We start from the raw sequence: 72,089 nt of genomic DNA on the forward strand, positions 1-72,089 counted from the left end.
GGAAGCACCTCTTTTAGGAGCTTAGATGGAAAAGGGTCTAACATATATGTTGTTGGTTTAGATGATTTAACAAGTTTATACAATTCTTCCTGTCCTAGAGAATGAGTGGAATTGTTCCTCAGGGGATCTATAGCACTCTATCTGATGTGATACTGCAGATGACGGATGCATGGTTTATCTCTAATAGTATCAATCTTGGAAGTAAAGTAGTTCATAAAGTCATTACTGCTGTGCTGTTGGGATATGTCAACACATGTTGATCCTTTATTTTTCATTAATTTAGCCACTGTATTGAATAAATACCTGGGGTTATGTTTGTTTCTTTTCTAAAAGTGACTAAAAACAACCAGATCTAGCAGTTTTTAATGCTTTTCTATAGGATACGGTACTTTCCCACTAAGCAATACAAAATACCTCTAGTTTTGTTTTCCTCCAGTTGCGCTCCATTTTCCGGGCTGCTCTCTTTAAGGTGCGAGTGTGCTCATTATACCACGGTGTCAGACTGTTTTCCTTAATCTTCTTTAAGTGTAAAGGAGCAACTGTATCTAAAATGCTAGAAAAGAGAGAGTCCATAGTTTCTGTTAAATCATCAAGTTGTTCTGAGCTATTTGGATATGCTGAGGAATTGAGATAAATCAGGAAGATTACTAACAAAGCAGTCTTTTGTGGTAGAAGTGATGGTTCTATCATACTTGTGACAAGGCTTAGAATTTACAGTTTTAGCTATATGAAGTTTGCACAAGACTAGATAATGATCTGAGATATCATTGCTTGGCTGCACAATTTCAACACCATTAACATCAATTCCATGTGACAGTATTAAATCTAGAGTATGATTTCGACAATGAGTAGGTCCTGACACATGTTGTCTAACCCCAATAGAGTTTGAAATGTCTGAATGCTGATCCCAATGCATCTTTTTTATTATCAACATGGATATTAAAATCACCAACAATTAAAACTTTATCTGCAGCCAGCACTAACTCGGAAAGAAAATCAGCAAATTATTTTAAAAATGCTGTATGGTGCCCAGGTGGCCTGTATACAGTAGCCAGTAGAAACATCACAGGGGATTTATCATTAACACTTGTTTCTCTGGATAATGTTATATGAAGCATCATTACTTCAAACAAGTTATACCTGAAGCCTGCCCTATGAGAAATACTGAAAATATTGTTATAAATTGTAGCAACACCTCCCCCTTTACCTTTTGGATGGGGCTCATGTTTATAAAATTAATCTTGGGGGTAGACTCAATTAAAATAATGTAATCATATTTTAGCCATGTTTCTGTCAAACAGAGCATATCTAGATTATGATCAGTGATCATATAATTTACAAAAATTGTTTTTTGTAGAAAGGGACCTGACATTCAATAAGCCAAGCTTTATCATTTATTTATCCATATTGCATCTGTTTTATATTTTGAACATCAATTAAATGTTACTCTTAAATTAGTTTGGACGTTTTTTGTATTTTCTAGCTTGGGGAACAGACACAGTCTCTATAGTGTGATATCTAGGAAACAGTTAACAATTTTAAATATTTAGGTGTTATTTTAGATTTTCATTTAAAATTTGATGTGCATCTAAAGAGGCTGTGTAGAACAATCAGAACAAACTTGAACTGTTTTTTACATGATTAGACCATATATATCTCTAAAAGCAACTAAGTGATACATGCAATGGTCTTTTTCACATTTATCTTATTGTGTGACTGTCTGGAGTCAGGTTTCTCAACTGACTATCAAACCTGTTAGAGCTCTATAAAAACAAACACTGAAAACAAGAAACCAAATAGATGGCATCATTTTAATATTATACAAAAACATAGTTTGCTTAGTTATGAAAATTTGATTGATTTGTCTTTTTTTTAAATGGTTTTTAAATGTGTAAATAATCTTGCTCCAGACATTATATGCCAATTAATATCAAAAGAGAGTAGTAAGGGGATCACTACAAGAGGTGCAACCAAACAGAATTGCACAGCACCAAAGAGAAAAACAAAATTTGCACAATCCACATTTTCAGTTCAAGGTACACTGCTTTGGAACAGCCTGCCAACTGAACTGAAAATGCAAACAGAGTTGAACATTTTTCAAAGAAATTTTAAAAAGTGGTTCAAACAAAAGCAGGTTTGTGAACACTAATGGTCATACACAGTCTCAGCTTTTTGTTTTGTTTGTGTTTGTTTGTTTTTTTTTTTTTTTTTTTTTTTTTTTACTTTCGTTTCTTTTTTGTGTGTGTGTGTGTGTGATTATTGTTTTACTGTTGTTAAAAAAAGCCTAACCAGGGACTGGGGTTGCAAATTAGCCTTTGGCTAGAACCCTATATGTGGAGCATTGGCTGCTTGAAATTGGAGCAATGTTACACTGCATTGTCCCTGTTAAATAAACTAATAAATAAAATAAATGCAGTGAAGGATCTATAATAATAAATTAGTTAAAAACATACAATGAGACATGAGAACACATGATTTTAAAACTTTTTTAACAGCTGTCTCTTTAAAACCTTTGTTTTTTCCTATATATATATATATATATATATATATATATATATATATATTATAAACAGTATTTTAAGATAAGCTCAAGTATATAGTCTGGTATAGTCTGAGTGGTATCCAACAGGTTTTTGGCCTAGAAATGGCTATTAGAAGATAGCTAATGCAAGGAATAGATTTGATGATTTGCCACTATATTCTCCAGCCAATCTGTTAACTCAGGTCCAAATGTCACCTGTGTAGGACCACAGGTGGTAACAAGGGCTTGTCAGTCCTGTCTGAATAGAAAACAGCCATTCTCAACAGCTGTGCAAGTTGAAAAGCCAGTGTAGGGTTGTTTAACAAAAATTTTCCACCCACATACAGTATAACGGGATTACTCATTACAAGGTCATATTGAACCACCTGGACATGGAACGCAGATACCTGAATGTTTACAAAGGTAAATGCAGTTTTCTGCCTCCCTTGCATAAAATTTAATATTATTCTGTTATTCTGCTGAGACTGGATGAACTCAACAGCAATTAGCTATAGACAGTAATATGGTGCCTGCTACACAAGCATCCTGTGTTGGACATTAGTGCACACTTTTGTGAAATGAGATCCATTCCTCTCTTAAAAGGAAATGAGGTTTTTAACATTGCAGATCCTTGTCAGCACTTTCTTGCATCAAATAAACTTCCTTCTAGGAGCACTTTGGATGTAATCAGGGCAATATGTTTGAGGAGATAAGCACTTTTGTGATCAGTTATTCACAAGAAAAGACTAAGGACTTTGTGATCTAACACTATCCCAACTGGAGTCGGGGAATCATCATAATTTTACATACAATATGTGCATAATAACAGAGAAGATATCTAGGAACTTGTGATTTATTCTTAAACTAGGTTAAACAAAAGACTTTGTTGTTTTGCAATTATGTGTCATTACAGTATGTGCTGTTTTAATGACAGCTATACACATTGAATTGAAATGTTCTGTCTGTTATACCTGTTAAAACCGATAACACATACCCACTCAGAGCCCAGTATATTTTGAATGCATGATGCCCTTGTGTACAATAAAACGGCTTCTGACTACCAGCTTTTTCCTCATTAACTGTGCATTCTCGACAAACTTTAACTTGCCTAATCATATCTCATATATCAACATACCAGTTGACCTTTGCCTTCCAAAATATCCAATTCTTATCTTCAGCAAGTTGGCTGTACAGGTACATGAACCTATTTAGGATCATTGTGATGCTGCATGAATTCAGTATTTCCTTAATGACTGCAAAGCATCTGAGCCCCAGAGCTGCAAAACAACCCAAAACTACAGTGATTTTGTTTTGTTGGAATGTGTTTTTTTCTGTTATGTTTCTTGTTTGATATATTATACCGTTTCAGATGTTTGTGATATTTTCTAACTATCTGGCTCATTTACATTACACTTGACACCAATGTTTTTCCCTGTTGCCTAAAAATAGACAAGTGTGTGTCTGATTAACAGCAATGGGCCCTTAGTTTTACATATTAATTTTCATCTTATTGACTGGAAAATGACTCATGTCTCTCACTGTAAAATCTAATTTGCTGACCTTGCCAACAAAAACCTATTAAATCCAATAGCCTTAAAATATATTTGGCTCTAAAGTTTGTCTAGAAATTGCTTATCTTTCTCTGTGGACTTACATGAATGTGTCAAGTTCACCAAATGTGGGCTTTTCAAAGAGTGGAACCATTTCATTAGTTTCAAGTAAACATATCCACCTGGCGCTGCATGTTCAGCTCCTCCAGACTAAATCGCTAGTGGTAGTTGTCACCAAGTCACCTATACAGCACCACACCCATCAACTCCACCCACTCATTCTCAATCATCGGAATTCTAATCACCATCATCTGCGCTTAATCAGCACCCAGCACCTTATAAACACCCTGCTCACCAGTGTCCGGTCTCACTTAGGCCCTGTCCCAAATGGCACCCTAAACCCTCACAGTCTTCCTCTGAGTCCGCACTTTCGTGATGTAATGGCGCATTGACTGTCGGGTAGAAGTGCATATCGAGGGCACATAACGGTTTTCTCGTGATCACCCTTTTGAACACTAAAATGACGATTGGGACACCCAACGGTCTCATGGACTTAATGGGCACGTGGCGGCCATTGTAAGTCCACATGAAGTGTTCCATTTGGACAGGGCCTTAGTCTTAGCCTCAGACGTCACGCCTGCGGACCGTTGGCTGAACATCTGATGCATACAGCACACAAAAGTGGAAACACTTCAGGAGTTCAGAAGTCATCATCGGATTGGTTGAATTATACAGGATTTCCGGGAGACGTTTGTGTCGCGTTCTTTAACATTCCTTCTGGAAACAAAGATGCGTGGCGCCAAACCCCCTCATGAAAGAATAAAGCTGTCATGATTACAACTGTTATGACGAGCGCTTATCAGGATCAACTAGGGATGGGCAAAAAAATCAATTGCGATTTTCATGCGCATCTCGTCAGTATAGCCGCAGAGGTATTTAAATTTACTGGGAGAGGAGTGATTATTTAATGCTCAGAGCGCGGAGGAGAAATTGTTGCCACTCCACTCCACTCACATACTCTGATCTGAACACACGTGCTGGAGATTAACTACTTATCACAGAAGCGGCTTTACTGACGAGATGCGCATGAAAGTTGCATTCAATTTTTTGCCCAGCCCTAGGATCAACTAAACGCTGGATTCTCAAAATTATGTGAAATATTTAAAGTTTGCTGCATAGAATCTTTATAATACGTCAGAAACTTTTACACACCGGTCTGTTATTGTGGCGACATTTCCACACCCCGAAATGGGAAGCTGAATGAAACAAACTGTGATTGGTTGTTTGACATGTCGGTCAAACGGCCTCATGGGTGGGCCTTGGCTGCCATGGATTCCAGACCTTCGGCTGTCAGTCTGAATGTCTGGCGACGCAAGACTAGGTCTCATTTGATGACAGGCTACTTACCTGGACACTCTCCTGTGTATTACTTGCCTTCATGTCGGATTCCCTCTTCTCTTGGTGTGTATTCCAGAAAGCAAGGTTAACTCACATATACCCAGAACTCTCAGTTCATTAACCCAAACCTTGCTTACTTGAGGTATGCTGGTTCCAAAAAAAAAAGCATTCGAGAGTAAGTGTCACGGGTCTGTTCTGTGTCTCCCTGGGTGGCCACTAGAGGTCTCACTTCCCCTTGTTGTCACCCCCTTCTGAACTACATTTCCCACTAGCCTTATCTGTTCATCACTGTTCATTGTGTTCAGCTGTCACCACTTACCTTGTTTTCACAACTGTCTATAAATACCCTGGTGGTTTTCTGTCATTGTTACGGAGTCCATGTTGCATGTCACCCTGCTTTTTCCTGGTTCCCTAGTGGATGTTCGTGTTTCGTGTTTTGGACTGTTTAATGTCACCCTGGTTTCGTGTTTCCTTGCTTGGTTTGTGTTTCTTGTTTTGGACTGATTACCTGGATGTTGACCATTGCCTGGGCTAAGTTTATGATTTTGGATTGCCCCAATAAAACACTGCAAATGGATCTACCTGTCTGTGTGCGTTTCGTGACAGAAGGACTCCGTCATGCCTAGATCCAGCGGTGTGGGATTTCGAATCTGTTCCCCAGCCACCATGGAGGAACGGAGGGGGAGATTCCGGAACTTAACCACCCTTCGTCAAAGGGGAAGTGAGGTGGGTGGCCTGGCGCAATTGTTTTGGACCATGGCGGTCGGGTTGGTTTATAATGATGCAGCACTGAAGGACTTTTTTAACAATTGTCTGGATGACCCTTTGCCTCAATGGGAGATGAAGGGGCTGGAGATCCTAGACTTTTGGGGGTTTTTACCACGTTACTTGTGCCATCGGGCTCAGTGGGATACATCAACCACACTTGAGTCTCCAGACAAGATGGCCGCCAGCCCAGCGCCACAGCACAAGATGGCCGCCAGCCCAGCGCCACAGCACAAGATGGCCGCCAGCCCAGCGCCACAGCACAAGATGGCCACCAGCCCAGCGCCACAGCACAGGATGGCCGCCAGCCCAGCGCCACAGCACAAGATGGCCGCCAGCCCTGCGCCACAGCCCAAGATGGCCGCGGAGACAGTATTAAGCTACTTTTTTCCAGGATGTGCCAGATCCCAGAGTGTCCCAGGAGTGTTTACATCACGGCCGCTGAGCCAGCGCCAATGCCCAAGATGGCCACCAGTTCAGCACCACAGCACAAGAGGGCCGCCAGCCCAGCGCCACAGCACAAGATGACCCGCCAGCCCAGCACTACAGCACGAGATGACCGCCAGCCCAGCACCACTGCACAGGATGGTCGCATCTACACCTGTGTTGGCAGACAAGATGGTTGACTCAACGCCTGAGTCTTCCATCAAGGAGCCACCGGCACGCCATCATAGAGGCCGCAGGAGGAGGAGACAGGCGTCAGCCGTTCCTCAAAGCCCGGAGGACGTTCCCCGAGCAGGCCGCTGCCGTCCCAGGAGGACGTTCCCGAGCGGGCCGCTGCCGTCCAGGAGGACGTTCCCGAGCGGGCCGCTGCCGTCCAGGAGGACGTTCCCGAGCAGGCCGCTGTCGTCCAGGTGGAGGTGCCCGAGGTTCCCGAGGCGGGGCTCGAGGTGGTTCTGGAGGCCGAGGCTGTGCCCGATGCCGAGGCGGTGCCTGATGCGGTGGCCGAGGCGGTTCCCGATGCAATGTCCATTGCCGAGGCGGTGCCCGTTGCCGAGGCGGTGCCCGTTGCCGAGGCGGTGCCCGATGCCGAGGCGGTGCCCGAGGCGGTGCCCGAGGCCGAGGCGGTGCCTGATGCGGTGGCCGAGGTGGTTCCCGATGCAATGTCCGATGCCGAGGCGGTGCCCGATGCCGAGGCGGTGCCCGAGGCGGTGCCTGATGCGGTGGCCGAGGCGGTTCCCGATGCAGTGCCCGATGCCGAGGCGGTGCCCAATGCCGAGGCGGTGCCCGATGCCGAGGCGGTTCCCGAGGCCGAGGCGGTGCCCGATGCCGAGGCGGTGCCTGATGCGGTGGCCGAGGTGGTTCCCGATGCAATGTCCGATGCCGAGGCGGTGCCCGATGCCGAGGCGGTGCCCGAGGCGGTGCCTGATGCGGTGGCCGAGGCGGTTCCCGATGCAATGTCCGATGCCGAGGCGGTGCCCGATGCCGAGGCGGTGCCCGATGCCGAGGCGGTGCCCGATGCCGAGGCGGTGCCCGAGGCGGTGCCCGAACCCGAGGTTGTTCCCGAGGCGACGCCCGTGTCCAGGGCCATTCCCGAGGCGGTGTTCTTGTTCCATGCCGTTCCTGAGGCCGCTCCCGAGGTGGTGCCCGAGCCCGAGGTCATGCCCGAGATCGTTCCCGAGGCGGTGCCCGAACCCGAGGTTGTTCCCGAGGCGACGCCCGTGTCCAGGGCCATTCCCGAGGCGGTGTTCTTGTTCCATGCCGTTCCTGAGGCCGCTCCCGAGGTGGTGCCCGAGCCCGAGGTCATGCCCGAGGTCGTTCCCGAGGCGGTGCCCGAACCCGAGGTCGTTCCCGAGGCGATACCAGTGTCCAAGGCCGTTCCCGAGGCGGTGCCCTTGTCCAATCAAGCCGTTCCCGAGGCGGTGTCCAATGCCGTGACCTGGCCATCGCCACAGCCTGCTCCTTACTGGCTCCCCGATTGGCAGGTTCCGTTCGGGCCACTCAAATGGCGAATTCCTCCCTGGCCGTCTGCACAACGAGAATGGACTGATCCACCGTGGCCACCTGAACTGCCTGGCCCCTCGTGGTCCCCTGAACTTTCGGGTCCACCGTGGCCACCTGAACTGCCTGGTCCCTCGTGGTCCCCTGAACTTTCGGGTCCACCATGGCCCCCTGATCTGACCGAGCCACTTGGGCTACCAGGGGAGCCATCGCTGCCGGTCCCAGTTCCCCTACACGGGCCTGGCCCGCCATCCCTCCCCCTGTTCTGCCTCCACCAGTCCACCTCCCTCCTGGTCTCTTTGTTTTGTGTTTATTTTGTTCTGAGGAGCATCTGGAAGCTGCTCCTTAGAGGGGGGGGCCATGTCACGGGTCTGTTCTGTGTCTCCCTGGGTGGCCACTAGAGGTCTCACTTCCCCTTGTTGTCACCCCCTTCTGAACTACATTTCCCACTAGCCTTATCTGTTCATCACTGTTCATTGTGTTCAGCTGTCACCACTTACCTTGTTTTCACCTGTCTATAAATACCCTGGTGGTTTCTGTCATTGTTACGGAGTCCATGTTGCATGTCACCCTGCTTTTTCCTGGTTCCCTAGTGGATGTTCGTGTTTCGTGTTTTGGACTGTTTAATGTCACCCTGGTTTCGTGTTTCCTTGCTTGGTTTGTGTTTCTTGTTTTGGACTGATTACCTGGATGTTGACCATTGCCTGGCTAAGTTTATGATTTTTGGATTGCCCCAATAAAACACTGCAAATGGATCTACCTGTCTGTGTGCGTTTCGTGACAGTAAGTTAAGTCAACTCAGAACATGTTCATGGCTAACACACAAGACATTCTTAACAGAGCAACTAAATGACAAGTCACCATGGAAACCAACGCTAAAGGCTTATTTATACTTCTGCGTCTACGCCATAGCCTCTATGCCATAGGATGTGCGTCGGTTTTCATTTATACTTCTGCATTTTGCTTGTGTAACCTGCAGACCATGGCAAAAGCTAAAGAAGAAGCAGTTTGTCGGAGAAGCAACAGCTGTGACAGCGGCAAATAAATATCAAAGAACAGATAATTTTTTTAAAACTACAAAAAAGAGAGAAGACAACGGAACAGCAGAAGATGACATTCTTTCAATCTCCACAAGCACTTGTACCATGGCGGAACAACTGTTTGTCACAGACAACAAAGTGAAGTAATGTTATATTTTATAATAAATAAGAAACTTGTTCTTTACTTTGTTTTATTTTGTAACATTAAAATATATTAAAGTGCAAAACACACACACAAATCTCAAATACAAACGGAGGGAGGAGTACTAGCAGACCAATCACTGCACTTGCAGTCCGCGTAGATTTGACATGCTGTGACATTTTTGGAGAGGTGCACATCAGGCAACGCCGCACCCTGCACGTACTACACACAACCTACGGCGTAGTTTTGACGCAGAAGTATAAATCAGCCTTAAGAGAAAGCGTACCATGCTTCTTTTGTTCAGTGTCTATTTATATACCTAGTGTATAATGCCATTTAACTGGTGGTTGTGCGATCATTTTTCATCTTTAATCTTAAATCACTGGGGAAAATAATTTTATTGTTTGTTTGATGCTGATTAATAAGACATATGATAATGTATTATAGAAATACATTATAGAAAACGTCCTGTTGCAAAAAGAAGAAAAAAAAAATGAATGTAGATCCATGTGTGAGAAGACAATACATATGAATATAATAAATATATTAGAATAAATAAATCATTATAATAGTGATTTATGATTAATATATATTGATGCAACTTAAATATTACCTTATATATTGCTTACAATAGTGCTTTATAATATATATATATATATATATATATATATATATATATATATATCTATATCTATATATACAAATCCGATTTCAAAAAAGTTGGGACACTGTACAAATTGTGAGTAAAAAAGGAATGGAATAAATTACAAATCTCATAAACGTATATTTTATTCACAATAGAATATAGATAGATAAGATGTTGAAAGTGAGACATTTTGAAATGTCATGCCAAATATTGGCTCATTTTGGATTTCATGAGAGCTACACATTCCAAAAAAAGTTTGGGACAGGTAGCATTAAGAGGCCGGAAAAGTTAAATGTACATATAAGGAACAGCTGGAGGACCATGTTGCAACTTATTAGGTCAACTGGCAACATGATTGGGTATAAAAAGAGCCTCTCAGAGTGGCAGTGTCTCCCAGAAGTCAAGATGGGCAGAGGATCACCAATTCCCCCAATGCTGCAGCGAAAAAATAGTGGAGCAATATCAGAAAGGAGTTTCTCAGAGAAAAATTGCAAAGAGTTTGAAGTTATCATCATCTACAGTGCATAATATCATCCAAAGATTCAGAGAATCTGGAACAATCTCTGTGCGTAAGGGTCAAGGCCGGAAAACCATACTGGATGCCCGTGATCTTCGGTCCCTTAGACGGCACTGCATCACATACAAGAAAGCTACTGTAATGGAAATCAAAACATGGGCTCAGGAAAACTTCCAGAAAACATTATCGGTGAACACAATCCACTGTGCCATTCGAGTCCAGTCCAGATCTTTCACCCATAGAAAACATTTGGCGCATCATAAAGAGGAAGATGTGACAAAGAAGACCTAAGACAGTTGAGCAACTAGAAGCCTGTATTAGACAAGAATGGGACAACATTTATATTCCTAAACTTGAGCAACTTGTCTCCTCAGTCCCCAGACGTTTACAGACTTTTATAAAAAGAAGAGGGGATGCCACACAGTGGTAAACATGGCCTTGTCCCAACTTTTTTGAGATGTGTTGATGCCATGAAATTTAAAATCAACTTATTTTTCCCTTAAAATTATACATTTTCTCAGTTTAAACATTTGATATGCCATCTACTGCATGTTGTATTCTGAATAAAATATTGAAATTTGAAACTTCCACAACATTGCATTCTGTTTTTATTTACAATTTGTACAGTTTGCCAACTTTTTTGGTATCGGGTTTATATATATATATATATATATATATATATATATATATATATATATATATATATATATATATATATATATATAGTATTATATCGTATATCTATGTTGTAATACTGAAGAAAGTTCACAACACATCACCCCAAATCTATTAACAACAATAGTTCACTCATGTGCTGGTAGCGCTGACGTAAACTAACCCTGAAACATAACCAACTCCAGAGCAGGTTATATAATCAAAGATCAAGACAGTACTGCATTTACAGTTCATGAGCAGTAAATTATTAGAATTAGAACGGTGGTGGTGGAGGGACTCTTATTCAGAAACAATCCTGAAACTACTGTACATGACACAAAGCTTAGACCAACTGATCATCCACACCTAAACACCTAATTATCTCCCTCCTTTCCTCATAGATAACTGGCCAATGCTCGTTGCGATTTACAATACTGTGAGAAAACATCCAAATTACTTATCCAGAAACAGTGGCAACCAAAGTAATTATCCAAAGCTTATGCATTTACACTTCATTCATTCATTTCACAGATATTTTTAGCTTGGGTTTAAAATTACCACATCAGTAACTAGATAGCAAGAGACAAAAAACAAAAAAGAAATGTAAGTGCACTACAACTAACTAACTAACTAATTAAAAAATAAATAAATGAATGAAATTTTTATATACTAAATCATACAAAATAGCTGATAATTCCAAAAAGCTATACTGTAAGTATACTCTACACCCGGTAGCTTTTAAAATAACAGCCTGCATTCTGAAATTACAACATGATATTTTTATTTGCTTTATTTATGTGTTTTCTATGAATTTTGGAAACTGCTGTCTGGTCTTGACAGTTTAGTATAGAATTTACAGAGTGGTCCAGAAAAACATACATAATGACTTGGGATGGCCAAAACTAAACTTAGCATTCCTTGTCAAAAGTTAGCATGGTGCCTAAAACAGAACTGACATGAATCAAGGTTCAAATCATGCAAGGGTTATTTACACAGTGCTAAATATGTTATACAGGGGAATCAACACAGGTGGTTGTGTCTTGTAACAATAAACTAAAAATATATGTAGCTTAAATTTCCCTGCTTTGTAAGATCCCACAAATGTTGAATATAGCTCTTACACCTTACATTTTTTAGTTTGGTATGCATGTGCAAGCATATGGATTTATGCAGGTACAATTTTGAACAGTGTGTTGATGTGCCTCAACAGGCTGAGCATGTCGCTAACAATACAGAGGTCATGGGTTCAGTTCCCAAGGAAAACACCTACTAATAAACTCTATGGCTTGCATTAAGGTTTAGCTCTATTTAAAATATAGATTTATCTTTGAAAAATTATTTAATTTGAAGTCCCCATTGTTTTGATTAGTGTCCCTGTTGGTTAATAACTGGGGCCTTGCATAATTATAATTAAGCCTCTTTTGGCTATTGTGTTTCAAGTGACTACTTTTGCTGACAATATACCAAGCTGGTAGAATCAAATAAATGTATTGACTGATGCCAATTCAGTCAGTTGCAATGGCGTTTTAGCATTATCAAGAATAACCTTTTATTTTTATTTCCTTATGACTTCACAATATCATGACAGTTAAAATAACATGACTAATGCTATGACCTTATTCTCAAGTACTGGAAATCTACCCTTTTTTTTTTCTTTTTTTTTTTGGCAAACTGGGGATTGTTCATACAACTGGGGAGTTCTATGCTTATTTAGGAAGCCAGATATGTTTTGCTTGTTTTGTTTTGCACCGTTGAAATTTTGTGCCATTTTATATTGCAGATCCGTATTCAGTGTGTCTTCATTGTCAAGGTGTTTCTCATATATATATATATATATATATATATATATATATATAATCTATATATAATATATATATAATGGATCATTCTGCATTATATCATCTTTTTAGGGCTGGACAATTCCAATTTACGTGTTTGCCATTCTACTCTGTAAATGGACTGCACATGTTTTTCGAGAAAGGCTAATGCTTTTTTAGGTTGTTTATGCTATCCTAAAATTAGATATTTTGACTTGTCATCTGTATTTAATTGTAACTTTGTTGTTGTTGTTGTTTTCTGGTATACTTTGTATTGTTTCCCTATTAAATAGAGGGAACAGTTCTAGGATTTCAATTTTCAAATATGAGCATGTATGATGATGTAATATATGATGTAACTCTTGTGTTTCTCGTCATTAGTGCAACAGTCAGAATCTAACTTGACTTACTTATAGTATTATATATTATACGTTATACAGTATTATAGTTTTATATCATATTTTATATTAAATACTTGTAAATATAGCTGCAAGCAGCATTTAAGGGGCCAAGCACAAAGAAGAAGTCATCCCAGCATGTCTCGAAGCATCAGACCAAATGCAACAATGAGTGGTTAAAGTCACCAAAGCGTTATAGAGTTGCAGCCTGAAAATCAGATTGGCACCATGCCAACATTTTCATTAAAGTGTTATTCGAGAACAGTATGGTCTATCTAAAAGCTTTTGCCAACTTTTCCAGCATGACTTGAAGATGGTCTGAGGCAATTTTGGTGAAAATCAGACCAACAGTATAGGATGAGTTTGAAAAAGTAGGCTTTCAAAGAAATTCAAAAATGGCAGAGTGCAAAGTTCGACTGAATATGTAACCCAGAGTGATTATAGATAGAGTTTAAAAAAAAAAAAAAAAAAATAAATAAAATAGTTAGCCAGTAGGGTTCACTAAAAGAAAAAGGAAAAATAAATTAATAATTCAGAGGTGTAAAGTTAAAACATTTATAAATTATGTAAAAGTTGTTTTTATTTTGTTAATTTTCTTATGTTATGAATGTAAGAAATGTATATAGTTGTTATTAAAGGTGCGGTAAGCGATTTTTCAAAAACACTTTAGAAAAGTGATTCGGGCCGAGTAGCAAAACAAACTTGTAACCAATCAGCAGTAAGGGGCTTGTCTACTCATGATGTGGAGCAGAGAGGACGGACATACCTGTAAGCCAAGCCGAGCGACAGAAAGATAGAGATGGCAGATAAAAACCATAGAGGAAAACATCTGCGGAACAAAAGAAGGCTTAAGACAATAAGGCAAGAAGTAGGACCTGTGTAAATATCAGATCGGATTTCCAGTGCTGGAGAGAACTCAAGGAGTGGAAGGCCTGCAATCGGACACCGAGGTCCGAGATGAACTTTGTGTCAATACGGTAAAATAGAACGCAGCAGCAGTTTTCTGTCAGGGATTTGTCGTATTGTGCCGCGCCGCATCCAGTGTAGACCATAGATATGTATACATATCTGCATATATGCAGATAGATATACATATCTATGGTGTAGACAGCATCACTGATTATAATGAGTTCTATAGTATTTTGTTGCATCACGCCACCCGCATCTGGTGTAGACACGGTGTAACATTGGTTTCACAGAAATAATTGTTGCCTGGGTTGCATATGTATGTGTAGGGCGGAGCTATCAAAATAGGGGCGAGACCCTTTTGGGGTAGGGGCATATTTGTTTTGGTGATTTCAAATGTCAATATTGGCTACCAGAAATCGCTTACCTCACCTTTAAATGTTATGTCACCTTTAAGAGAATGTGAGATGTATTTCACTGCTGACCTATCAAGTCAAGTAATCTCTATTTATATAGCGCTTTAAACAAAAAAGATTGCGTCAAAGCAACTGAACAACATTAATTAGGAAAACAGTGTCAATAATGCAACATGTGTCAATAATGCAAAATGACAGTGCAAGTTTAGTATCAGTGCAATCATTTGAATTCAACGATTATCGTGATGTCATCATGCAGCTCAGTTCAGTTTAAATAGTATTGGGGGGCTGTGCAATAATTTGCAATCAAGTCTGGTGTTGTTCTTGCCTCTGTTTTCTGTGGTCTAGTCCCGGTGCTCTAGTCCTGGTCTCCGCTGTCTTTCAGGGCTGTAGAGGTCCTTTCTAGGTGCTGATCCACCATCTGGGCTGGATACATACTGGATCCGGGTGACTGCAGTGACCCTCTGACTTGGATACAGACTGGATCTGGTGGCTACGGTGACCTCGGAATAAGAGAGAAACAGACTAATATGAGCGTAGATGCCATTCTTCTAACGATGTAGCAAGTACATCGGGTGTTATGGTCGTATGCCTCTAGTTTGAGCTCCGTCACGCTATTTCTCTATCGTCTATTTTTTTATTGTTGAAATCTATTTTATACACCATCATTTTCGTTTCTATAACGTGTGAATATATCCTCTATCGTATTCTACAACAAAAACAATCAGAGCGCCTTGTTATCACTAGTTTTATTTTGATTTCCCGAGTCCGCTAGTAGCTTATAGCCCATTAGCATCACCAGCGTGGGTTTCACTAAACCCGCGTGCATTGCTAATACTCTATTCACACACATTACAATTGCTTTACTCACTGTTACTTGCTTTAATGGCGGATGTTTGTCTACCTTTGAGTGCAGGTGACGACACGTTCGAGATGCATTCGGTGCAGCTCGAGCTGGAGGCCGTGGAGAAGCAGATTCGGGTCCTGGAGCAGAGGCAGGCCCAGCTGAGAGAGCGGAGAGCTGCGCTGGAAACCTCCCGGGCTGACACTCACAAGTCCAGGGTAAGTATGCAGTGTGCTACTAACAGTCCCACCACCTCCACCCCATGTGTTTCTCTGCACAGGCCCGGTGCACCCAGGACGCGATCTGCCTAGATGTCCTTCACGCCGGCGCCGGAACACCACGGACCCTGGGTGCATCCGCAGCGGAGGACGCGAGCCAGGCCCCGGGCGACGTCTTCTCCCCCTCCGGTCTTCGAGAGCTCCACACGGAACCGCTTCTCTCCCCTCCGCGAGACGGAACGCGATGCTGTGATCGTCGGAGACTCCATCGTCCGACACATCCGTGCTACGTTAGCCGAAGGTAAAGTGCACACTCACTGTTTCCCTGGTGCTCGTGTTCTCGATGTTTCTGCGCAAATACCCACGATCCTGAAGGCCGACGAGAGCCCCAGAGCGGTCGTGCTTCATGCCGGGGTTAACGACACCACGCAGCGGCAGACGGAGACGCTGAAGAGGGACTTCAGGAGCCTGATCGAGACGGTTCGCAGCACGACGCCCGCGGCGACGATCATCGTCTCAGGACCACTGCCCACGTATCGACGAGGACACGAAAGCTTCAGTAGACTTTTTGCTCTAAATGAATGGTTATTGTCATGGTGTAAAGAACAGAAACTGCTCTTTGTTAATAATTGGAATCTTTTCTGCGAGCGTCCTAGGCTTTTTCGCTCTGATGGCCTGCACCCCATCAGAGTCGGAGCAGAACTCCTGTCGGACAAACATCTCCAGGACTCTACGCTCCATCCAACCAATAAACAAATTCTCAAATAACCGAAAAGATAGCTCAAAATAAAAACTTAAAAATGTTAGAAGTACTTGCGCTGTCCAATCTATTAAGACTGTGTCTGTTCCCCGAATAGTGAGGTCAAAATATAAATTTAATGTAGGATCTAGAAAAAATCGTATCGTGATTAAACCAGAAAAACTTAAAATAAATGAACAAAAACAATTTTTAAAGTTTAGATAAACATTAGATCACTCACACCCAAAGCAGTTATTGTAAATGAAATGATCACAGATAATAGTTTTGATGTACTCTGCTTGACTGAAACCTGGCTAAAACCAAATGATTATATTGGTCTAAATGAGTCTACTCCATCAAAACTACTGTTATAAACATGAGCCCCGTCAGACTGGTCGTGGGGGAGGTGTTGCAACAATATATAGTGATATTCTCAGTGTTACCCAGAAAACAGGATACAGGTTTAAATCATTTGAAATACTTATGCTTAATTTTACACTGTCAGATATGCAAAATAAATCTATTGTCTCTCTTTCTCTGGCTACTGTGTATAGACCACCAGGGCCATATACAGAATTCCTAAAAGAATTTGGAGATTTCCTCTCAGACCTCTTGGTTACCGCTAATTTTCGGAGATTTTAACATTCATGTTGATAATACAAATGATGCATTAGGACTTGCTAACTTGCTAACTTTACTAACTTATTAAACTGTTTTGGAGTAAAGCAAAATGTCACCGGGCCCACTCATCGTTTTAATCATACGCTAGATTTAAATATATCGCATGGAATCGATCTTACTGACATAGATATCGTACCTCAAAGTGATGATGTTACTGACCATTTCCTTATATCGTGCATTTTGCGTATTGATGATAATAACTATATAGCTTCACGTTATCGTCCGGGCAGAACTATTGTTCCAGCCACCAAAGACAGATTCACAAATAACCTGCCTGATTTATCTCAACTGCTCTGTGTACCCATAAATACACATGAACTAGACAAAATGACTGGCAACATGGGCACTATCTTCTCTAATACATTAGAAGCTGTTGCCCCCATCAAATTGAAAAAGGTTAGAGAAAAAACGTACTGTGCCATGGTACAACAGTAATACCCACGCTCTCAAGAAAGAAACTCGTAGTCTTGAGCGCAAATGGAGAAAAACGAACTTGGAAGTTTTTAGAATTGCGTGGAAAATATGTATCAATATGTATGTCCAGCTATAGACAGGCTCTAAAAACTGCCAGGGCCGAGCATATCCACAAACTCATAGAAAACAACCAAAACAATCCAAGGTTTTTATTTAGCACAGTGGCTAGATTAACAAATAACCAGCTGCCACCTGATCTAAATATTCCCTCACAGTTAAATACTAATGACTTTATGAATTTCTTCACTGATAAAATAGATAACATCAGAAATACAACAACAAATGTAGATTCTACAGCGTCTAACACTTAATTTTATATATATCGCACCCAAAGATAAACTGCAGTGCTTTACAACTATAGGACAGGAAGAGCTAAATAAACTTATCACTGCATCTAAACCAACAACATGTTTATTAGATCCTGTACCCACTAAATTACTGAAAGAGTTGTTTACATGTAGCAGAAAAACCGCTTTTAAGAAATATTATTAACTCGTCGTTATCTTTAGGTCACGTCCCAAAACCATTCACACTGGCGGTTATTAAGCCTCTTATTAAGAAACCACAACTAGATCCTAGTGAACTGGCAAATTACAGACCCATTTCAAATCTTCCATTTATGTCTAAAATTTTAGAAAAAAGTTGTGTCTGCTCAATTGTGCTCCTACCTGCAAAAAAATGATCTCTATGAAGAATTTCAGTCGGGTTTCAGGCCCCATCATAGCACAGAAAACTGAACTTGTTAAAATTACAAATGACTTGCTTCTTGCTTCAGATCAAGGCTGCATCTCATTGCTAGTTTTACTTGATCTTAATGCTGCGTTAGACACCATAGATCACGACATACTCATAGATAGATTACAAAAACTATACAGGTATCCAAGGGCAGGCTTTAAGATGGTTTAGATCCTACCTGTCCGATCACTACCACTTTGTTTATCTAAATGGGGAGTCATCTCATTTATCACCAGTAAAATATGGAGTGCCACAAGGATCTGTCCTAGGTCCACTGCTATTTTCAATATACATGTTGCCCCTTGGTAATATCATTAGAAAATACGGGATTAGTTTCCACTGTTATGCTGATGATTCTCAACTATATATCTCAACAAGACCAGGTGAAACTTCAAAATTATCTAAGCTAACAGAGTGTGTTAAAAATGTAAAAGATTGGATGACCAATAATTTACTCCTATTAAATTCAGATAAGACAGAGATATTACTTATTGGACCAGAAAACATTACACAGAATCTCGTAGATTACAATTTGCAATTAGACGGATGTACTGTTACTTCCTCTACTGTCAAAAATCTGGGTGTTATATTAGACAGTAACTTGTCTTTTGAAAATCATATTTCCCATGTTACAAAAAACAGCATTCTTCCATCTTAGAAACATTGCCAAGCTACGAAACATGTTACCTGTTCCTGATGCAGAAAAGCTAGTTCATGCATTCATGACCTCTAGACTGGACTATTGTAATGCACTGCTAGGTGGTTGTCCTGCATCCTCAATAAACAAGCTACAGGTAGTCCAAAATGCAGCGGCTAGAGTCCTTACCAGGTCAAGAAAATATGATCATATTACCCCAATACTACAGTCTCTGCACTGGCTACCTATTAAGATGTTTTGTGAATATGGCCCTGATTTGTATCTATATATTAAGATTTACATTTATATATTCAGATTTACTTGTATATATTCAGATGCACTTCTATATATTCAGATTTGTATCTATATATTCCGATTTACATTTATATATTCAGATTTACATTTATATATTCAGATTTACTTTTATATATTCAGATTTGTATCTATACATATTTACTTCTATATATTCAGATTTGTATCTATACATTCAGATTTCCTTCTATATATTCAGATTTACTTTTATATATTCAGATTTGTATCTATACATATTTACTTCTATATATTCAGATTTGTATCTATACATTCAGATTTCCTTCTATATATTCAGATTTGAATATGGAATATAGTGACCCAACTAATCAGCATCCTCTACCAAATCGCCATGGATGCTGCCCCTTCCAGTGCCCTCCAGAACTCTTCCAGGGAAACACGGGCTCTGAGGCTATACCATGGGTGTGAGCCACCTGTGCCCCTTTTTGGGTGTAGGCCAGGGCTCGCAACAAGAAAACCACTCACTGTTGTCGTAGACGGGACAGTGAGACTGGATAACACTGGGAAAACGTACCCATTGCACTTGGAACAGGGATGCTGGGAAAGCCCCATCCTTCCCGAAGGAGGTCTCGGGAGCAAATACTCATATGAACATCCGTTTAGGTGCATATGGGACAGTGGAGGTGATTGAAATCCTCTTGGAAACTGGCAGAACTCTTCCAGGGAAACACGGGCTCTGAGGCTATACCATGGACTTTATATATGGGATACACTTAGGTCTCACATATGGAACCTAGCCAACTACCGGTTCTCATGGATTCATTGGGAGAAGGCCTGGCACTGGACGTTCCACCATGTCTGGCTGCCAAGGGGATAGAGGAGCTCGATAGGGTCTACATTATGGACACTCTGGTGTAGTTTTAGCAAGCCGACACTAACCGGGGCTTCTCAGGGCCACTACTTGTTTGAGGTGAGAACACAAGAGCTGTGAGTGAGCTCGCAACCTGAGCGGGCAGGGCACTCGCTGTGCCTGATAAGACAGGGTGATGGCATCCACAATCCAGTGGGCCATCCTCTGCTTAGAAATGGCCTTCCCCTGCACACATTTTCGGTCGACGATTCATGCTTAGAGTTTGGGCCGGCTGACTCCCAGGCAATCCTGAGGCCCCAGCCCGGCTATGTGTCCAATGTTCCCACTACACCCTTCAAAGACCAAGTGGTGAACATGCAAGCGCTGCACCTGGAAGAGGCAGACCCAGCCCAGGCTTTCCTCTGTCCCGTCCAAGCATTAAGATGCTACGTAAACCGGACACAAAGCTTCAGGACCTCAGACCAGCTCTTTGTCTGTTACGGAGGCCGGCAGAAGGGAAAAGGCGACTCTAAGCAGAGGATGGCCCATTGGATTTTAGATGCCATCACCCTGGCTTATCAGCCACAGGGTGTGCCCTGCCCACTCAGGTTGCTCACTCACTCAACTAGGAGTGTTGCATCCTTCTGGGCACTGGCTCTTGGTGCCTCGCTGACAGATATTTGTAGAGCTGCAGGCTGGGCGACCCCTAACAAATTTGCTAGATTCTATAGCCTTCGTATAGACCCGGTATCCTCCTGTGTTCTCAACTCAAAAGGGTAGTGGCACAGAGAGGCCCCGGTTAGTGTTGGCTTGCTAAAACGGCTCCAGAGTGTTAGTACTGTAGACCCTGTTGAGACCCTCCATCACTCTCGGCAGCCGGATGTGCCGGAACATCCGGCGCCGGGCATTCATGATGAATCCGTGAGAACTGTGGAAGGCTGGGTTCCATATTGAGACCTAAGTGGTACTCGTATATGTATAGTTGACGGTATAGCCTTAGAGCCTGTGTTTCTCTGGCAGATTTTGACCTTCCCAAGAGGGTTTCAATCACCTCCAATGTCTCCATATACACCTACACAGATGCTATATGTGTATTTGCTTCTGAAAACTCCTTCGGGAAGGATGGGGCTTCCGCAGCATCCCTGTTCCAAATGGAATGGGTACGTTTTCCCAGTGTTATCCAGTCTCACTCACTGAGGTAGTGCTTTGACAATGGTGAGTGGAACTACTTCTTCCGAGCCCCGACCTACACCAAATAGGGTCGCAGGCGGCTCACACAGGGCACTGGAAGGGGCAGCACCCATTGGCTCATTTAGTTTACACTCAAAGTAGATTGGTCTATCGAAGTGATATCCCAATCATACGTAACCTGGAGACGTTCCCCTTCAGGAATTCGAGCTGTGTCAGAGAATGCTTACATAACCAAGAAGCTTTTTGATAAGAGGCTTAATAACAGCCAATTTTAAGGTTTTGGGGACATATCCTAATGACAATGATGAATTAATAATAGTCAGAAGAGGATCTATGACTTCTGGAATCACCTCTTTTAGGAGCTTAGATGGAATAGGGTCTAACATACATGTTGTTGATTTAGAAGATTTAACAAGTTTATACAATTCTTCCTCTCCTATAGTAGAGAATGAGTGGAATTGTTCCTCAGGCAATCTATAGCATGCTATCTGATGCGATACTATAGCTGACAGCTGCATGGTTGCAATTTTAACTCTAATAGTATCGATCTTGGAAGTAAAGTACAGTAGTTCATAAAGTCAATACTGCTGTGCTGTTGGAAAATGTCAACACTCGTTGATGCTTTATTTTTTGTTAATTTGGCCACTATATTGAATAAATACCTGGGGTAATGTTTGTTTTCTTCTAAAACAGATGAAAAGTAATCAGATCTAGCAGTTTCTAATGCTTTTATGTATTATAGGTGACTTTTTTTTAGCTATATGAAGTTTGTACAAGACTAAATAATGATCTGAGATATCGTTGCTAGGTAGCGTAATTTCAACACCATAAACATCAATTCCATGTGACAGTATTAAATCTAGAATATGATTTCGACAATGAGTAGGTCTAACCCCAATAGAGTTCAGAATGTCTATGAATGCTGATCCCAATGCATCTTTTTCATTATCAACATGTATATTAAAATCACCAACAATTAAAACTTTATCTGCAGCCAGCACTAACTTGGATATAAAATCAGCACATTCTTTAATAAAGTCTTTATGGTGCCCTGGTCGCCTGTATACAGTAGCCAGTACAAACATCACAGGGGATTTATCAATGATACTTGTTTCTCTGGACAATGTTATATGAAGCACCATCACTTCAAACGAGTTATACTTGAAGCCCGCCTTCTGAGAAATACTGAAAACATTGTTATAAATTGGAGCAACACCTCCCCCTTTACCTTTTGGTCATGGCTCATGTTTATAACAGTAATCTTGGGGGGGGTAGACTCATTTAAAATAATGTAATCATCAGGTTTTAGCCAGGTTTCTGTCAAACAGAGCACATCTAGGTTATGATCGTGATGATTTTTGGGGGCAGCTGTGGCCTAATGGTTAGAGAATTGGACTTGTAACTTGAAGGTTGCAGGTTCGAGTCTTGGTGCTGGCAGGAGTTGTAGGTGGGTGGGCAGTGAATGAACAGTGCTCTCTTCCACTCTCAATACCCATGGCTGAAGTGTCCTTGAGCAAGGCACTGAACACTTTTTTTGAACATCAATTAAATTGTTACTCTTAAATTGGTTTGGAAGTTTTTTTTTTTGTTCTAGTTCGGGAACAGACACAGTCTCTATAGTGTGATATCTAGGTGAAAGAGTCTCGATGTGCTGAGAATTAACTTTTTTCTGTGACATGAGGCGGCTAGCAGACGGTCGGTTTAGCCAGTCTGTCTGCTTCCCGACCTAGGCCCCAGTTAGTCAAGTACAAACTCTAAGACTTATGTGCTATATTTCTAGACAGAAGAGCGGCACTACCCCAGGAGGGATGAAGACCATCTTTTTTCAACAGGTCAGGTCTGCCCCAAAAACTTGTCCAATTGTCTATGAAATCTATGTTATTCTGCGGGCACCACTTAGACCTCCAGCCATTGAGTGACATCACCACGGTAAGCAGGGAGGGGACCAGAGCATATTACAGTATCTGACATCGTGCTTGCAAGTTCACACACCTCTTTAATGTTATTTTTGGTAATCTCTGATTGGCGAAGTCGAACATCATTAGTGCTGGCGTGAATAACAATCTTACTGTATTTACGTTTAGCATTAGCCAGCACTTTTAAATTTGCCAAGATGTCAGGCACTCTGGCTCCCAGTAAACATTGGACTAGAGCACTTTGATCAGGTTTTTCAGTGGGTACGTCACTGAGTGTGGAGAACCTGTTTAATGTTTTGATCTGAACGGAAGAGCGGTGTTTTGATCCGTGACTATGCCATCTCACAGTCACCCAGTTGCCCTGCTGTGAAGGCTCTGTTACCGGAACCAAACAATGTACAGGACTCCCTGAGCTAGTTGCATCCAAAGCCATATCTAGAGCCCTCACATTCTTACTGTCCTCAATTAAAGTTTAAATGCGTGTCTTTAATCCTGAAATCTTCTTTGTCAGCCTAACTATTTCCCTGCATTCATCACATGTGAATCCCTCGTCGCCGACAGAGAGAGATAAACTATACATGTGGCAAGCAGTGCAAACAACAATAGCAGGAGAACCCATTACTCACGTGATTGATAAATAATTCTTACCACAGTTGTTTGATGAACTTGTGAAAAAATGGAGAGAGAAAAAAAAAAAAAACAGCAATAGGCACAAATGGAAATGCTAATGACAAGCTAACCGGCTAAAGAATGCTAACGTGCTGCACTCGCGGATTTAGAATAAAAGCGAACAATCTAATTAATCTGATTAGGTTGATAGATAATATCAGAAATATGGTGGGAATTAAGATATATGTTATCACGTCCTGGAGGGAGGCAGCACAGCCGAATCTTCCTCAGAGAGCGCTCCCTCCGCTGTTTCGTTGTGAAAGCAAAACTACTTTCTTTGGTCTTCCAAAAGAGGACACAACTAGAAATCAGTGGTTAAAATGTATTTACAACACTGTTCCATAACAGTTCAAGCCAAATATTTGAGTGTGTGCTGCATATTTTATGGAGGAGTGTTTCCTGATCCTGGGAGAGAAAACTACAACGCCGGCTGTTCTGAATCACAGTTTGTAAGTACGTTTACATATGTAAAGGATTTGCCACTGACAATTCAAGCGTGAGTTTTGAGCAGTGTCTATCAGAACTTAATTGCCATGCTCATCGCACATCACACTACACTCCACACGTTTCTCTTATGGCTTCAGATGTTTGTTCTATTCGAACGTAAGTGCCATGCGAAGTGGACATCACAGGATATTCCGCCATGATTCCAGTTCGAAGCCAACGTACTGTATATATTCCATTCAAAGTGCATTGAAGTGTGCGAGATGTCAATTTAAATTGTATTTATTTACGGGGGTATATGATGTCACAATTTCCGTGAATGAATGTTCCGTAGTGAGGTAAACTTCAACAGATTTCCCCTGCTCAGGGAGTAGGGAGCAATGAACACTGTGTAGAGAGACCATGTCAATGGGAACACAGTTCACACACAGATCACACCTAAAACGAGCTGATTATCTGAATTAGGTGTGTTAACAAAGAGAGACATGCAAAATTTGCAGAGCTGGGGGGCGCAAGGACTGGAATTGAGAACCACTGGTCTAGAGTATTGCTTGTTGTTTGTCGTTTCTCCGAGTAAAAATGCAGATATGGTTTTATGTTCACGCAGCACGATGCAACGCTATGCGTAAAAACACAGTATAAGTCATTATAATCCATAATTATGCCCCCACTGGATGCAACAAATGCCTCATTAGTAATGGGCTTTATTGTCTTATCACGCCGGTGTTCTGACCAGGACATGCATCACAGTATGGCAAGGGGCATAACATTTCCATCACACGCTTGAGGCATGCGACCAATCACAACGCACTGGATAGCTTGCCAATCAGAGCACTAATATGGCCCAATATGGCTTTAGAACAGCATCAGGTTGACTAATTAGTAAGTTGTTAACAGTCTTGGACAGTAACGCATTACTTAGTAATGTGTTACTGTAATTTGATTGCTCTTTTAGTAATGGAGCAAATTAACATGTTATAATTTTAAAAAAAGTTATAAAAAAGTTGCGGTTTTCACTAACGGCTTTGCTACCGTTCAGACGTTCTAGCTTACTGCTCTGCGCTTTGCTTCTTATTTCTGTACTTTTCTCTGATTTTTCTAAGATTTTTACTTCAGCAGATCAGCACAGTGCTCAAACAACAGATTTTTGGCACAAACACTAAAACTAAAAACTCTTTGGGACTGCAATTATACTACAAAAAGAAGACTTTGCCTCCCACTGCCAGCAGCTTAAAATACTTATACTATAAAAACAACTGCCTACATTCAAACAGAAGAGAGAGAAAATGCCTCCTGTTGAATATACTTGTTGCATGAACTGCTGCAAACTTCTACAAAGGATTGTGGTTCTTGAAAGAAAGTTACTTGCTGGACTTCCAAAACAGACGGAACACTCAGCAGACCATCGTCATGGACCCTCTCAGCATACAGCCGGTGAGTCCCATGAATCTTCTGAATCTCAACAGTTTATACCAGGTGTAGAGGAACAGGCCAAAACTGATCACCACACTAATCGATGGCACAAACAGGGAGCGAGACTCAAAGGAACACGAGACATCAGATTGTCACGAGTTTCTCGTATTGCTGCTGTAGCATCCTCTACCCCAGATTCGACTATGACAAGGCTTGTGAATACTGTTATTCTGCCACCCCCTATACATCTTGAGAACAGATTTGGAGCATTAATGAATGCGGGTGAGGAATCCCCAAATGTGATTAAACATGGATCGGATCAGCCAGCAGCTAACACCGCTACTAACAGGCGCTCAAGGTCGAGCAGACAGCGGCATTCAGCTCAGAGCACAGCCGAGCCCAGGACTCTGATAGTGGGTGACTCTATTATCAGAAACATCAGTAGCAAGACTACAACAACATGCTGCCTTCCTCAAGCAACGGTTTCTGATGTGAACAAGGAACTTCAGAACATTCTGATGAAGCACAAGACTGCAAATCGAATCATCATCCATGTGGGGAAGAATGATATTCGGAAAGAGCAGTCAGAACTCCTTAAGAAGGACTTCAGTGAACTCTTTGAAACACTTAGAAGACTCAAAGTTCAGTCGTTCATCAGTGGACCACTCCCATCAAGGGGAACAGATATGTTTTCATGGTTGCTTGGGCTGAACACATGGCTACAAATATGGATCGGATCAGCCAGCAGCTAACACCGCTGCTAACAGGCGCTCAAGGTCGAGCAGACAGCGGCATTCAGCTCAGAGCGCAGCCGAGCCTAGGACTCTGATAGTGGGTGACTCTATTATCAGAAACATCAGTAGCAAGACTACAACAACATGCTGCCTCAAGTCCTCAAGCAACGGTTTCTGATGGTGAACAAGGAACTTCAGAACATTCTGATGAAGCACAAGACTGCAAATCGAATCATCATCCATGTGGGGAAGAATGATAATCGAAAAAAGAGCAGTCAGAACTCCTTAAGAAGGACTTTAGTGAACTCTTTGAAACACTTAGAAGACTCAAAGTTCAGTCGTCTGGTCATCAGTGGACCACTCCCATCAAGGGGAACAGATATGTTTTCATGGTTGCTTGGGCTGAACACATGGCTACAAATATCTTGCAATATAAAAGGAGTGAATTTCATCGACAACTTCAATCTATTCTGGGGCCATAGACAACTGTTTAAACCGGATGGCCTCCACCCTAACAAACTTGGAGCTAGAGGGCTTAAGGACAATATCTACTTCTCCTTACGCCATCCTTCAGCAGAGTATGTCAATTCATTCAGCACACACACACCAGGTCCGAGTCATCATGTGGTTGACAAATCCCAACAAGGACACTGATAACACCACGCAGCCACAACAAGCACTGCTGATGGACACCATCCCAGCTGAGCCCTACCCACAGAGCTCATCACAGACAGACTGTGATGTATCAAAACAAATACAAGATTCAGCACCCAAGGACGACTTTCTGGAAAAAGCCAGTCAGGGAAGCCAGGACAACATATCACAGTCACTGGAAACACCAGAGACACAGCCCCTCTCACCGGACACATTATCCCTCTCTCCAGCATTTCCACTTCTGTGCCTTCTCACAGAAAATGGAGGAATTGGTGTATGCTGGGACTAAACTCTCTCACTCATTCGCGGCAAGCCCGCAAGTATCACCAAAAAAAAAACGGCGGGCCCCCCAACCACCAAAGCCTGTGGGCCCTGCTCCTGTGAGAGCTCTCCGACCGCTGCCACAACGCCAGGGCCCTAACCCTCCATCTGCTGTAGGTGAACCAAAAACAACTGATAGCAGCTCTCAGTGATATGTGTCTGGTCCCCGCTATAAATAGCAGCAACATTCACAAATGTTTACAGAACAAGCGGGAACCCAGTGTGCCTGTAGCTTTCTCTATTTCAGTTTTATCATGTGATAGAAAGTTTAAGGCCTTTTCAAGCTCAAGGGCAAACTCATCTAATCTGCGGCCTATAATGCATCAAACTAAGATTGATGTAAAGACACAAAGTACTGCCATCAAGTTAGCATTTTTAAAAATTCACTCACTAAAAAATATATCATTTCTAATCAATGACTTTATAACCACAAACAATCTGGATTTTATGTTTCTAAATGAAACATGGCTAGAAGACAGCTGCAGTGCAACAGTCCTCAATGAAGCAGCCCCTCCTAACTTTACTTTCATGAGTGTCTGCAGGACTGTTAGGAGAGGTGGAGGGGGTTGCTGCTCTATATAAAGATGTCTATCAATGCAAGCAAATGACATTTGGTCAGTACTTGTCTTTTGAATATCTAGGGATTGTGATGAAAGGTGCTCCACGCATTCTGTTTATCATTATTTAAAAGCCACCAAAAATACCCTCAAACCTTTACTGAATAGCTAACAGAAATGCTATCAATGATTTCCTCAGAGTTTGACTGTTTTGCTATTGCAGGGGATTTTAATATTCACATAGATAATGCAGAAAACAAAATTACAAAAGAAATGATAACGGTTTCTAAACACTTTTGACCTGATTCAGCATGTGCATGGACCCACACACAAAGGAGGTAGCACTATCTGATCACTATCATCAGTAGGGGTCTAAACATTTCATCCATTGTTATTAAGGACGTAGCACTATCTGATCACTAATGTATTTTCTTTGATATATTGATCTCTGCTACCACTGAATCTAGATCTGTCTCTGTCAGAAGGAGATGCATTAACGAGAACACTAGTGTGCGGTTTATGGAGCTATATCTTTAACACCAAGCATTTCTGCAGACTCTGTTGATATTCTCCTTGATTCCTTTAACTCAAAAGTTAAGAATGTTATTGATGATATTGCTCCAATAATAGTCAGTAAGAAAACCAACAGACAGAAATCAGTTTGGAGAAGATCAACAGCAGTTCAGACTATGAAAAGACAATGCAGAAAAGCCGAGTGGATGTGGCGGAAGACGAAAACTTGAAATTCACTATAGCATCTATAAAGACAGCCGTCATGCTTTTAATGTGGAACTAGCCACAGCTAGACAAACTTTTTTTCTCAAACCTTATAAACAGTAACTTAAACCAACACTCGTACTCTTTTGGCCACTGTTGAGAGACTGACAAACCCCCCCAAGTCAGATTCCCAGTGAAATGCTCTCAGTTAGCAAATGCAATGAGTTTGCTTCCTTCTTTTCTGAGAAGATCATTAATATCAGGAAGGCGATTAGCACATCCTCAAGTAATGCAGAGGTCAGACAGATCTGGACGCAATATCAAAAAGATACTATGTCTATTTTTTAAAGCAATTGATAGCAACATTTTGGAAGAAATAGTGCAGCACCTAAAATCGTCAACCTGCAATCTTGACACACTTCCCACATCTTTTTTCAAAAGTGTGCTTAACTGTTTAGAAGCAGATCTCTTAGAAGTGGTGAACGCCTCACTTCTTTCTGGGACATTTCCAAACTCCCTGAAAAAAACTGCAGTTGTAAAAGCCCCTCCTGAAAAAGAGCAATCTTGATAACACCATTTTGAGCAATTATAGACCGATATCTAATCTTCCTTTTATAGGCAAAATTATAGAAAAGGTAGTTTTTAATCAGCTGAACAAATAATTAAACTCAAATTGATACCTGGACAATTTTCAATCTGGTTTCCGACTGCATCACAGCACAGAGACAGCACTCATTAAGATAATAAATTATATTCGCTTAAATTCTGACTCTGGCAAAGTATCAGTGCTGGTATTGCTAGATCTCAGTGCTGCGTTTGACACTGTCGATCATAACATACTACTAGAGAGACTGGAAAACTGGGTCGGGCTTTCTGGGATGGTACTCAAATGGTTCAGGTCATACTTAGAAGGGAGAGGTTATTATGTGAGTCTAGGAGAGCATAAGTCTAAGTGGACGTCCATGATATGCGGAGTCCCACAAGGCTCAATTCTTGCACCGCTCTTGTTTAGCCTGTATATATGCTCCCACTAAGTCAGATAATGAGAAAGAACCAAATTGCCTATCACAGCTATGCTGATGATACCCAGATTTACCTAGCCTTATCGCCAAATGACTACAGCCCCATTGACTCCCTCTGCCAATGTATTGATGAAATTAATAGTTGGATGTGCCAGAACTTTCTTCAGTTAAACAAGGAAAAAAACTGAAGTTATTGCATTTGGAAACAAAGATGAAGTTTACAAAGTGAATGCATACCTTGACTCAAGGGGACAAACAACTAAAAATCAAGTCAGGAATCTTGGTGTGATTCTGGAGACAGACCTTAGTTTCAGTAGTCATGTCAAAGCAGTAACTAAATCAGCATACTATCATCTAAAAAACATTGCAAGAATGAGAGGTTTTGTTTCCAGTCAAGACTTAGGAAATCTTGTCCGTGCCTTTATCACCAGCAGGGTGGACTATTGTAATGGTCTCCTCATCGGCCTTCACAAGAAGACCATTAGACAGCTGCAGCTCATCCAGAACGCTGCTGCCAGGATTCTGACTAGAACCAAAAAATCTGAGCATATCACACCAGTCCTCAGGTCCTTACACTGGCTTCCAGTTACATGTAGGATTGATTTTAAAAGTACTTTACTCATTTATAAATCACTCAATGACCTAGGACCAAAATATATTGCAGATATGTTCACTGAATATAAACCTAACAGATCACCCAGATCATTAGGATCGAGTCAGTTAGAAATACCAAGGGTTCACACAAAACAATGGGAATCTGCCTTTAGTTACTATGCCGCCCGGAGTTGGAATCAGCTTCCAGAAGAGATCAGATGTGCTAAAACATTAGTCACATTTAAATCTAGACTCAAAACTCATCTGTTTAGCTGTGCATTTGTTGAATGAGCACTGTGCGAAAATCATTTTCTATTTTTAACTGTTTTAAATTCATTTTAAATAAGTCAATTTTTAAATAATTTCCAATGTTTTAAAATTGCTTGTTTTATGTTTTTAAAATTGCTTGTTTTATTTTTGTTATTATTTTTCTTCATGATTGTTTTACTTTCTTTTATGTAAAGCACTTTGAATTACCATTGTGTACGAAATGTGCTATATAAATAAACTTGCCTTGCCTTGCCTATATATAACCGGGTGGTATTAGAGTGTGGGGCACGCAAGGAGTGTACTTCCCATTTAAGAGAGCGGTTGCTAATGATGACGTGCTAAAGCCCTATTCACAGGGGATTAGTATTATCTAGGGACCTTGTGTGATTTTGAATTTCGTGTGGTGCATTTGCACGGGATAAGCGAAGCCTGTGATTTTACTCGAATTTACTGACTTATCTCCCAGATACCAGGATGTCAAGGCTTTGAGAGTCCCGTTCTATGGTTCAGTTGGAATAAAAAAAAAATAAAAAAAAATAGTTTCTTATGCTGTGTCATTTACATTTCACCAGGTTAAAATAATATCTCAAGCTTTATGCTTGATTTATTTGTAACACATTAACCTCAAAACCTTTTCAGCTTTCTCTTTCTGCAAATTGTAAGGTGTAGCGTTATGACAGCACCCAAAATACTATTAAACACTACAACACAGCTCCATTCTTCGTGAAAGATGGATAAAAAGGCGCACAGGAAACAAAAACCTTGAAAAATGATATAGGACCCGCCAAATCAAGGCCAAATCACAGAGATGCTGATTCGCACGGGACTAATATTATCACAGGACCTCGGTGTTCGGCATAGTATGGTAGGTCTTTTGCGGGGGAATTTTTACTTTACAAATTACAGATATGGCCGATTCGCATGGGATTAAGATCACAGACAACCTCCGCAATTATTACAAATGACTGGAGGTCACCAGGTAATACTAATACCGTCCGAATAGGGCTTAAGAGTGCGATATAGAGACAGACCGTTTAAGCAGTGCATGAGAGAAGGCAATAGTCTATCATCCTAGGTAAAATCCATTATTTATGTGAGTACACATGGTGATATTAATTAAATCTGCTGTGGTACGATGTGTTTGTTTCAATCCTGTGTATGTACAATGTGTATTTTATGGTTAGGGTTTGGGATGAACGGAGATTGTGTGATATTGCACGTGACAAGTGTTCCGGATTCTCAGTAACACAGAATTCGGTAAGTGTTAATTGTGATGTCTAAGTGCATAACGTATCTGAATTGCGTGTATAATGTCCTTTGTACATTATATTTGATCTCCATGAAGCATTGTTTAATTTATATTATGGAAATACTGACAGTTGTTCTGTGTTTGTGTAGAGTGCCACTACCGTGTTTTCTTTAGAAATAATTGCACATTTTGAAGAATTGACACTTTATTTGAGTTTTCTGTATTTACTTTTTGATTATTCTTGTGAAACCTCCGTTTGGAGTTAAGGCACAGTTATAGTGACCCCGTGTGGTGAATCTGAGTATTATTGTTGATGTAAATTGATTGATATTGAATTATCACCTGTTATTTGTTAAACCATTGATTAAAAATCGCTCAAGATCACAACCAAACAAAAATCTATACAATGGATTGAGTTAAAATACCAACATAAATTAGCAAATCTAAAAAAAAAAAAAAAAAACAGATTCCGGGTCAATTGATTCATTTTGTTAACCTGCAACAAAACTTGGTACCAAGAGTGTGGTCGTTTACAATTAAATTTTGCCAGTGACAGTTAAGTGTTAGTGGCACACGGGTAAGCAAAAACGGTAGTGGTGAAGAAGAGCCTCCTGTGTGGAAGGAGCCAGTCACAGCATGGCTGAGGGCTTGACGCAGAGACGGGATGTGGTTGGCTAGGACGTGACAGAGCAGACAGAGTGGTGACATCGGTTTCCTGTGGATTTCTGAAGTAGGCACGAACTGACCCTGTTAGTGGTCCTGCTTAAGACTTTGACTTGCAACATGTCGGATCATTCAGAAGAGGAAGAGGATGACATTCGTTGGTAGTTAAAAGAACTGTGTCAAAAGCATAAAAAAGCAATGGACACAATTGAGTCTTTGAAGGGTGGCCTTAACAAGACTTATGTATGTACCCTGTGAACGTTACATCAACCCATTCACAGGGGACATTGAAAAAGATGGAAGAACAGTAGATGAGTTTGTAGGAGAGGTTGAGCGTGCTTTAAGGGCCCGAAACCTGACACCAGATTAAGAGTGTGATTGTTATGCCTTTGTTGAGAGGCTCTGCATTAGAAGAGGTTTGTCTGCGATGCGATGTAGACACTGATGTAGCCACTGATGTACTTATCCTAGAGAGTCTTTCACTGATAGGTGCAGCAGTGCTCAACTTCTCCAAGACTTTTACAGTCGTAAGCAAAAAGAGGGGGAGGATGTCCGTGATTTCTCTCATGCACTAGCCCAAGCTTTAGTTTGAATTACTAAGTGTGCACCAGAGGCTGTGGGAAATGAAAGGATAATGTTAAGAGACAAGCAGTCGGGGAGGGTTCGTACCCCTAAAAGTCGAAATGGTACTTATGGCTCCTTCAGTGAGAGTGCACAGTGTGCAGAAATGAAAGCCATGGGCCACAACCCAGTCACTTTATCCCAGGTAATGGATGTAGTCGCTGAACAGGGGAGGCAGATCCTTGAGCTAACACAGGCTGTTAAAGGCTTACTGACACCACAACATGGGGTTGGGGATCTGCGGGCAAATAACACAAGAGCCCAGTTACGGTTCACAGAGGATGGCCAGCCCATATGCCTAAAATGTCAGGAAGCAGGGCATATTGCGAGGAACTGCATGCAGAAACGCGGCTCTAAAAAACCTGCAGCCCTTTCCAACGAATCGGGAAATGTGACTCCCAGGTTGCTGTGAGTCAAGCAATCCGGGGGCAGCCTGTAGACTCAAGTCAAGAAGAACTGCTGAAGCAGGCAGTGGGAACATGCATCTTGGCATAGAAGTACCCTCTGGAGTCGATTAACGCGTATACGCGTTTTTTGGGGTATTTTCTCCTGATAACCCCGAAAAGAACTTAAATTACACTTTCAGTTTTGATCGTACAGATAAGTGCAATACATCAATCGAATCTGTAAAGGGTCTACTTTTTTTTGTATACAGACATAATAACAACAAAACTTTGTGCACTTATAAAATAAAGATAACAAACAAGGAGTGCTGTCTGCAGCCTTTGTCTGCGCTGATCTTCAGATACAAATGCGTCATTAAAATGAACTGTAACTCAGTGAATACTCAACGAAGAGACATGAGAGAGAGATCTATAGAAAGCCTGACATGTCTACTTTTAAACTAAACAAGTGCTGCTGAAAACAAATATTCTGTGATAAAGTAATCCATATGAAAACAACGCGATGTCCGTTTTTCACGTCTCCCTTCATTATCTTCTACTGCGACCACGCCCCCGCGCCGCATGAGCGCGCTTTTGAGATTCAAATGTTTCAACTGAAGCGCGCGGGCTTTTGAATACGCCCACACAACAGAAGACAAAGTAGTGGTCGCAGCGAGACTGTTCTTCAAGTTTTTATTATTTTACTGTTTGCTTCGCGATGAGAGGAATAAGACATAATTCACCCCAAAAAGATGTGATGTGGTTGAGGATTTGAAATTTGGATTTCCTCAGAAAAAGAGAGGTGAAGCACTTTATTCAGCAGAGTTCATAAACATGAGTAAGTGTCTTTTTATTTATTTCATATATATCTTGTACTAGTTTTCACATAACGTGTAAAACATTTTACTAGTTAGACTTTTTCCAAAGACTTTTTCCAAACTATAATTCCTGACTAAATGTATAATCAAGTGAAATATGATGAAGTTTCAATAACAATATACACTACTATACCATTCAAAAGCTTGATGTAAATAATATAAATGTAACAATAAATGTAACTGTAACAAATGTAACAATCATTGCTGTTCTTTCAATTTATCCCCCCTAAAAAAACCTAAAAAAAAATATATTCTCAGCTCTTTTCAACATTAATAATAATAATAATAACTAAATTAAAAACAAATAATAATTTTGGTAAATGTTTTTTTGTAGAAAATAAGATTGTTAAAAGGATTTCTGAAGGATTGTGTGACTGGAGTAATGATGCAAAAAATTCAGTTTGAAAGTCAGCTTTGATTGTTCCTAATAAACTGTTTAACTGCACTCACAAGTGAATATTAAATTATGTTGTGGGATAATTAAATATATTCTAAATAAACTACAAACATAAAATTATATAGATTTATTTTGTCCTCACATTCTTTCTTGTAACTCACCCCTCTCAGTGACACAGCTGACTGAATGGCTCATTATGCAGCTCATTATGCGGGCCTTTGTCTTACTCAGGTGTGAATTCATGATAGTTGACGCCTACTCGCATATTACTTTTACCAACAAAAAGTGGTTTAGAAAATTTAAATCACATATATTGTTTTCTGTAAGTGAGTAAACAAGATGATTTTCACATTATTTAGAAAAAAAAAAAAATTCTAGGCTACAAGCTCCAGTTCTCAAAATTCCTGGGAACCAATTTTCTGTATGTGTTTTATTGCCTTATTCAAGTGATTTAAATTTTTAGTTTTTCACTTAACACGCATAACATTTTTTTTCTCAAAAACACAATCATGTACATACATGCTGCTCACATATTATTATAGCCTAGTTTGTGCTGATTACAGTGAGATTAGACTTTAGCCATTTAGATATTTATAAGAAACTGAAAAAAAGCGAGCACAAATGTCAGGGCATGACAGAACTTCTCCAGGCCCCAAAAATACCCTTTAGACTCCAGAGGATTAAGGATCTTGGCATAGAAGTATTGTGTCTCTTGGACACAGGCAGCCAAGCTAGTACAATATCAGAAAGGTGATGATGAAGACATGCTTTCAACTGCTGGATGGCTCAAGCTCAATGTTGCCAATGGACTGGACATCCCGTACTTGGGATATCTTGAGCTGGAAATAGAGACTATGGGCAGAATAATCCCAAATTGCAGTTTCTTAGTGGTAAATGATCCTTCACCCTCCTTAAAAGCTGTTTTTTTGTATTGTGGGAATGAACATCATAAGTCGGTGCCGACAGATAGTGCAGTCTGAGTTCGAGGCTCCATTGCAAGAGGGGCTAGAGACTGATTGGAGGAACATGTTCCAGCATATACAGACCTGTGATGTCCGTAAAAGTCAGGTGGCCCGTGTAGCAGGGTCGGTGTAGCCCGTGTCGTCTATGTGCCAGAGGCCTCCATAACAATGGAAATGTCAAAAGGATGGCTGTTTTTATTTTTTTATTTTTTACTTTTATTTCATTCTTTCATACCTATATTTATGTATATTTTCTTCTGTGTTGTATTCTTTAATAATTGCACTGTCCATGGAGTGGACCTGACTCACATTTCACTGCTGGTTATATATTCTCTATATAATCGTGTATGTGACAAATAAAAATCTTGAATCTTGAATCTTTAGTGTTTAAGGTGAAAGCCAGTGACTGCTAGAGCAGACACACTTACTGTTGCCGGGGGTTTGATGGTTATGCCGACAGTAGTAAGCTCACACCATAATGAGGGCCCAGTCTAAGTTCTTAACATGTCTAATGAGGATGTGTGGTTGCACCCTAGGACTCGCATTGGTGTCCTGTCACAAGTAGAGCTGGTGGATATGTTCCAGGACATGAGGTAACATTCCATCACATTTCTGCTAATGCCAAAGAGACCTCTCTGGGGGCCAAGTCACCATCAAATCAAGAGCAGTGGTCTAAAGTAGTGTCTCAGCTGTACATAGGTGGTACGGTAGAACAGCAAGCCGAGTTGAAAGCATTATTTACTGACTATGCTCATGTGTTCGCTGTGGGGGATGAGGATCTCGGGTTCACGAACCAAGTACAACATGAAATTCATTTGGTGGACGATTTGCCTGTTAACCTGCCGTATCGCCGAATTCCATCAAACCAATCTCTTACGCGAGCCGAAGGTTGCGAAATGCTGAAAGGAATGACAAGAATTACAGCAGCATGAAATTAGAGCTGTTGAGTCTCAAGTGGGCAGCAACTGAAAAATTTCGGAGCTACTTGCTGGGTTCCAAATTTACTGTCATCACAGATAATAACCCATTATGTCACCTAAACACTGCCAAGCTAGGATCCCTCGAACAAAGGTGGGTGGCGCAGCTAGCGACATTTGATTTTGATGTCCAATACCGACAAGGTCATTGTAATCATGCCGAAGATGCCTTGTCTAGGCAGCCCTTGGCAGGGGAGCCCGTGGTAGACCTGGAAGATGCTGAATATGACAACTGTGCGACTATTTGTAGCCTGGTACTACGTGGGACTGCCGAATTGGTCCAAGCAAGAATAGAGAGGTGTGAAGTCCGGCAGATGTGCTATAGAAGCAGGTGGGCTGGCAACCCTGGAAGCACAAGGGAGTATTCCAATGTGGCCTGGCTATTCTAAAGAGCTGTTGGCCAGGTTTCAGAGGTGAAGATCCTGTCTAAATCCGTACAATCCTTGCTGAAGCATTGGACCAGATTAAGGGAAAATGAGCACACTTGTGTTTGTTAGATCGTTGTTTGAAGCCTCCCATGTTCGTGCCTGGTCTTTTCGTCCTTGCTACTTTCCTGTGTCTCTCAAGACAGACTGATTCACTCCCATGCACACCATTGGTTCTTCACCTCTCCACTCACCCCAGGATCGCCCGTCTCAGTCCCTGTGTCATGCTCTCCTGCTGTCTGGTTCCAGACCTGATCCCTTTTTATTCATTGTGTGGCCTTCTGCTTATTCTCTGATGTTCTGTGTGAACTTGTTTCATTAAACTTCTATTGCACTTGCATTTGCTTAAGTTCCTATTTGTCGTTACAGAACAATCTGACCATACATGGAAGCAGCAACCTCGCTGGCGGATTTCATCCATCACAGCGTCTCCCGGATGGATCAGCAGCAGGAGAGCATTACCAACACTGGATGAGCAGTTCAACGCTTGTGACGCAAGGGGTATGGGCTCACCCAGCAGATCCAACAACTTAGCATTCCCGCTGTGCTACCCGCACCACCTGTTCCCCGCGCTGTACCAGAGACGAGCCATCGACCGGATCCCCGCCTACCCATTCCCGAGAGTTATGCCGGTGAGCCGAACTTCTATAGAGCATTCCTTACCAGATGTTCGATGCATTTTTCATTGCAGCCCAGAGCGTTCGAGACGGAGGAGTATAAAGTGGCTTTTGTTTTTACGCTGCTTACGGGACGGGCAGCCTTGTGGGGAACGGTGGTGTGGGAGAACCGGGACCCATGCTGCGCCTCGTTCCACGCACTCGCCGCAGAAAAGAAGAGGGTCTTTGACCTAGCTATAGTCGGCAAGGAGGCGGCCAGAAGACTCGCGGATCTTAGACAGGGTGACTGTTCCATTGCGGACTACTCGATCGAATTCCGCACGCTGACAGCAGAGTGCAAATGGAACGAGGAGGCACAGTGGGATATGTCCTTGCATGGGCTGGCCGACCGTGTTCAAAGAGAGATTTATATGCTGGATTTACCTCCTAGACTCAACGGATTAATTGACTTGGCTCTACGGGTTGATGCCCGCATTGATCAGCTGGAGCAACACGCTCAATCCACACGCACTCCCGGAAGCACTGGAGTTCGAGGCAGCAGTACGGAGAACACGGTCGGTCCCGTAGTCGATCACGAGCCCATGCAGGTGGGGAGAGCTCGGCTGTTCCGGGAGGAGAGAGAAAGGCGGAGGTCCTGTGGACTCTGACTTTACTGTGGTGGCTCTGGACATGTCTTACACTCTTGCCCGGTAAAAGATCAAGCCCGGTAGTAAGGTTGAGGCTACTATCAGGTGGGATCTCCGCCAGGAAGTCCTCATTGTCTACTCTCCTTCTGGTGATACTGAGATTGGCCAACGACACATACCCCTGTCAGGCACTTCTGCACTCTGGAGCTGAGGGTAATTTTATGGACTCACATCTTGCGCACCAGTTAAAACTTCCCATCACGCTTCACTCCAACCAGATCTCCGTTAAAGATCTAAATGGTCAAGAACTCCACAACATCACACTTACTACTGGTCCCATAACCCTCATCACCTCCGGCAATCACACTGAGACTATTCCCTTCCTCCTCCTGGACTCCCCTGTGGCACCCATTGATTTGTAAAGCATAATCCTCGGGTGGACTGGGGCTCGAACTCCATCGCTATGTGGAGCGAACACTGTCACGAGTCATATCTTATGTCTGCTTGTTCGTCTGTGTCTGGTTCTGTGTTTTAGGAGAAGGCAGCAGTTCTGTCAAACGTGTCCGCGGAGTACCTGGACCTGAAGGAAGTATTCAGTAAGTCTCGCTCTGCTTCTCTTCCTCCGCATCGTCCCTATGACTGTGCTATAGAGTTATTACCAGGTAAGTCTCCATCTAAAGGCAAGCTTTACTCTCTTTCTATTCCTGAGTGGGAGGCCATGGAGAAATATATTTCTGATTCTCCAGCAACGGGGTTCATCCGACCTTCCTCTTCTCCTGCGGGGACGGGGTTCTTTTTTGTTGGTAAGAAGGATGGTTCTCTATGACCTTCGAGAGGTTGCAGGGAGCATCCATTTTCACAAAATTGGATTTACGCCTTCGAGAGGTTGCAGGGAGCATCCATTTTCACAAAATTGGATTTATGTAATGCCTATCATTTGGTTCGCATCAGGAAGGGGGATGAATGGAAAACCATGTTCAACACCCCCAGAGGGCATTTTGAATATTTGGTTATGCCATTCGGTCTTTCCAACTCCCCAGTGGTTTTCCAGGCACTCGTGAATGACGTGTTGAGAGACATGGTAGATCAATTCATATATGTTTAGCTGGATGACATATTGATTTTTTCTTCGTCTCTCCAGGAACATGTTCAACACGTCAGGCGAGTGCTTCAGAGGTTGCTAGAGAATAGGTTTTTGTCAAGGCAGAGAAAAGTGTTTTTCTTGCACAGTCTGTTTCTTTTCTAGGTTACGTCGTCTCTTCTGAGGGAGTGCGCATGGATCCTGACAAGGTTAAGGCTGTGATAGATTGGCCAAGTCCAGATTCCCATGAGGCCCTACAGCGGTTTCTGGGATTCGCCAATTTCTATCGACGTTTAATTCGTAACTTCAGCCAAATAGCCGCACCTCTGACCTCCTTGACCTCCCCCAGAACTACGTTCAGGTGGTCTGATACAGCCGAGGCTGCATTTACCAACCTAAAGAGCCGCTTCGTTTCGACTCCCATCTTAGTCGCCCCTGATCCCACACATCAGTCCGTGGTGGAGGTCGACACATCAGAGGTGGGGGTAGGTGCAGTTCTTTCCCAACGTGCTTCCTCAGACGACAAGATGCGTCCTTGCTTGCTTTTTTCCCATCGTCTATCACCTGCCAAACTTAACTATGACATTGGTAACAGAGAATTGTTGGCCGTCAAGTTGGCTTTGGAGGAATGGTGTCATTGGTTAGAAGGGTCGGGGGTATCTTTTATCTTTTGGACCGACCATAAGAATCTCGAATATATTAGATCTGCTAAAAGGCTCAACTCCAGGCAGGCTCGGTGAGCACTTTTTTTTGGACGTTTTGACTTTTCTCTCTCGTACCGCCCGGGTTCCAAGAACATCAAACCTGATTCCTTATCTCGCATTTTTCATCCATCTGAACGCCCTGTTACGCCCGAGTGCATTTTACCCGAGAAAGTAGTTATCTCCACACTCGTATGGGAGGTCTAATCGAAGGTCAAGATGGCCTTAGAAGGTATATCACCTCTGCCCGGTTGCCCACCGAATCTATTGTTTGATTGTCCAGAGGGGTTACAGTCCGTTATTCGATGAGGTCATTGCTCCAACATGGCTTGTCATCCAGGAGTAAACCACACTAGCTGCTTAGTAAAGCAACGATTCTGGTGGCCATTAATGGCTCGCGATATTCACAAATTTATTTTGGCTGGCTCAGTTTGTGCCAGTGGTAAGACGTCTAACCGACCTCCGGATGGGTTACTCCAACCGCTGTCTGTCCCTTCGAGACCCTAGTCCCAAATTGCGCTAAATTTTGTTACCGCCCTCCCGCCCTCTAATGGCATGACGGTTGTTTTGACCATAGTGGACCAGTTCTGGAAGGTGGCACATTTCATTCCCTTGCCCAAATTACCTTCAGCCAAGGAGACAGCGGTTACTGTAATTAATCATGTCTTTCGGTTACGTGGCCTCCCGATGGACATGGTTTCTGACAGGGGTTCCCAATTTGTGTCTAGATTCTGGCAAGTGTGTTGTAGATTATTGGGAGCTACGGTTAGCATGTCTTCGGATTATCATCCCCAGAGCAATGGTCAGTCCGAGCGAGCCAACCAAGATTTGGAGAGAATGTTGCGATTTCTGGTATCCAAGAATCCTTCATCCTGGAGCCAACAACTTTCTATGGTTGAGTATGCGCATAACTCATTACCAGTGTCATGCACGGGCCTCTCTCCGTTTGAGTGTAGTATAGGTTACCAGCCACCAGTTTTTCCTAGTCTGGAATCTAAAGTCACGGTCCCCTCTGCTCACACCTTCGTCCAGAGGTGCCACCGCACAGGGACCAGAGCCCGTGAGACTCTGCTCTAGGTGAGGGCGCGCACTAAGGCTAAGGCTGATCGCCACCGGTCAAAGCCTCCCATATATGTTGTGGGTCAAAAAGTGTGGCTTTCTACCAAGAACATTCTGCTCTGTTCTGTTTCTAACAAGTTAGTTCCCAAATTTATTGGCCCGTTCCCTGTCACCAAGATTATTAGTCCGGTGACAGTCCGACTCAAACTTTCTCTGGCGTACAGGAGAATTCACCACATCTTTCATGTATCTAAGATCAAACCCATGTTTTACTCCCGTATTAACCCCCCCCCCCCCCCCGCGACTCGTAGATGGGGAACCTACTTATTCGGTCAATCGTATTCTGGACTCGAGATGGAGGGGACGTGGATTCCAGAATTTGGTGGACTGGGAAGGTTACGGTCCAGAGGAGAGGAGTTGGGTACCTGCTAGGGACATCCTGGATCACTCCTTTATCGATGATTACAATCGACAGGTAGGTTCGTCTGGGAATGCCAGGAGGCATTCCTAGGGGGGAGGGTACTGTCACGGTTGGTAGAACTGCTGTCTCATTTTGATCTTATGTGGGTGGGGTTATGTGTGTCTCGTTTGCACTGATTGTTTCAAGTGGGCGTGACCGCCAATTGTTCCATCAGCGGCAGCTGCGATTCATTTCCTGCTCCCTATTTATTGCCCTGTCTTTCGTCTTGTGTTTCTCAGATCATTGTTTGAAGCCTCCCGTGTTCGTGCCTGGTCTTTTCGTCCTTGCTAGTTTCCTGTGTCTCAAGACGGATCGATTCACTCCCGTGCTCACCGTTGGTTCTTCACCTCCCCACTCACCCCAGGATCGCCCATCTCAGTCCCTGCGTCATGCTTTCCTGCTGTCTGATCCCTGGCCGCAAGAGATCTGCCCTGTATTCACTGTGTGGCCTTCTGCTTATTCTCTGATGTTCTGTGTGAACTTGGTTCATTAAAATAATATTGCACTTGCATTTGCTTCCATTCTTATTTGTCGTTACAGGCAGTCATCACGTTTCAGACCATTTCAAGTTTTATTTTGACATGACACAAAGTAGTGGTATCTAAGCTTGAGAGTTATTTACTTACTTTATAATTAGTCAATAACACCATAATTTTCTTTATTCAGACCTAGAGCTTCCACGAAAACAAGAGGCGGGATTTATCGCATGAGCCAATCACACACAATCATATCCAATTATAGCGTGATGGAGGCATTGCCTCCTCTCATTTGAAAATAGTCTATGGACCGAAGGGAGGCAAGCCTTAGCTTAGGTGTCTCTCGTAGACAGTGTTACTTAAGAAAAACTAGTGACTTTTAGACTTTTAATATCATATTTAGTTATATCTGTGCTGTTTTATTTTTGTAATATTATTTTCTCATCTGATTTTGAGGAAAGGAGACACTGCCTCCATTGACTCCTCTGAAAAGTGCCCCTAATATATATATATATATATATATATATATATATATATATATATACACAGTGCTGCTTGAAAGTTTGTGAACACTTTAGAATTTTCTATATTAATGCATAATTAGTTGGAGTCTTGAAAGTAGACAAATATATATTAGTATATATTAGTGCTGTCAAATGATTAATCACGATTAATTGCATCCAAAATAAAAGTTTTTGTTTACATAATATATGTGTGTGTAATTTGTATATTTGTAAATAATTGTAATTATATGCACTGTATATATAAATACAAACGCATGTATGAAAGAAAAAAAATACATTTATATATTTAATTTATATAATATAATATAAATGTATACATTTAAATACATGTAAACATTTCAAAATATATGCTGTATGTGTGCGTGTCTTTATATATACATAATAAATATACATAGTACACACACAAATCTTATCTATCTGTAATCTTTTTCAAAGATTTATTATAAAATTGTATTATTTTTTTTCCCCAAAATGCAATAAATCCATGATATTTTTTTTTCTCAAAATGCAATAAATCCATTGAATCAAAATGAAAGTTATTTTTCATATTGAAACTGATGAAAATACACAACATAGTAAGTTCATCCACATATGACAGCCTCTGAACTTGGTCAATACTAATTATATCATATCATATTCAATACTTATATACAGGCACTGTATCCATAAATCATCGCTTCCGAAATGAATCCAACGGGTCATCTTGTTAATGCTATAAATTAATTACAGCAATAAAAGAAAATTTGATGTTGAACAAGAACATTAACAATATCACATTAGACCACAGAAATTCCAAAATGACGTTTCCCTTATATTCAACTTCCAAAAGTGCATTCATCTTTGCTGTGTTACATTCATTTAGCTGACTAGTGCTATGTGCTGTATAAACAAAAACATAAATGCCATTAATAAAAACACTAACACTGACAAGGTACGCAATATAACGTCCATAATCGAATGCGATTCATCTAATAATACGATATAGCGCAGCTTGTCAGTGATCTACGGCTCTGTGTATTAAATGCCGCTCCATCTAAAAGCCCGTAACGGAGATTTACCGGTACTATTTATCACAGAACTGGCTTTACTGACGAGATGCGGAAGACAGTCACATGCGATTTATCCTGAAGCCCTTGTTTGTTGATTCCAAAGTACAAAGTAGAGGAGTAAAAATAAGATGTGGAGTGTATTCAAAGCGCCGCCATTACTGTCTAGAGTGCGTGGAATGGTGCGCTGTGATTGGTTGTTACTGTTTACAGTGCGTGGAATGGTCCGCTGTTATTGGTTAAGCGGATATATCGCATTCTGTTAAAAAGGGAGACTGGCGCTTGTCGCGGTTTGGAAAAAAAAAGGAGAAAACATGACCTAATAACTCTGGAAATATTGTATTTCGTGTAAAATAAAACATTTACTTTTCAATACCGACCAGAAACAATACTGATTTTGGCAGAATATATATATATATATATATATATATATATATATATATATATATATATCTATATATATATATATATATTGATTGAGATAATCATTTAAATGGTTGTTATAAAAAACTTGTTTATATTCTACACAAATGTATAATGTATTTATAATTTTGGTGATATGATTCTATAGAGACACTTTTATCTTCCTAAGGTAAATGTCATGTATTGTAGCTGACACAATCTTCACAGGCTGTTATACTGATGATTTCCCTGGCTGAAATAGCTTATAGGCACAGAAATTATGTGTGGTTGTAAGTTGTACTTATTTGTCACCATATAAAAAAAAACCCATCCAAGTGCACACATACAGCAGAGAGAAGTGAACACACCTGGAGCAGTGGGCAGCTATATCCAGAACCCAGGGAGCAAATGGGAGTTCAGTGCCTTGCTCAAGGGAACATAGCCATGGGTATTGAGGGTGGAAGAGAGCACTGTTCATTCACTCCCTCCCACCTACAACTCCTGCCAGCAGCGCAACTCGAACCTGTGACCTTTGGGTTACAAGTCCAAATCTCTAACCATTAGGCCACAGCTGCCCCTACAACACATGTTCTGATGTAAATTTCATGTTTGTATTAAAGTGAAGAAATGTTCGTTTAACTTGTGCTGCATGCTGCCGTTGCCTGAGGGAAGTAACGCAGTCTATCCCAGACTACATTAGACTTTGGAAACTGTATTTTTTTTCCAAATTTGTTCATAAAAAAAATACCTTTAATTCAAGGATGTAGAATTTAGTATGGACACAATTGTATTGTTATAATACAATTATGCAATAATTTTATAATACAGCAATAATTTTGATATAAATATATTTATATGTAACCATTGTTGTTGTCATCATACCACGAACAGTACCTGAGAAGTTAAAGTAAATACTTCAGTAAACGGCGCTCTTGATGAGTGACAGGCTCAGTGCATTTGAAATTATAAAGGGAGCACACTTTGCACGCATTCTAGACTATCTGTAATGCATTCAGAATTTTAATAAAGTTTTTTTTTTTTTTTTTCTCCATGATGTTAAGAGGAACAATGTCCCCTCACTAAAGTTCAGCTATAATTTAGTTATTCTATATAAAAGCTAAAATTAGTCTCAGACGTGAACATATTTGATTTACTTAATCCATGCATGTATAAATTAATTCTAAAAATAAATATATTTCTTTTTGGAATTAATTTGTACATGAATGGATTAAGCAAAGCAAATATGTTCATGTCTGAGATTCATTTAGGCATTTATCTCTGTACACACTCTATACACAGATATTTTGTCTCTCCCTTATACTTATAATAAAGTATAAGCAGCCCAGTATAAGTATATACTTATATAAATATTACAATATGACAATATTTTTGGTGAGTTTATAATGTAATACATTTCTCAGTACTAATTACATTATGAGCTCAATATTTTATTACGTTTTGAGAAAATTACTACATTATGAATATTTTATTACAATAATAATGTAATACTTATTACATTGTGTGCAGTTTTTACATTATGTGCAGTTATTACATTATGAGTTGCTACACGACTCAACATCAAGTGGTGTCAGGTGTCGTGACGAGCTACAGCCAATAAGAGAGCAAGGCATGGGTTGAGGTCAGTGGAAGAAAAACAGCAGCAGCAACACGGCTTTAAGTAAAAGTTTAGACACAAGAAATGGAGCAATTTTTTTTTTTTCAGAACAAATCATCACACAAAAAGCTTGCATCACTAATTTCTTCCCAATGTTCATTTTCAAATAAACAACTCCTGTCTCACTTGTTGTTTCATGTCATTCCTGTTCAAATTCTCGCGTGTGTTTTAGTGAAAAAAAAAAGCTTTTTGGGGGGGACGGGATAGAGACGTTGGGTGACAGTTGTTGTCAGCTCATCTAGTGTGTGACCCACTGTTGTGGATCACGTAGTGTGAACACCACAATGACTTCAAGACAGCCAAGAAGTCATGTAGTCTGAACAGCACAGCTGTCTGCCGACGTTTTAAGTCGTGTAGCATGAACTTGGCTTAAGTCCACCCCTGCTTGTTGCCATCTAATGGTAGAACAATGTAACTAAAATCACCATCACGAACATAAATAACGTTCCTCAACACTAAATACTATTATTAAATACTACTACTATTTATATAAAACAATCTTCATTGAATAATAATATTTAATAAAAAAGAACAACAGCTATCATTAAAGTTGCTAGGCAATTCAGTCAAAAGTACAAAGGGAGCACTCTGATAGAAAGTATTAAAGTTATATAAAATATTACATTATGAGACTTTACCCTCAGCCAAAACTATTTGCTCTGGAACAAATAATAGATAAATGAGACCAAAGACTGCCCGTTAGATTTACCCAAAATGAATTATATCTCATGTTTAACCATTACAGAGCCATCAGAGCCACTCCCTGGAGCTCACATCTCTAAAAACACTGAATACATTTTTTAAATCGTCATTTTCTTTCTTTACAAACTTCATTTTTTGAAGCCTAAACACATTTATTCTTGGACTTGGATGCATTTTAGTTGTGCAAAAGCAGTGCTGAAGTTCAACTAAAGTTGTATTAAATATACTTGTTTGTGGTAAAGTGGAACTATTCTGAGTATACTTAAGTACACTTTAAATGTCCACTCTTTTATTTAATTTTTGAAATGCAGAATTCATTCAGCATAAACTTCAAATGTATTTTGGTGACATTACCATTGCAATTCAATTACACTGTAAGAGTGTTAAACATACATTAATATTATACTAATAACAAACTGAGGTCATAATATCCCTTACTTTTAGTGACTTTAAAATGCAATGTCATTCAAAGTATGCTAATGGCACAATTATTGTGTGCTTCTAATGCAATAAATTAACCTTTATAAATAATGGCACAGCTTAAAAGATTGCCTTTTACTAACACCCCCGGCATACCAGTCAACTCAATTATCCAGAGAACATCAGACACAGACATTTGAACATTGGCTGAAGTAGACACTGCGGACTGGATTCAAACCCAGGTTGCTGCCACACGTGCACTCGTTTTACCAGATGCGCCACCAAAGCAGACATATATATTAAAAAAAAAGTAGTAGTAAAAAATACTACTGTAAGTAAACAGTTTTTTTTTTCATCAATGACAGCACAAATTAGATGCAATAAGACAATAACAGAGTCATTTTTCAGCTAAAGTCAGTTCATTGATGATTCAGTGATGTCAACATCCAGTTCAGCTCTCTTCCAATAGTGTCAATCAGTCAAGCATCCCCAACTAAGCAAGCCAAAGGTGCCAGTGGGAAGGAACCAAAACTCTACTGAAGACAGAAATGGAGAAAAAAACCTTGGGAAAAACCAGGCTCAGTCAGGGGGCCAGTTCTCCTCTAGCAAGAAAAAAACAGCATGGCATGGTTTAATTTCAGGCTGCAACACAGGTCCAGAGGGCTTTTCAGGTTCCTGTGGTCTTGTGCCGATGGTTGTCGAGGTGATGAGTTCTTCGCAGAGTATCTGTCTCTGGGACACATCTAGCTGATGTGGTCTCTGCTGACATTTAGGGCTGTAGACGTCATCTCTAAGTGCTGACATACCATCTGATCTGGATACAGACTGGATCCGTATGGCTATGGTGACCTTGGAATAAGAATGAAAGAGGGGTGCTCACTAGGGGTGTGCAGCGAAGCCAGTATTTGTATCTCTATTTGTATCTGTAACAATCACAAAATTATTTGTATCTGTATCTGTATTCGGATTAAACCGGAAGTAGGCAGAGCTTGAAACAGAACTTTGTATAGTTATAATTGCTAAGACCGCTATGTCTATGGTTTTACAGCCTTTCTTTTATTTATATTCATAGTTAAAACAAAAAAAAAATTCAATGATTAATTAAAAAAATAACTTTAATATAAAAACCTTCTAACAAACAAATCCTAAAACTCAAATACAAAACCCTTTTATAGGCAATGTTTCAAGATGTAGTGCAGTTGTGCTTGGGGGAACGCGAGTTAGAGTCCCATTTTGGGGACCTTTTGTGACCCGATAAATATTTAAATATCTTCTCATTAAAACAGTAAGGGTTCCTTTACATTTTTGAAATATGGAAATTGATTTAAGTAATTTCCAGGAAATGCATGGAAAAAGGCAAGTGCAACACTGCTATTATATTTGTGCTTATTTCATTTATAGAATTTAGATTATTTGCCCTATTTGGTGTTCTAAAGTATAAATTTAATTTCTAAAAAATAAATTTAATCATACAAGTAGATAGCTTTCATGACAAACATTTAGTAATCATCTGAACACGACTGAATTAATTCAAGGCACACTTTTTCATTACGCATAACTCTTTAAGCAGTCTTTTTTTGAACTTCACTAAACAAATGTGAGTGTGCCATGCAAACCAGCAAAAGATAAAGAAGCAAATATGAAGACCTAGTAGAAATTTATCTGCATCTAAGCTGATTATTAGTCTACTTTTGACAAAGAGCTGGTTTGGTTTTTTAGAGATGCACAGAGACGGCAATGTGGCTGTTTGAAAGTGAAACTGAAAGTCATGACATTTGCCAAGTATGGTAACCCATACTCGGAATTGGTGTTCCGCATTTCACCCATCCAAGTGCACACACACAGCAGTGAGAAGTGAACACACCGTGAACACACACCCGGAGCAGTGGGCAGCTATATCCAGCGCCCGGGGAGCAACTGGGGGTTCAGTGCCTTGCTCAAGGGCACTTCAGCCATGGGTATTGAGCATGGAAGAGAGCGCTGTTCATTCACTCCCCACCCACCTACAACTCCTGCCAGCACCAAGACTCATATCTGTGACCTTCTGGTTACAACTCCAATTCTCTAACTATTAGGCCACTTGGTTGGTGATCACGCAGTGCTTATTCCATTCATTCATGTATCATATCGTAGCCTAAAAGGTTTAAATCATTGCTTTTTAAATATACACAAATAGAAGAATGTGTATGATGTATTATTTTAGTTGATATTACGCTTGCCAAGCTCTGATTTCTGAGCGATGCACAGAGAGGCAACGGCAATGCGGTGTTTGATATGCGCTCTTTTCATTCATAAAGTTTACATTAATTCACTTCACACATTCATTATTGTGTGACTTTAGGAGGTTTGTGTAAAATATTGCACTGATCCCCTGGCTCACCTGTTACCTTGCAAACACCAGAGTGTTCCAGCCTCAGCCAAATATTCGGGCAGAATTATACGTTATCCGTTATTCGTTTTTGAAGCCATTATCTGTTCCTTTCCGAATAAGGTATTCGGCTTTGGGCACACCCCTACTGCTCACCCTCTTCACAGTCGCACCGTTGATGGTCAGAGGAGCATGCTGAGTGTGCACTCTTCTGAAGTCAACAACAATCTCCTTCGTCTTCTCCACATTCAGAGAGAGATCGTTGTCACTGCACCACCCGGCCAGGCAGCTCACCTCGCTCATGTAGTTTTTCTCATCTCTGTTGCTAATGAGACCCACCACAGTCGTGTCATCCGCAAACTTAATAAAGAGGTTAGAGTTGTGTGACAGTGTGCAGTCGTGGGTCAACAGAGTGAAGAGGAGGGGGCTCAGCACACATCCTTGGGGGGCCCCAGTGTTCAGTGTGATGGTGCTGGATGTGTTGCAGCCGACCAGTACTGCCTAAGGTCTACCAGTCAGAACAGCCAGCTGCACAGCGAAGTGTTGAGCCCCAGCTGGACCAATTTGTGAATGAGCTGTTGAGGGATGATTGTGTTGAATGCTGAACTGAAGTCTATGAACAGCATTCTGACGTATGAGTCTTTTTTGTCCAGATGTGCTGAGTGGAGGGTAGGGGTGATGGCATCATCGGTCGAGCGGTTGGACCGATATGCAAACTGGAAGGGGTCCAGGGAGGATGGAGGGCAGACTTGATGTGGTGCATGACTAGCCATTCAAAGCACTTAATGAGAATAGTGTTAAGTGCAACTGGATGGTAGTCATTGAAGCAGGATAGAGATGGCTTCTTCGGGACTGGAATGAGGGTGGTAGCTTTGTAGCATGTGGGAACAACAGCCTGACTAAGCGAGATGTTGAAAATGTCTGTGAAGACATCAGTGAGTTCCACTGCACAGTGTCTCAGTACACACCCAGGAATGTTGACAGTACCCGGAGCTTTGCTTGCATTGATCCTGCTGAAGGATCTCCTCGCACTGTCTGGGGTCAGCGTCATCACCTGGTCACCAGGAGGAGGTGGAGTCTTCTGTGCAGTGGTGCTGTTTTATTCCTCAAAGCGAGCAAAGAAGGCGTTCAGCTCGTTCAGCAGGGAGATGGTGCTTGTCACAGGTCCGCGGTGGGGGCTTGTAGTCTGTAATGGTCTGTATCCCCTGCCACAGTCTCTGAGTGTCTCTGCTGTCGCTGAATCGGTGGGCTATCCTGCTGAAGTACTGTCTCTTATCCTCTCTGATGTCGTGGGATAGGTTGGATAGGTCTTTTTTCTCATCATAAGTCTTCCTCCTCAGCGAATATAAAATAATTTAGTTATAGCCTCTGGCATAGTAATTGATGCACTAAGATATGTAGGAGGGCAAATATCCAAATAAAACTGGACTGTATTATAATAATATTTTAACCCGTGATTAATTATACAATGCTGAGTCATCTGAAAACTTTCTTGTGTAAAGCAACAGTCAGACACAAATATACATTATATATAACTCTCTATATATGTCCTATTTTGGTCTGAATGTTATATCTGCCAAATTTCTGTGTGAAAGAAAGAAAAGTTCAAGTCCTAACATTTATTTTGTCAGATTACATGGCTACATTTAAATGACTGAGCCATGCTTGTTGTATACTCAATAGTGTAATTAAAGCATCTACCAGCATGGGCTAATTAGCAGAGTTAAACCTTGCAACCTGATTTTGTAAGAACAACGTGACTATGAATACATTTAGATGAAAGTCACCTCAAATGCCATTTAGAAAAATAATACAACCAAATAATGATTTAGTTTTCATTGTATTTTTTTTTTTTTCTTGTTAATCTTGTAAGGGGGTTCAGTAAAGTTATTACACAAAATCAACATCAATCAAAAATCAACATCAGATCAAAATCAACAATGTATGAATACAAATGCCAAGCTGTGGATTCACTCACAAGCTCAGTGTTTTACACTGGACTAAAATTACATGTGCCAGAGCAGAAGAAATGTGATAAATACTTGGCTAAATAAGGACTGTGAACATTTCTCTTATGTCTTCCTGAGCACAGACATGCTTTTTTTTTTTTTTTTTTTTTTTTTTTTGACAAATGACCAATTTGCACAAGAACTAACTGATATTGGCTGATTAGATATATTTAGATATGTTAAATAGTGTCAGCACATAAAAAAAAAAATAAAAAAAAAAAAAAAACATGTAAGTTTTTAAATATTAAACATCATAAAACAGGCCATTCCTGAATGAAACAATGTGAATCATTGCAAACTTAAATGTGCAAAACAGAGCAAATTGACATGCAACTATTCATGAAATACAGGATGGCTGGTTAAACCAACTCATTGAACCATCCAGGTGCTTTCATTAAATACTAAAAAATAAAAATAAAAAATAAAAACAGATATCAGTTTATTCCCCTTTATTGGCATTCATTTTTGATGTATCGATACATTTTGTTACACATCCTGGTGAAAGTTCCCAGTCTTCAGTCTTTGCAAAGGCTATGTTTGCCCTGGTGCACTGCAGGGATTTTTGCAGGGAGAAATTTTTTCTCAGCAGGTCCACAGAGATTTGTCTAAGAGAATTGTCTGATATGGTAAATAGGTGCAGAATTATATAAATAATTTAAGGGGTGTTCATTAATAAAACCTACTTTACAAGTCTCTTTTAAGCACAGAGATGCAATCTCATGAAAAAAGTGCTGACGATTTTCACCACAGATGGACAAGGTTGAAACAGGGTCACTTGCGCTGTGGCACAGATAAGTATCTGTTTGACCTCTAAATAGATTAATCATAACAGAGAGGACTGAACCCCACCATGCTTGTGCATTATTACTTTCAGACGCAATCAAAAACCATCACTTGCGGCAGTGCTGTTTGCCATCTTTTTAACCTCTATTAATTTATCTCTGATGGAAGCCTACATTACTAGGACTCAGGATCAATAATACAGGCCATTCTTTGTCAAACTAACAGCTATAATGGAGGAGCATTTACACATAATGGATATATCAGATAGTAAATGTCAAAACAGGACTTCAGCACCAAAATAACAGGATCAATGATTGCATATTGAGAGCCGAGGAATTGTCATAAGACAACATTAAAATTTCAAGACGTAAATGTGCGTGTTAATTTGAAAGGAAGTGAGGCTCTTCTTAAGTACATCAAAGCAAAGGAGACCTTTCAGTCTAATTAGTTTGTCCTTTATAAAAAGATTAAGGGCTCAGATTGTTATATATTCATCAGATAGCTTGGGAAAGGTAATGGATGAATCAATGCTTGCTGCAACTGGTGGATGCTATTCACAGGATTAGTAACATAATAGTTAACTTCTGCAAATAACTTTTCAGCAAATTTGCTACTTGGAAAGTAGAAAGAACATGTACAAGTACACTGCAGATAAATAGCAGGTAACACATTGCATCAGTTGTATCAGTCAAAGTTTAATGACACATATTCCTAGTGGGGTGAAAGCTGTTGTGTCTGAGCCTGCTGTTGATATAAATGGTTATGACATCAGGGCACCTACTGGTAAATCACAAATCTTTGCATAATAGAAAACCATACAGGATAGTGAATTAGTTAACACAAAAGAAAGCAACAGTAAAGACTGTGCATAATACAGTTGAAATGAGAGTCTGAGATAACAGCAAGTTGATATTAAAGAGCAGGTCATGTTTTTTTTTTTTTTTTTTTTTTTTTTTTAAATATCTCATTTGAACAATCTGCAAAGTTGTTAATCAAAATAAAACAATCTGCAAAGTTGTTAATCAAAAAAGTGCATGATATATAAATATATTGTCTCTCAATAGAGAGAGTCGATTCAAAATCACCTCAATGAGTCATATTTTTGAATCTTTTGCCTGTTACCGGTATCCATCACTGGGTAACACATTTGTATAATCCCCGCCTGACCGCAAAATACTAACAGAGTCTGACCTTCCCACAAACACTTCCGCTAGTTAGTGTGTTTACATCATGTTGAGAAGAAGCTGTGTTCAAGGATACCACAGAGATACAATTCAAGCCTTTTATTGTGTGCATGTCATTTTATCAAGCACTGCTTCTCTAATCTTGGCTTTTATCTTTGCTGACTACTTATCTTCTTATTTTGAAATTACAAGCTCTCCAAACCACAACCTGTAAGTATGATTGATACTTTATGTGTACATTTTCCATTGAGTGCTCAAAATATCAAGTTTTTTTGATAATATGTGATGTATACCTAGTGCAGCTTTAGGTTTCCAGGTAAAGCACGATATGTCTTACTGAAGTAGTTCTGATAATTCTCTGTGAACCCACTATTTCCTTAAAATGTGTCGATTAATCAGTGGTGGGCTGTCAGGGCCTTTAGGGCAGGGATAGGCAACTTCGGTCCTGGAGGGCCACTCTCCTGCAGAGTTTAGCTCCAACCCTAAACACACTTGAACAAGGCAATCAGTGTTTTCGGGATTACTAGATAGATACAGGCAGGTGAGTTTTTATGAGGGCTGAAGCTAAACTCTCCAGGATAGTGGCCCTCCAGGACCGGAGTTGCCTATCCCTGCTTTAGGGCCTTCTCTGCTTGCCCTGTCAAAATCAAATATATATATTTTAATAATTAAGTTAATGTGTGTCTGAACCTGTCTAAATTCAATTACTGTCTATTTCAGTACATTACAATTATATTTTCAGAAAGAATATGGTTATTTTTTGTGAGGCTGAGCTGGATTTTCCACATACTATCTGACCAAAACGCCTCACAGCTCCATGGACCAGCACTAGTAATATAGCTGGCCTTCCGCTGAAGCTGTCGTTTTCCATTTGATCATAACTTTGACTGATGTGTGTCATCAGCCAATCAAATTTTGATGTGTAGTGACAGAACGCCCCAGAGGGCCCAGCGATGTGTTATAGCTTGCCCCACTGATGTCATCATCCCTTTGAATTTTCCCCCTCTTTTATTATTATTATTATTATTATTTTTTTTTTTTTTATGAATGCTCAAAAATCCAGAACAGTAGACAAAAATAACAATAATAACAAAAAATAAGGTTAAAAAAAAAACAAATAAAGAAGAGGAAGAAGAAAAATGGGGGGGTGGTATCATCTGTTTGAGCTTTTGGCGGGTTGTGAGCGATGTAAGTGATGTGCCTTTTTCAGTGCGCTCATTTGGAAAGAAAAAAGAGATCATTTCAAAAGGAAGACCTACACCTAAGCTGGATAGACTGACCAAGGCCGGAAAAGGTTTTGTGCGGCACTTCGCTGATCATAATTACAAACGTTCTGACTGGCTAACGGCTAGCACCCAGCGGAACAAAATGTTTTGTTGGCCGTGTTTACTTTTTAACAACAGTGAGGGAACATGGAACAGCACGGTTTTAACAGCCTTAATAACTTCACCAAGGCAGCTATCAAACACCAAGCATCCGAGCATCACCTCACAGCGAAGGTACCTTTGAAGACCTTTGGTGAGTCCAGGGTGGATTTGCAAGAGACAAGCCTGCACAATGATAAAAAAAAGTGAAGAAAAACCAGGACATACTGAAGCGCCTCATTGATTGTGTCATCTTTTTGGGACAGCAAGAGTTGTCTTTCAGGGAACATGATGAGGGGAAAGAGTCCCTGAATCGAGGTAATTACTTGGAGTTACTGTCTCTGCTATCAGAATACGATGCTGACTTGCGACACCACCTTGCCACGCCCACTGTTTTTACGGGAACACCGGGAAAAATTCAAAATGATCTCATAAAGTCTGTTGCTGAGGTAAATGATGCCATCGAAAAAGAGATTAACAACACCAATTTTGTTGCAGTTATGGTGGATGAGACCACCGATTTCAGCAACTCTGCACAGCTGTCATTTGTACTCCGGTATGTTACTGTTTGAGGATGTCACAGAAAAAAACTAGTTCATGATCTAGCAGCTTCAGTAATTGGAGTGTTGGACAGCTACAATTTTCAATTTCAATTCAATTTAAATTTTATTTGTATAGCGCATTTACAACAGCCTCCAGGCTGACCAAAGTGCTTTACAGAAGAGCAAGAATATTACACATACATGGAAAATAGACCACACAAAAATTTAAAACCACCCATTTAAAAATTTAACATATCACAGTAGTCAATACACTAAGGAAAATAAAAAAAGCTTTTAGCAAGGACTTAAAAATAGACAAGGAAGGGGCCAGTCTGATCTCTAAAGGCAGGGTATTCCAGAGTCGTGGCCCTGCCACCACAAATGCACGCTCCCCTCTGCACTTTATCCTAACGCGAGGGAAAATTTTAAGTGTTGGTCAATAATAATACCTAGGTTCTGCACCCGTGAGGACCTAAAAACGGATAAACTTTCTAGCTCAGGGCTTATACACTGAGAGTTCTCATTAGGACAGAAAACAATTACTTCGGTCTTGTCCTCGTTTAAGAAGAGGAAATTTGGGGCTAGCCATAATTTAACCTCCTCTAAACATTGGAGAAGAGAAGTGATCACAGTGGAGTTGTTTTCTTAACTGGAAGATAGATTTAAGTGTCATCTGCGTAGAAATGAAAAGACACACCATGTTTTCGTAGAATAGAACCCAGAGGTAGCATGTACAGAGAGAATAGAGAGGGAGCTAAAATAGGGCCTTATGGAAGGCCACAGGTCAGAGGAGCAGGGGAAGAGAAAAAAATTCCCAGTTTCACTAAAAACTTTCTGTCAGATAGGTATGACTGAAACCATTTCAGAGCGTTTGCTTTTAGACCTACCCAAGACTCTAAACTAGATAATAGTAAGGAGTGGTCTATGGTACGATTGCAAAACAAAGTTAGTGGCACAGAGTTATGATGGAGCTGCTGTAATGGCATTGGGACTTAATGGCGTACAGGCGCGCATAAAAGAAGACATCCCTCAGGCTCTTTTTGTTATGCACACACATTAAATCTTGTGATGTCTCAGGGAGCATCAAAAATTAAGGATTTCAAGATTTTTTTTGCAAATCTGGGAGGATTGTCTGCATTTTTTACACATTCTCCCAAGTGCACAAAACTGCTGGATGAGTTTTGTGAGAGGCGGCTGCCGCGGGTCTCTCAGGTGAGATGGAACTTCAACTACAGGTTGGTGGGCACAGTCCATGACAAAAGAGCTGAGCTGGTCATGCTTTTCCAGCACATCCTTGATCATGCAGATCAGGACACTTGTCACAATTGAAAAGCTTTGACTTCTGTTCTTTTCTTTTTGCTTTCATTGGCATTTTTGACCTTGCTGATGTCCTCTTCGGAATACTGCAAAATAAGAACTTAGATGTGCAGTTCAGTCTGGCCAAAATTGCAGATTTTTGGCAGATTTTTGAAGATGAGCGTGGAAAATTTGATGCCATCTATGAGAGGACAGCAGAGGCCGCGTGACAGCCGAGTGCAACCAGAGGCCGAACAGATGCGCGCGTGCACTATAGACAGCTACACACAGCGCTAATCAACAGCATCATCACGCAAATCAGAAATCGATTTGAGGATCACAAGCAACTACTGTTTGTTGCATTGCTGGATGCACAGCTGTTTGAAAAGTTCAAGCAGACATTTCCTGAAGCAGAGCTTAGGAGCCTGGATGAGAGTTATGGTGGACGATTTGACCAGGGCAGGCTCAAAAGTGATGTACAGTACAGCATGAAAAAGTGACCTACTGACATTTCTGAGGAGCACGGGACTTGCAGTCAGCATGTCACAGCTTTATGCCCTCACATGCTTGATTGTGACAATCCCGGTGTCCACCGCATCAGTTGAGCGATCTTTCACAGCTCTCAAGCACATAAAAACATATTCACGGAATACAACCGGACAAGCACAACTCTCTGCACTGGCTTCTATTTCCATAGAGAAGGAGCTGCTCATTCATCTTAAGCAGGACGCACAACTGCATGACGAGGTCATTGAACGTTTCGTCAGAAAGGATCGGAGGATGGATTTCATTCACAAGTAATGAGTGAGTGTTACGTCTTACTGTTTAACAGAGATACAGTTATTGTGGTATTTTATACAGCATTTTTGTTATGGTTGTATCTGGTTGGTATTGGTGGAGTTTGGGCAGTAGATGGTGATGCTGTGGTGATGTGTCTGTATAGCTATTATAATGCATAGCGGTGTGATGGTGTGCGCTGTGGTGGAAGATTAACTGTTTCATTGGTGTTACGGACTAGTGCATATAGTGTATTTTTTACATATTTTGTATGTATCGGTGTGTGTGTGGTGTTGTTATGGCTCCACCGGGAGGTGGGGGGGTGTTTGGAGATTGTTACTGAAGGGCCTGACTGAAACCCCACGGTACGCTACTGCGATTATGTAGACTGACGTTGTTCCAATTACTTTGTTTAATAATAAAGAATATAGTGCAGCACGCAGACTTTATAATCATAGTGAAATTGCTGTTTATTTTGCTGGACAGTCACAGGCTTCCCGGTTTTCATCCAAAATATCTTAAATTGTGTTCCGAAGACGAACTGAGCTTTTATGGGTTTGGAACGACATGGGGGTAAGTGATTAATGACAAAATTTTCATTTTGAGGTGGAGTATCCCTTTAAGTTAACGGTTACTGTCTTTGATAATGGTTCCTGTCTGCTGTGCTGCTGAGTGGTTTGCAAATCTAGCTCCATGTAGCTTTGTTTTTCTGTTGGAATCTCTGTCTAACTATCTCTCTTTGATGTATAAACTGCTAAAATATAACAATTCTTAACATATTTCTGATATTATTCAACAAACTGATTTGACCATTCAAAGTCCACTTATGTTATTCTGCATGCTTGAGAGTTTTTTTTTTTCTTCTTCTTTTTTTCTACAGGTTATCTGGAGGCTTTTCCATTGTTTTTAGTATTTTAGTTTTAGCATAACTTATCATGCATAATGTATAATTGACATTTGAGGCTTAATACTATAGAAAATCAATACACGTTTTTCAGTTTGAATGTTTTCAGCTTATTTATTTTCATATACAAATATGGAATGCAGTTGTTTTAAACAGTAACGTAATTATAAAAATCGCAATTACAATTTCAAGGGAATAATTGACAATTATGATTTTTGTCATAATTCTGCAGCCCTAACTGTACCTATAAAGTATGTACGTGTAGGTATTAGGGAACAATATGCAAAGTTTAGGGAATAAGAAGGCAACAACCTGTAAAAATATAAATTATTTATAATGCAATTATTTTCAATTCAATTCAAGTTTATTTGTATAGCGCTTTTTACGATACAAATCATTGCAAAGCAACTTTACAGAAAATTAAGTTTCTACTACTAACCCAATTTGAAGCAAAACAGAATGTTTTGATAAGCTTGTGAAATTATACCATGTAAACCTTCCAGAAGACAGTCAGCTCCCCTCAGAAACACATTTATATAAACCCCCAAATCAATATTGAGGATTTTCTTCCAATAGTTCATGCATCATGAACAGTTTGTGATCTGCCTGCTACAATATTTTTCTCTGTGCGTCTGTCTTCAGCGTCTCTGGCCTGTGTTAACGGGTGTTAACAGATGCCATATTTTCACAAATGACATTTTGGAAAATGATTGCATTGCAACACAGAACAGAGAGTTGCAATAAAGCAAAAAACGGCTGGTTGCTGATCGTGTAAAGGCCAAAGTATATTTCGGCTGTCCACGCACCATCGGCATTATGTTATTTTCCTCATTAAGAGAGCTCGTGGACAGCCGTGCACCCTGTGGAACTGCGCATGTGTCGAGCTCATCCGCCCGCGCTCATCTGCGGTTGAGTATACTTTTGAAAGCTGTGCGGATGCGGATGTGCGCGAGACGGAAAGGAACGCTGAATGTGAAGTGTACCCGGGCCGTCCTACACACACGTGACTGACCACTTGCTCTCACCAACAGGAGGAGGAGTGTTCAGTGTTACTCTCTACACTGCACTCAGCCTGAGGGATTCCCTCCTAACCTGTTACTACAGTAGGTGGACATCCAAAACGTCGTTTCTACCGCTGCCGTCTGCAAAGTGCATTTGCAGCTTTTGACCGCTGAGTGGCGCTTTAATCACAGGTTTTCAAACAAGCGCATCAAAACACATTTTCGCAAATAGACGTCAGCTTTGCCTCACCGAAGTGTTATATTTGATTGCAGTCGGGGAAAATGAAAGAAAAAATATTTAATATTCACAGATGAAAGTTTAGTCCCTTATGAAGATATGTGCGTTTCTTAGAACGAATTCAAGCAGGATAAATGTCAAGCCTATGAGCCTGTGCTTAGATTTTTTCTCTACACCATATTTTAGATTAGACACATTTAAATAGTGTGCAGTATTATTTATATAATATGAATTATGTGGTTATATTATTAAAAGAAAATGTGGTTTACTTTGCATTGGAGCATTAAAAGTGAAAAGCCTATTGTGAGCTAGGCTTGCGTGTTTTATAAATTATTTTCTTTATTTTAGTAAAACGTAAGGCACTGTATCATTTCGCTCCCACATTATTTAGGCCTAATTAAAACAAGAAACGAATAAATTAAACCTGCACGATTTAACTAAATCATTGCAACTCTAAAGAATGGATGGATTAATAAAACGTCCTCACTTATCAACAAAGTGCACACAATGTAAAAAAAAAAAAAAAGAGCTTCATTAATTGACAACTTCAGTGATTTTTAATGGAGTCTTCTTTGCTTGCTTTCATATAATTTAAGTAAAGTAAAAATAAATAAATAAAATAAATAAATAAATTGCAGCCGCATTTAAATGCAGGTTTGTATAATATTCCGTAAAATATCAGTGCAAGATTTGCTCTGCATGATGCTGAGTGCACGCAGGATTTATTCTTATTTGTCTACATATTTTATCTTCATTACAAATCTTGTTTGGTTTTATTTTGGATAATTGCATGTAAAAAATTATTTACTTTGTGATGCATATGCAAAATGTGAATTATTATTTATATTCAAGTGTTTGTGCAAAAATGATTAATACGCATGCATGACAGGGAGGCGCCCTCTCGATCACGTAATTTTTTTCCTAATAATGAAATAACTGAAAATTGTGGCGTCTCACATACATGAGAAATATATCTACAGAAAGCTTGAAATGTTTTTTAAATGAATCAATTCAAAACGAAAGCATTATGTAATCTGTGAAGGTTGTATTTCTGTTTAAAGGCGCGTCCATGTGGAGAGAGTCAGCACTGTGAATTTCATCTTGCAGCCGACAAGAAACCATTTGTTTATTAATAAATAATTAAAATGTCTCCTTTTTCATAATTATTAGGCTACTTCTGCCTGTGCTTTGTGACGAACTTAATGCATGTTCTTGAGCGTGGAATATATTAAGGCTGGATTATAGTTGTAAATTTAATATAAATTTGCGATTAGCTGAATAATGACAAATGAACGACTAGTAACTAGAAAAATCTTACGTGGGAAGCAGACCTATTAATACCATCTAGACATCTCTGTTAAAGTTTTTTTTCATAAAGAATTTTATACGCGTTTGCATAAATTCTTCCTTCAGAATGGTCTGTAATGGAGAGATGCCTTAACACACTGATTTTTCCTCTGAAACACAAAAACGAAAATTGATAAATAAAATAACATAAAATAAATTTTTATGTTTTGAGAATGATTGGGCTCAACCCTCCCCGCGCGTTTGAGACACGCTGTCGAGCAGAGTATGAGCGGAGCGGAGTGATTCTGACTGAAGAGGAGCGGATTTTTTAAAAGTCAGGAGCGTCGTGGTTTTCACTCGCTCCAGCACCGTTCCATCACGTATACAATTCATGCCAACAGCCCGTAATATAACTGCATATTTAGCAAGAATTCACATGATAAACATATTTAGCTATAGCTTGATACACATAATCTCTCCGATCAGAAGACTATAATGACGGCAATAGTCGAGCGGGATGTTACAGGCTCTCAAGGAATTTGTCTTCCTTTTACTGATTATTTTCGGGTTAAAGCATGATTTAAACAGATACAGCACATTCACACGTAATCGCTGTCGCAATAATGCATTCAAACAAATGTAATCTTACAGTAGGCTACTTCAGTGAGCAGAAATCTGTAACAAATGCATTGAACTGTAGATAAAATAACTGACGAAAATGTAAACTGTTATTTTCATCACAAACAAAATTTGCACAGCAGAAAGCAGCAATTATACCTTTTAATGCTGACAATTTTATTAGTTTGGCGTTTGGTACAAAAAGTTTGCACACAATAGCCTAATCCCCTTTGAAACTCTCCTGTAATTTTATTTATTTATTTTTTTTATTTTTATTTTTATAAGCTATTATGAACATAACATTTCAACTTTAGCCACGGAGTGAAGGCGGAGCAGTGTTTCTGGTATCAATGAACGCGGAGCTTAGTGATTATTAAATGCTCGGAGCGCGGAGGGAAATTGTTGCTGCTCCACTCCGCTCACATAGGCCTACTGTACTGCGGAGTGTGTGAGAGATGTTTCGCCCTGTATGAACAAGGCCGTCCGGTGTAGACACGGTTAGACAGTGTCTGCTATATTTACAAATAATTGATATAAGAAATAAAAATAAATACATAACCTAAACCAGCGGCATAACGAGATGAATATATATAGACTAGAAAACTGATTTAGGCCTACACTTGGTCTGTCCTCCGTCCATGACACTGACTCACTGCGGAGCTGCCAATTTTATCTGAACAGCTCTTAACGCTGAGTGGATGGCATGATGGGCTAGTATTAAAAAATAATATAATTTTATATTAAAATTATATTATTTTTAATACTAGCCCATCATGCCATCCACTCAGCGTTAAGAGCTGTTCAGATTAAAATTGGCAGCTCCGCAGTGACAATTTCTTTGTCATTTGAATATTGATTTTAAGTAGGGAGGCAAAAAAAAAGATCGATTTAAATGGTAAATCGGATTTTTTTGTGAAAAAAATCGGGGATTTTTTTTAGGCCATAGGCCTATCGCCCAGCCCTAATGCAACAGTTTTTTTTTTTATTTTATTTTTTTATTTTTTATTTTTTAAGTTAAGGCAACTTCCTCTGAAATTAAGTTATAATAACTAATAAACTTTATTGCGCTATACAGTAGTCAACATTTGAAGTGATCAAACCTTTCTTTAAAGTTGTCCTAAAACCTGTTCTGCAAGTTTGAAACCCTCATAAGACTGTCCATATGAAAGAGCAAGAGATTCACACCTTTACCTCGACCCCCACAAGTTATACAGAACTACCCCAACCCCCTCCAGCTGAACTGAACTCGGTCTGTTTTTGGTCTGTGAGGAACGGTGTGTTGTCATGTTACTGGGTTAAAACATGCCTGCACTCACAGCAGCCCTTCTCTTTTTATTCATTATTTTCCCGCAGCCCATATTATTATTTTCACTAGAACCAAAATAATAACAAATTATCAATTGATAATTAATCATTATTTTTGCCAAAATCATTGTTATTTGTGTACGTAGGCGTTTGCTGAAGGCTTTAAGACCAAGCGGAATCCTCCGTCTGCTGCTCCCGCTTCACAGCGCGCGGGACTCGCGCAAACTAACCCAACATTTAGCAAGTCAGGAAAACATTCAGTCTGCCTGAAGGAAGACGTATTTCATTGTAAGTTAATGCTGTTAAATAGAAAGTAAAAAAAAAAAAAAAAAATACAACTAGTGTAGGCTATCCTTAAACTTGGAGCTCATTATACTGAAGTACAAATCCAAACACCAGAAGCAACCTACACTCTCAGTGTTCTTTCACTGAAAAGTATGCATTTTATTTATTTATTCACAGGCTATATGGTTGAAATAGTATTATTTTAGTTGAAAACTTTAAGTGTCATTGTTTAAAAAATGCATCAGATGTTTCATAGACCTTCAGTTGTCATGCTTTAAAATCCCATGCCATTTGTAATTTCACTGTATTTTCACCTCCTAAATTACTACCCCAATTCTACAATGGTAAAATTTATTCAGACCGATGGCATTTTTTATGACATTATTTATTTTTATTTTTAGAATAGGCTAATTGTAACATAAATGGATGAATCAAAACAAATATAACTTTTTAACTGCAGGCACATATAGGCCTATATTATTGTACATTACAAATATTTGGATCCCTTTATTTTATTAAAGAATAAATACTTATTTTCTTCAAGAATAAACATTATAAATAAATAATTAAAGAAAGAACCTCTATTAGCCCTTATTTGTAGGTTGTAGGAGATATGCGAGCGATTCATAGATTTAAAAAGTGGTTGCTTGGTTTCAGAAAACGAATACAGCTCGTAAAAAATGCTATGATGAAAAAGTCATGCGAACTTATTAATTTATAGGCTAGAAATAATTTAATTAAATTTTCTATATTTCGAGATTCAACTTGAATTTCAATACTATTAAACTGACTTTAAAATCTCAAGGAGTTTATAAGTTGAAACGGTAAAATGTCACAGTGCATGCTAGCCTAAATGAACTTGTATCTTGTATAGTATCCGAAGACTTGAGTGCATGTTAGCATAAAACTAACAATATAATTTGATTTTTTTTTTTAATGAACAATTCCTGTATAAAATGTGACAGCAACCTTTATATCAAACATTTTGAAATCGTCCACAGCTGAGCATCGCAGGAGGGAGATCTGAAGTTATATTTGTTTGTTCACGAAGTGAATGTGATGCGCAAAGTCATTTTTAGATGCAATGGAAAAATAAAGCTGGATAAAAACACACGAAAACCCGCTAAAAAATAAATTACATTTGTGAGAGTTGCATTTAATTACATTCAGAAATAATAACGGCAGGCCTAATAATGCTATAGGCTAATGTACCAACAGGACCATTTTTAGTTCCCTTCACTTTACAACAAATCCTTTAAATTTAAAAAAAAATTATCAGAACAGAACAAGAATTACAAATATATAATTCTAATGGATAAATATAATTGCAGCAGGCTATATAATAATATAGGCTTATAAACAACAACAAAAATAATAATAATTAAAAATAATTTAAAGCGATACATTATGTTGGGCTTATCTCTTTCATTCGGGACAAATCCAAACATGTTGCCCATTTTAAGCTAAAACTCTTATTCATTAGGTAAAATAGGCTTTGGATTTCACACGTGTTTCAGTATCGACGAAAAAAAAAATCATAATTATACCAAAGTATGCCAAAATGGCCCGCTGCTCAGGCCGCATGGCTCGGTGAACGACTGCTGTTTCCAATGAATATGTACGCGTGAGGCACCAGCGCGATCAAAGTCACAATTCACAATTATTGGTCACACAGTAAAGGCACAATTCAAAAATGCAAAGTGTTAGCAGAATAAAAAATCAAGAATAATAACAGAGTTAATAAGAATTATTTGTAAATGCTGGACCGTTCTCATTTCGCTCTGCAAATGGAACCTGAAGATTATTATTATTATTATTATTATTATTTTTTTTAAACCAAGAATGAAACGAAATGAAAACATTTTAAAGGTCCAAGTCAGGTCCATATATATATATATATATATATATATATATATATAATGACTGTTTAAAAACAATAGCATGCATAAGAGCCTTTGTGTAAAGGTTTTTTTCCAATTTTTTTGATGAGTAGACTGTAGCCTAAGACTGTCCTATTTTTAATGCCTTTTAAGGATGTTATAATGTATATTATAATGTTATTGTTGTTTTACGTCTTCCTTTCATTTTACAATTACATTAAGTTCGCAATCCGTCCCTTTGCGCCACCTGGCGGTAGTTTTTCGCGAGTGATTTTAACACGCGACTGATTTGCAGTTAACGCCGCGGCCCTGCGGCGGCGGTACGCGCGGCGGCATTACTCATTTTGGTTGTCTACCATCTGTATATGGAACAAGGGCTAACAAGCACCACATGGATTTACAGCCTGCAAATGTTGTACTTACCCTGTAACTATATGGAACAAGGGGGTAAATTGGACTTAATAATAATAATAATAATAATAATAATAATAATAATAATAATAATAATAATAATAATTTGTTACATTTATATAGTGCTTTTTTAGGCACTCAAACACTTTACATTGTGAGGAGGGATCTCCCCATCCACCACCAGTGTGAAGCAGCCACATGGATGATGCGATGACAGCCATAGTGCACCAGAATGCCCACCACACACCAGCTTATTGGTGGTGAGGAGAGAGAGTGATGAAACCAGTAGATATGGGGATGATTAAGAAGCCATGATGGCCAGAGGCCAATGGGCAAATTTGGCCAGGATGCCAAGGTCACACCTCTAATCTTTTTGAAAGACATCTTGAGATTTTTTATGACAGCAGAGAGTCAGGATCTCGGTTTAATGTCTCATCTGAAGGACGGTGCTTTTTGACAGTATAGCATCCCCGTCACTACACTGGGGCGCTAGGACCCACACAGACCACAGGGTGAGCACCCTCTACTGGCCTCACTAGCACCTCTTCCAAAAGCAACCTAGGTTTCTCAGGAGGTCTCCCAACCAGGTACTGACCAAGCTCAACCCTGCTTAGCTTCAGTGGGTGACAAGGCGAGAGCTGCAGAATTTTATCTGCTTATCATATAATAACAAAAAAATAACAAATTAAATCAATAAAATAGTTTTAATTAAACATTATATCAACACAAAAACAAATCCTCTACTTTTTTTACTATAAAAAATATAAATTATACACTACTGTATATATCCAATGAGATACAGGTGTTGTATCATCTTGTATTTTATTTTCTGCAAACAGCTAAACCGTAACGTAAAATCGTAACGTTATGAAGTGAAGAGAATACTTTTTGTACGCGAAGAAAACACAAATAATGACATTATTCAACAGTTTTTCTCCTCTGTGTCTCTCTGCATCACCGTAGCACCATTTTAGAGAATACCCTCTGAACACAAGCAGTGTATGTTCTTCTGTGTCAGCCCTGCTGCACGGATGCACTGTTTTCAAATAAAAGTGTAAATACATGTAAAAAAACGTATCCTTGTGTTGCGGCTGACACAGAAGAGTGTACGCTGCTTGTGTTCAGCGGATATTCTTTAAAATGGTGCTACTGTGAGAGATACAGAGGAGATGAATTGTTCAATAAAGTAGTTATTTTTGTTTTCTTCGCATACAAAAAGCATTCTCGTCCCTTCATAACATTACAGTTGAACCACTGATGGCAGATGGACTATTTTGACAATGTCTTTCATACTTTTCTGGAACTTGATAATGTAATTTACTTGGCAGTCAATGGGACTGTCACAAGCCTCCCGGTTTTCATCCAAAATATCTTAAATTGTGTTCCGAAGACGAACAAAGCTTTTACAGGTTTTGGAACGAAATGGGGGTAAGTGATTAACCATTTGAGCGGTGCGGTCCAACATATGGGATTCTTATTTCCGTGACCCTGGGAGTATGGTCCCGCATATGGAATTTAGAATATTCAGTGACGTCGCATAACTGCCAAATTCAAACTGCGTTTTTGCGCGTTGGCTGGCGCTGAGCCAGAGATAGACGTGCACTGCCCTTGTCATATTATCACAACTATGCATTATTATTAACCACATAATGCATATTTTAGGTTTCAGACATTTAAATACACATAAATACTAGTAAAACAATACATTTAGAGTTTGAAAAATACACACATATGTCTATGGAAGCAACAATAATAATCCATTCAAATGTAATTTGCAGATGTTTTTTATTCATATCAGATACACATAGTGTAACTATAAAGTTCACTCTATTCTGCACCCAGTTCACCGGCCACTTATTACTTGTATTTTGGGAGAAATTGATGAATTCACGTGCTGTAAATCCGACTGACAGGACTCTCTGAACTGCAGCGCGAACAAACATGGTGGCACCCATCTCAGATCATGATCAAGATCATTTAGAAATGTTTTTAAACGACAAAACACACTCATTTACACATATTTATGAATCGGAATATTAGATTGTTCATGACATGGTATGCAAGTTTGTGTATATTTTAAATTAAAAAGTGAAAAACAAAATAAAAGCGATCCATCAGTCATACAGTGTTATTGTAGACGCGGTCTGTCACACGACAAGCCTGACGCGTTGCCATGGAAACAGTAAGGGGAACGTTCTAAAAAACGGTCGTCTTCAAAAAACTCACTCTGGGGGTACCGCTAGAATATTTTAAACTCACCACTGAAAAGGTTAATGACAAAATTTTCATTTTGGGGTGGAGTATCCCTTTAAATGTGTTTTACCGGATTGAGTGAATTTTGAACTTGAACTTACATTATTTGTTGGATCTGGCAGGTTTTATCAAAATGTTCTTATTCAATATATATCTAGATGAAGTACTGGCTGGTGTAGCTGTATTTTCACTCTTTTGTCTATTATAACCACTCTATTTTCATCCCACAGTGCAAGGTAATTTACATTTAACACCTGTCTGATGGACCTTCTAATAGAGTCCTACTAAATCAGCAGAACCCAACTGGACACCTGAGCTGAAGTTTACCTCAAAACTGACTGTGAGCCAGGGCCAGGATATTCTGTACCCCGCATAATGAGGAGGCGTATGAAGGCCAAGTTTACAGGCACCATCGAGCACAACTAATCGTGTTTTGCTTTGCAATACTAGGTTACCCTGGCTTCAGACAACTGCAAAGGCCACGCTGTGTAGTCAGGCTGAGAAATCTTCCTTTGCATCCTTCACTGGGAATGACAGTGACTGCCAATTCACAGGCATTTCATGCCAGATTTTCATCTTAGCATCCGGGCTGTTTAAGTGCAGTGTAACAAAGAAGGACAATTAGTGTAACTTTCACAGCTAAATATAAATAACTGCAGTTTAAAATAAATATATATTTAAAAAGACAAAATCATGCTTTTCATTGTTGTACTGAAAATGCATTAGAAATAATTTCCTATATTATTTTGGATGCAACATGTGTAATGATTTTGTTATTAGTCAACATTCTTTTGAGATCCCATCCAAGAATCATTTAGCATAAAACATAAAACAAGAAAAATAATGACAGTTACAGATTAGCACATACAGGTCCTTCTCAAAAAATTAGCATATTGTGATAAAAGTTCATTATTTTCCATAATGTAATGATAAAAATTAAACTTTCATATATTTTAGATTCATGGCACACCAACTGAACTATTTCAGGATCTTTTATTGTTTTAATACTGATGATTTTGGCATACAGCTCATGAAAACCCAAAATTCCTATCTAAAAATTTAGCATATTTCATCCGACCAATAAAAGAAAAGTGTGTTTTTAATACAAAAAAGGTCAACCTTCAAATAATTATGTTCAGTTATGCACTCAATACTTGTTCGTGAATCCTTTTGCAGAAATGACTGCTTCAATGCGGCGTGGCATGGAGGCAATCAGCCTGTGGCACTGCTGAGGTGTTATGGAGGCCCAGGATGCTTCGATAGCGGCCTTAAGCTCATCCAGAGTGTTGGGTCTTGCGTCTCTCAACTTTCTCTTCACAATATCCCACAGATTCTCTATGGGGTTCAGGTCAGGAGAGTTGGCAGGCCAATTGAGCACAGTAATACCATGGTCAGTAAACGATTTACCAGTGGTTTTGGCACTGTGAGCAGGTGCCAGGTCATGCTGAAAAACGAAATCTTCATCTCCATAAAGCTTTTCAGCAGATGGAAGCATGAAGTGCTCCAAAATCTCCTGATAGCTAGCTGCATTGACCCTGCCCTTGATAAAACACAGCGGACCAACACCAGCAGCTGACATGGCACCCCAGACCATCACTGACTGTGGGTACTTGACACTGGACTTCAGGCATTTTGGCATTTCCTTCTCCCCAGTCTTCCTCCAGACTCTGGCACCTTGATTTCCAAATGACATGCAAAATTTGCTTTCATCCAAAAAAAGTACTTTGGACCACTGAGCAACAGTCCAGTGCTGCTTCTCTGTAGCCCAGGTCAGGCGCTTCTGCCGCTGTTTCTGGTTCAAAAGCACACGCCTGTGCACGGTGGCTCTGGATGTTTCTACTCCAGACTCAGTCCACTGCTTCCGCAGGTCCCCGAGGTCTGGAATCGGTCCTTCTCCACAATCTTCCTCAGGGTCCGGTCACCTCTTCTCGTTGTGCAGCGTTTTTTTGCCACACTTTTTCCTTCCCACAGACTTCCCACTGAGGTGCCTTGATACAGCACACTGGGAACAGCCTATTCGTTCAGAAATTTCTTTCTGTGTCTTACCCTCTCGCTTAAGGGGGGCAATGATGGCCTTCTGGACAGCAGTCAGGTCGCCAGTCTTACCCATGATTGCGGTTTTGAGTAATAAATGATGGGAGTTTTTAAAAGCCTCAGGAATCTTTTTCAGGTGTTTAGAGTTAATTAGTTGATTCAGATGATTAGGTTAATAGCTCGTTTAGAGAACCTTTTCATGATATGCAAATTTTTTGAGATAGGAATTTTGGGGTTTTCATGAGCTGTATGCCAAAATCATCAGTATTAAAACAATAAAAGACCTGAAATATTTCAGTTGGTGTGCAATGAATCTAAAATATATGAAAGTTTAATTTTATCATTACATTATGGAAAATAATGAACTTTAATCACAATATGCTAATTTTTTGAGAAGGACCTGTACTCCCTTCTTCAGAAAATGAAGAGCCATACTGTTATTACGGAAATTATTATTATTCTATCTTTCTTATCACGGATAATTACAAACTTTAATCAGCAACCACAGTTGGAATTGTGATGGCTTAGATCAATATTTAGATACAAGTGATCTGCATTGTGCTTCAGGTCATGGACAAAGCTGAAGGTGAAACATGTTTCATTGAAATATAGTTAACCTGACTTAGTGAGGGCTGAAGGTTGCTCATTTATAATTTATATTATCCACAAGATGAATGGAAGTGCAAACTAATCTCAAGCAAAATGGGAGAAGTCTGTATGGAGCGAATTTTGTGCCAATATTCATCAAACAAATCCAGCGTATTGTAAATAAACAAAATCTGCTTTGCAAGTAAAAACTCGACTTTCAAACAAACACAAAGTGATTTGCAAATGCAAAACTCTATTTGAGAGAAAATGTAGAGGTATGGACAAATATATGTAGTGTGCGTTACAACTGTGAGACTCATTTGTGAGGAAACTTGGCTTGATTTTCTCACAAATGCATGCAGGCAGATATTCCCACATGCGTTAAAGCAGATTTTCTCACAAATGCAATTGAGCAACTATCTTTTCCAAAAACAGCAGATGGCGCTGTCCGTCAATTTATGCTAATCCCCTGAGACTTGAAACACCTGTTTACCTTTTCAGGGAATACAGCAGACCAACATGAGTTGGGAACAGGTGAGTTTCTGTCTTACTATATAATTAACCATTTAGATGTTTTCACAAAGCGACTCTACTAGTGTCAGTGAAATTCACAATAAGGGCTGTAAAGTTGGTAACATGATTTATTAGTTCAAAAATCAGTCTTGACATGGCTAAACATTTAACTAGGCGGTCTTTCCCTATAAAAACTGATCCATTATCCATACCTCTTATCCTCTGTAGGATCACGGGATATAGAATATATACATGTTGATAAAATTGTTCAATGTATAACAAAAATATTGTGTACCAAAAATGAAAGCTTAGACAATTTAATTTAGTATCAGATATAGCAATATCACCCAAGAGGTCATTAATTATTAATAAAATTTTTAAAGCAAATCACATTATTTAGTACAATATCTAAAACTTTTTAAATGTTTTTAAAACTGTGCAATCATTTGTGTCTAAAATAATTATGTATTTTTTAGATAAGCAACATGATGAATATTTATCTTCTGGTGTCACTCTTGTCCTGTGAATTTGGGAGAAAGATCAAGTTCACGTTGATATAATACTAAATTCAGCATTTTTAATAAATAGTGGCTTACCAGTATTTCAGAAAGATAATGTAATGATTAGAAACTAATCTTTGGGGTCGAAGACCGTGCCGGTGCGTTTTGGTCCTGTTTTGTTGATGACCACAAAAATAATTTAAATTACAGATACGAGAATAGCATCGTTTGAAACTGCAAAGGGTCTGCGTTTATTTGTGTATAGTCAACAAAACAATGTACCTTTGTAAAATAAAGAAAACAAACAGGGCGCGCTCTCTGCCGTCTCAGTCTCTGGGAACTTTCTTGAATAAAACAACCTGAATCTCAGTGAATATGTGCCTCACATACATGGTACATCTATGTGTAGAAAGCCTAAAATGTCTAATTTTAAAACCAATTCAAATTGAAAACAAATATTCTCCTGATTATATAATCCGTATAAAAGTGAGGAGAGGTAAAGATTCTCATGTTTCACCTCATTATCGCTAGCGCTCTGTTCACATGTTAATGATCTGAGGTCAGCCAGGTAAGCATGTAGATGCCCCTGGAAAATGCCATCAAAACGTCAAGCTTCATCATAGAATTTAGCCTACTTTCTTTTTCTGCCCGTTGGATGTTGGTGCGCTACACGGGTGAAGACACACTCTGGAGAGCAAGGATATCTTCTCAAAAAGGTAAACAGATGTTTCTCAGGAGACTAGCGTAAATTGACCAACAGCGCCATCTGCTGTTTTTGGAAAATAAATGGAAAAATAACTTTGCTTGTCAGAAAATCCAACTTGACGCATGTGAGAAAATCTGCCTGCATGCATTTGCGAGAAAATCAAACCAAGATTCCTCATAAAAATGCAAATGAGTCTCACAGTTGTAACACACTATAAATATATTTGTCCATACCTCTG

This window comes from Cyprinus carpio, chromosome A17, assembly GCF_018340385.1.
Source record: "Cyprinus carpio isolate SPL01 chromosome A17, ASM1834038v1, whole genome shotgun sequence".
Classification (NCBI taxonomy): Eukaryota; Metazoa; Chordata; class Actinopteri; order Cypriniformes; family Cyprinidae; genus Cyprinus; species Cyprinus carpio.